This window comes from Dasypus novemcinctus, chromosome 1 (assembly GCF_030445035.2).
Source record: "Dasypus novemcinctus isolate mDasNov1 chromosome 1, mDasNov1.1.hap2, whole genome shotgun sequence".
NCBI classification, from domain to species: Eukaryota; Metazoa; Chordata; class Mammalia; order Cingulata; family Dasypodidae; genus Dasypus; species Dasypus novemcinctus.
The window spans coordinates 130,469,752-130,541,840 of NC_080673.1; the positions used below are offsets into that span (position 1 = coordinate 130,469,752).

Below are 72,089 nucleotides of genomic sequence, written 5' to 3' on the forward strand. Positions count from 1 at the left end.
CTCTATGAGAAGGTAGAAATAAGCTTAATTGAACTCTAAGTTGTGAGAAAGCCCAGAGTAAAGATATAGGTTTCCTATGGTGGAAATGAATTTGGACAGATCCAGTTGGGAATCTTTCGCCATGATATCATACTTTTGGCAGGAAGAAATAGGAAAGGATGTAACGGGGTTGCAGGGGTGAGTATGTGTTGTTTGCAGATGATCAACAGGTGATTCTGGAATATTCCCACCCCATTTCCCTTTGAGAAAACTGAAGTGAGTATAATTGCCCAGGGTTAGCTGGAGTTTCATAGGATTGTTCACATATTTTGTCCCGTGCTCCTTTAGGTTCCTGTAGCAATATCCAAGGCCAGAACAATGTGGTATGAGTGGTGTTGTAGACAAAGCTCTTGTAATAAAGAAGTGATGTGATCTGATTAAGACCCAGACCATACTTGCACATCCTTGTATTATGTCAGCTTTTGTAAACCCACAACCACCCTGTTGGGCTCTTGGCTACAGGTACTAAAGTCTCCTCATCTCCCACTGCTAAAGGACTTGGAAGTGATGCTTTCTTAAGTTTGAGTGTTGACTGGCTGGCAAGGGGGCCATTTTCTACACAGCAGATCATCTGTGTGGAGTCAAGATGTGGAGTCAAGATTAGGAGTCAAGCCTGCCGTCCACTCAGCTGGGGTGGCCTCCTGAGATGTTTCCCTTGGCATTAGTATCTTACAGCTGGGCGAATTATTAGTGAGTTTCTGAATTATTTATGTCAATGCTCTTTTTCATCAGTGTGAATTGTCATGAATTGGTTGTAATCAGTGATGTAGGTCTGAGAAACAAAAGAGTGAGGTAAATTTTTTAGTTTAATGTTACATTTGTTGGGTATTGTTCTTGTTCTTAAAGCACACTTGGTGGAAGAAGAAGTTTAGGGAGTGGAAAAGAATCCTGCACTTGCACTCCCCTGACCTGGTTTCCAGGTCCTGCTCTCCCACCCTGGACTCAGAAGTTTACAACCTTAAGGTACCTTAGTGATCCCTTGCCTAACATCCATATATTCATTTGGCAAATGGAGGCCCTGGGAGCTTAGTGGTAGGACCAGAATTAGAAGCCAAGTGGCTGAATCCCCTCATTGCTCTGATACTTACGTTGGGCATTTATTAACTTCTTGGGTCTTCCATTTCCTCATCTTTTAAAATAAGGAACTAGATTAGAGCGTATCGTAAGTGGAAGGTGACTTAGTTCTTAGTCTGAGTTCTTCCAAAAGCAGAACCTGCAACAAGGAAGTAGTTTATTTGGGGGTGATCCCACTACACAATGGGAGGGTATAGGGAAGAAGTGATACAGGAAAGATAGAGAAGCCAATAAGTGGCTTAATTAGTGATGGGTTATCACTAAAGGCACCTGGAACTCAATCTTCCAGGGGACCCTCTGAAACACTGAGTGGAATGTGCTGCAGAATTTTCCTATTAAAGCCCAGATTAATTGTGTTTCTTAAATACCAAGTCATGGTCCTTTATGACTGAGGGTGTCTCTTAGCACTCGTGGCTTGCCCACTGCATACCAGGGCTAGCAAGCATCCCTTGATTAGAGAACCTCCTTAGGCAGAATGATGCATCAGGAATGCTCCTGGAAACAGTTTTCATGTGACCTCTGGAGTGGACTGAAAGAACACAGTACAGACAGCATCTAATATGGCAGTGATCTCATATATTAAGGAGTGTGCCAACCATCTGGGGTCTTGTGAAAATGCAGATTCTTATTTGCAATGTCTGGGAGAGGCCTGGGAATTTTCAGTTGTATCAAGGTCCCAGTGATGCTGATATAGTTGGTCCAAGGACCTGACTTGGAGTAGCAGTGAAGTGACTTCAGCTCAGTTTAACAAATATTTATTGAACATTGGCAGAGGTAGATACTGGGGATATGGCATACTTGACATAGGAATAGTGAGATCAGAACAGAGGTTTTAGGTGTTATATCCACATTAAAGGTAATCTAAGGGTTTATCTTGGTTTGATTGTCCATGATTGTAAGTGCTTCCTACATACTATACTATCTTAAGAAACAGAAGAAGGTAGTATTCCTGAGCTGTTTCTCTTTTGTGGACAGAATTTCAGCCTATAAAAATGGTAAAAAGCATCAGCACAGCCCTATCTTGATGCACATGTCCCAGAATCTTAATATTGGCTTCTCTGGGACCATGACAATGTTTTCATAAAGCCCTTGCTCACTTTAACACTTTAAAATTTTGAAAAATACAAAGTTGTAGCAATAATAGCAACATTTTAAAAGTACTTTGCAGCTTACAAAGTGCTTTTTGTTGCATTATCTCATTATGTCCTTTGTAGGCCTGATATAAATAATCTACAAATGACATTTAAAAATAGATGCATTGCACATTAGGGCAGGTAAATTACATAGCTGGGTACATGATATTCCAGACCTAATGGTAATGAAAAATAATTGCAAGGAGGCCTGCACACAAACATATGTTATGTCTTGAGGGACTCAGATAAACTCTATATTAGCTGGGAAAAGACTGTTCAGACTTAGTTTTTCACTAAACTTTCCAAGTTAAAAAAGTTTCTACAAGGGTTGTATGAAAACCCTTGATCTCTGTGCAGATCTTCCAGTTTGAACAATTGGCTTTTCAGTCTGCAAGAGGCTTTGGGCCATCTATACACTCAGACTCCGGCAAAGAACCAGGAATGAAGCTTACACACAGCTGGCACGTGCTTGTCAACCTCTTTGGTTGTACAGTATTTGGATTCAGCTGGTCAGATAAGAAAGTTTGAATGAGATGGTAAAGACTTACTTTAGGCATTGTAGTTGGAACAGGGAAATCAAATGACATCACTGTGATGACCTTTATGAAGATTTAGCTTAATATTCCCATAAACTCTAATGAAATGTTATCAATATAAATGATGAATTATGCCTAACTTATAATTATAGCTAAATAAAAGATTTTTCCAGAGTAAATTAATTGTTTTATAGAGTTGTATTTAGAAGTTCCTTAATGGAAAGTGGACTTGGCCCAGGGGTTAGGGCGTCCGCCTACCACATGGGAGGTCCCCAGTTCAAACCCCGGGCCTCCTTGACCCGTGTGGAGCTGGCCCATGCACAGTGCTGATGTGCGCAAGGAGTGCCCTGCCACGCAGGGGTGTCCCCTGCTTAGGGGAGCCCCACGTGCAAGGAGTGCACCCCATAACGAGAGCCGCCCAGTGCGAAAGAAAGTGCAGCCTGCCCAGGAATGGTGCTGCACACACGGAGACCTGACACAACAAGATGACGTAACAAAAAGAAACACAGATTCCTGTGCCGCTGACAACAACAGAAGCAGACAAAGAAGAACACAGCAAATAGACACAGAGAACAGACAACTGGTGCGGCGGCTGGGAAGGGGAAAGAAAGAAATAAAAAATAAATAAATCTTTAAAAAAAAGTTCCTTAATTATGTAAAGAGGATGAACTTTCCTTAACTCTAAAGATAAGTGCTCTGACTTCTTCATAGATGTTGTATACCTTTTACACTATTGCTGATTAAGAATCTGTATCACTTTAGTGAGATGTAAAATGAAGGATCATCTATATGACTAATCCTAACATCCTCCTCTACTCCCTGTTCCTCTAAGGAAAATCTAGAAAGGATTTAGAGAAACCAAACTGCTTAATTTTCTAATGTGTACTTCTGTAGTTAACAGATTTAAATTTCAAAAACAAAGCAAGATTCTGTAAACCCTAATCTTAGTCACCTCCATTTCCTTTAGGAAAAACCTCTAATTTCTTATCAGAAATTGATAAATGGTCTCAGAATGCAAATTCATTTTACTCTTATTCTGACTCAAGTACACCTGGGGTGATTTATATTCTTTTTTTTTTTTAGGTTTTCCATATTTTCCATATACCCTCCACCCCCCTCACCCCACTCGTCCGCCCATAACAACAACCTCCTCCATCATCATGAGACATTCATTGCATTTGGTGAATACATCTCTGAGCACTGCTGAACCTCATTCTGTAGTGAATATTTTAAAATCATAATATAGTCTAAGACTTAACATAAGCAATTTGTACTATGTTATGTTTTGGATGTCATTAGCATTGAAATGGAGTACTGTAGCTGAAAGACTACAGTATGCATCCTTGGTTCGATAAAGCTTTCATCCTTTATGAGCTCTGTGACTTTAGATGATTTTCCAGATACTCAATTTCCTCATCTGTAAAGTAGGAATAATGTTATGTAAAAAGATAGTTTGTGAGGGTTCAATGAAATAACTAATGCTAGTCAACATGTGCATGGATCCTGTAACAGAAGAGATTTTATTTATAACAATATTCCATAATGTCATTTATAATTATTTCAATGACTTTGAAATATTAAAGGAAAGCATATGGATGTCATTCATGAATGTTTTGTCATTTAGGATACTTTTCAGTGTAGTAAGTGGAATTTTTGTTTAAAAGGGCTTAAAAATAAGGGCTTATTACTAACATAACACAAATTGGGAATAAAGTGTTTCCAAGGTTTGTTAATTTAGCAACACAGTTGATATCTTCATTTTGTATCAGCATCTCTGTGATTCTTTTGGTTTTCTTCTTATCATCACAAAATAGCTGCCACAGCTCCAAGCATCATGTTCTTGCCCAGTTCAATTCAAATAGGAAGGAGGTTGCTTACTTTATGCTTCTTTTTAATCAGGGAGAAAAATTATTCCCGAAGTCCCTAGTACATTCCTTAGGGCTGGGGTATGGCCCAAGCATCAGTCCTTTGAGAGGCTGTGGGCCACATATATGCCCACATTCAGGCAATTTAAGAGTGGGTGGTGAGGGTAAGCTTTACTGAAAGGGCCTCATTACTCTTTGAACAACAACTTGAAGTTGTTGAGGGGTAAACCAAGTAGACATCTTGGGGATGCATGATCCAGGAAGAGGAACGTTGCTTCTTCAAATATAAAGAAAATAGTTATTATATGGAAACGGGAAATGACTTTTGAGTAGGCAAGTAGGCAACCAATATTGCCTGATACACATATTTTCTATTGTTTCTCTAAAGAGTCCCTGTTGTCTTCCAAATGAAATGGGGACACATTCTGGGGTTAGAAGCAAAGGCTAAGCCTGAAAACCTTACCTTTTACTGAGTTTTATAGAAGTATAAAAATATTTTTGTGGGACAAGCTGGATTTCTTGCTGGTATGGATTCTTTATGAAATGAAAAACCCCATCTCTCAGCTGTGGTAGTCCTGGCCACACTGCTGCATGCCTGATCTCTGACGCCTTCAGAGGTCACAGAAATGCAGTAAGGCTAAGTTTGAGTTGGTCATTATCTTCGTGCATGGTGGGGACCTGAAAAGTTACTTCATTTGAAATAAAGGTCAATTTCTTGTGAGTCATCTGAAGGTCAGTGTAATGCCACTGACCAGTGATTCCATGACCCTTTCCAGCCTCTCTTGATTGAGAAATTACTGACTGTGTCCATTAGTTTCTTCTCCTACCTCCACTTTCACAGATATGCATTCCTCCTCACAGATTGGCTTGTTGGGCTTTTATGATTCATTCATTCATTCAATCCAAAAATATTTAATGAGAGACTATGACATGACAGATGCTGTTCCAATTGCTTGGAATGCTTCAATGAACAAAATAGACAAAAAACCCCTGTTTTTATGGAATTATGTTTTCATGAGGGAGGGAATGGACAATAAACCATAATCATAATAATTGAGTATATATATTTAAATACTTATTTTATTTATTCTCTCTTCCCTTCCTCATTGTTTGCACTTGCTGTCTGCTCCCTGTGTCAACTCATTTTGTTTTAGTAGGTCTGGAAAACCAAACTCAGGACCTCCCATGTAGGAGGGAGGTGCCCAATCACTTGAGCCACTGCGTTCCCTGCTGTCTCTCATTGTGTTTCCTCATTGTGTCTCCTTGTTGCATCATCTTTTTGCATTATCTTGTTGTGTCAGCTTGCCATGCCAGCCTGGCACATAACCTTGCTGTATTGTTCGTCTTCTTTCAGAGGTACCGGGAGCCAAACCTGGGACCTCCCATGTAGGTACCCAACTTCCTGAGCCATATCTGCTTCCTGAGTATATTTTAATGTATGGTAGAAGATGATAATTTTCATGAAAAAGTAGGGAAATTAGTTAGGGGGCATATAGCAATTTAAGTGTGGGTGGTCAGAAGAGGCCTCACTGAGAAGGCCTTATTGCCTTTTAGATTTGAAGAAGGTGAGGGGGAAACCATGTGGATATCTTGGGGAGGATGATCCATGTAAAGGAACAATGAGGAAAAAGATCCTAAGGCAGCAGCAAGGCTGACATCCAAGGAAGAACAAGGAGGCCAGGCTGCCTGGAGAGGGGTGAGCAAGGGAGGGGGAAATAGTAAATGAGGGAACCTGATCTTGAAAGGGCTATTATTTTGTGCAGAGGAAAGACATGATCTGATTTAAGTTTTAAAAGGGCACTCTGGCTGCTGTGTAGAGAATAGACTGTGGGGGAACAACAAGAGGGGAGGAAAGCAGAGAGATCCATTAAGAGCACTGGTTCAGGAGAGAGCTGATGGAGACTGTTGGTACAAGTAAATGGTGAGAAGTGGTAGGATTCTGGCTTGTTGTGTATTTTGATGTAGTTTCAAGAAAATAGAGTCAACAGAATTTACTGAAGGGTTGAAAATGAAGTACAAGAGAAAGCAAATGTTACAGATGATTTCCAGGCCTTATTACAGCAAAGAGTTCATTCTATTTCACATCATCAGCACTTGTTTATTTTTTTCCTTAATAGATTATAAATTTCATGAGGGCTGGGTCCTGGGTTTGATCATCTCCAAATCTGTACAGTGTCTAGAACTTTTACATGAAAGGGAAATAAACTCATATCTTGTTTAAACCTATGTAATTACATTTTTAAAAACAGATTTTTAAAAAGATCCCTCACTGCTAAATATAATGCTAACTAATATAAGATCCATCTCCCTAAGCCTGTGATTCGAGATCTATAAAATGCAAAGGAAAGTATTTACGCTGAGGGGTTGTTTTTTTAAAATATATTTTAAAATTTATTTTTAAAAGATACATACATCATGCAAAATGTTACATTAAAAAATATAGGATGGGGGAGGGTGGGGCAACATACAAACAGGAGATTGTCAGGTGTTGGTTGAGAATATAATGCTGAGAAAACCTTTTCAAAATATAATTAGGAAAGTTACCTGTTTAAGATACCTAAAGGAGATAATCTGATGTAGGACAGACTCCTAGGGAATATCTGAATGCTCATTTTGCCAGAGTGGGTTATACCATTGGGTAATGAGAGTGAAGGTAGATCCACATCCTGGGGAGGACTAATGCCATCAAATAGAGGGAACTGTATCTCTCAAGAGAAATGGTGGCTCCCAGGGCATTAGGGCACTTGAGCAAGTCAAGCCCTCAACACTGTTGCAAGTATCTCTGAACATGGTTCCTCAAGAAATGAAGATTGACTGTCACTGTGGGCCCCCAGGGGATGGGGAAATAGATATTGAATAGATGGAACTAACGTAACTGTGAGGGCAATAGAAGTGTTTCACAAGAGTACACAAGGATGGATATAAAACATATAATAGTACACCAAAAACATATAGGGGACGACAGACTAATAATGTAAAGCATAATGTAAAACATAGGATTACTAAAAATTTAGAAAACTGTATAGCCTAAAGTATAAAACACAATGTAAACACAAATGTTACCTTGTTTGAAAGCTATTGTCTCAGTTTCTGTACATCAGTTTCAGTTAATATGATATGAATAAGTTAAAAGGTTATCGCTGTGGAAGGGAAAAGGTTTTATATTGGATATGTGGGAGTACTGTATATTGTATATATGAATTACTGTGATCTAAGACTCTTGTGAAGAGAAGCTCAATAATTAGGAAAAATAAAAGAAAAAGATAGGATGTAGAATTTTTCCAAATCAACATGTATTCTATATCTAACCTTTAAACTCATTGCTATATTCCATTTTAATATTAAGGGAATCTGGCATTATATTGGGCTTCACTTTTCAGGAAGTTTTGGATCACAGAATGGTTCAACAATGGCAGTGGAGGAATACTGGTATGGGATGTTATTGACAGGGGACATATGGTTGACAAGGAGTTATACAGGGCATGTGTCCAGGGTGCATGGAAATGTTTGGATATACTCATAGTGGAAACAATTAAAAACAACAGCTGGAGGGGTACTGGGTTCCTGGCTGGGGGGGGGGGGAGGGCTCTATCATGGTCCCTAGGGGAGCAGTGGCAGTCCCCTGGGTGCAATGGCAAGGACCAGGAAGGAATGAGGGTCCAACAGTGAGCCCCTGCTACTAATGACTATGCTTGTGAACCTACATACCTGAAATAAGAACAAGGCCTAGAGCAGCACTGTGCCTAAGAGTTCCCTCCTGACAGCCTCCATGTTACTCAAATGTGACCAGTCTTGAAGCCAAACTCAGCAAGTAAATGCACTGCCTTCCCCCCAGTGTGGGACATGACACCCGGGGATGAGCCTCCCTGGCACCACGGGATCACAACCAAGTACCAGCTGATGACGTAACTAGAAAATGACCTTGAATTAAAGGTTCAATGCGGACCAGCAGAATATCCCTGTCTACATATAATAACAGGAGTTAAAAATGCTGTTTGACCTAAATTAAGGGGGAAATGGAAAGGACAAATGAGCTTATATGGCTATGAGTCTCTAAAAAAGAGTCTGGAGGTTGTCAGAAGGATTGCCCTTATGCACACCTGAGCAGAGTCTCAGAGACAGATAAAGTAGATACAACCCCAGGTATTGGTTCTTTTGAGGGCTAAAGAGACCCACAGGTTTTATGGTCATGGCAGATGGAGGTCACTGCCATGTCAGTTGGCCCTTCTTTGGAGTTGGTGTTTCTGCATGATGGAGCTGGACTCAGATGTGATCTCTTTTCACAAGCCTTTCATGCTACTTTACTGGAATTGTAGTTGGTGCTGGGGTTTAAGATATATCTAGGGAATTTGAATCTCTGGACTGACCATATGATAGCCAGGCCCTGAGCCTCAACAGACTTCAGCTGCTACACTCTGATTTATTGGACTTACCCCACTCAACTAACATGGAATTGAAGAATGTCAACCACCACACCATGGACCCTGGGGTGCCTACAACTGAAAGCAGGAGGATTGCATCCAGTATCCATGTGGAATCTAAGCCCCCTCTTGACATAGATGTGGAATGGACACAACCAAGCCAAGGTCCACAGGAAGGAGGAATACAGCAAGGATTAGAGTGGACTTAATGATATTCTATTCATGAACTATTGTGGTTAATAATCAAGAAAATGTGGCATTGGTGTGGAAAAAGTGGCCATGGTGGCTGCTGGGTGCAGGGAATGGGAGGAAGAGATGAGATGTGGAGGCATTTTCGGGACTTGGAGTTGTCCTGGGTGGTGCTGCAGGGACAATTGCCAGACATTGTATGTCCTCCCATGGCCCACTGGATGGAACGTGGGAGAGTGTGGGCTATGGTGTAGACCACTGGCCATGGGGTGCAGCGATGCCCAGAGATGTACTCACCAGATGCAGTGGATGTGTCATGATGATGGGGGAGAGTGTTACTGTGGGGGGAATGGTGGGGTGGGGGCGGTGGGGGTGAATGAGGACCTCATATTTTTTGAATGTAATATATTTTTAAAAATGAATAAATAAAATTAAATTTAAAAAAATATTAAAAAAATATAGGAGATTCCCATATGTCCCACTCCCCACACCTCCCGCTTTTCCTACATCAACAACTTCTTTCATTAGTGTGATTCATTCATTGCATTTGATGAATACATTTTGGATCACTGCTACACAGCATGGATTATAGTTTACATTGTAGTTTACACTCTCTCCCAGTCCATTCAGTAGGTTATGGAAGGATATATAGTGTCCTGCATCGATCCCTACAATGTCATTCAGGACAACTCCGAGTCCAGAAAGTGCCCCCATACAACACCTTCTTTTCCCTCTCCCTGCCTTCAGCAACTCCAGAGGCCACTGTCTCCACATCACCGATATAATTTCTTCCATTGCTAGAGTCACAATAATTCTATAGTATAATACCAGTAAGCCCACTATAGTCCATATTTTATTTCCCAATCCTGAGGTCCCTGGGATGGGGATGCCCACTACTCTTCTCAATTGAGAGAGAGCTTAGATCCCATATGGCTGATGGATGGGATTTACCTGCCCACAGCTGTATACTCTCTTGGTTTCTTGGTGTGATGGTTGTCCATCCTCACCTCGCTGTCAGCTGACCTGGGTAAGTCGAACAAACTGGAGAGCAGGTGCTGCAATTCTGCTGAGGCTCCAGATCCAGCTGGCACATGGACAGCCCAGAGATTCAAGCCTCCTGGGCATATATCAACCCCAGCGGCAATCACAGGCTCAATAAAAGTGACAGAAGAGGCATGTGTAGAGAAGTCACATCTGAGTTCAACTCCATCACACTCAAGAGCACAAATTCTAAAATAGGACCCACTGGCAAGGCACCAAATTCTGGAACCATCTGCCATGACTATAGGACCTGGGTGTCTCTGTAGCCCTCAGGAGCACTACTACCTGCATTTGTATCTACTTTGGCTGTCCATGAGATCCTGCTGAAAGATGCATAAGTGCAACCCCTCTAATGACCTCCTGATTCATTTTGAAATCTCTTAGCCATATAAACTCATTTGTCTTTACCATTTCCCCCTTTTATTCAAGGTCTTTTTCCAGTTTCATCACCAGCTGGTGCTTGCAGTAATTCTTCAGTGCCAGGGAAGCTCATTCCTGGGAGTCATATCCCATGGTGGGGGGAGGGTAATGCATTTATATGCTGTGCAGGGTTGTTTTTAGGATTAGATACGATGTCTGAACATTTGAATGAACAGAGTTTACATCAACAGAGAATTTGGAGGTGTAGAAGGAAACCCGTCATGAAGGTCAAAGACACTGGGAAGAATTTTTGGAGGAAATTTTAAGAGAAATTTGGAGACTGAGGAAGGGTAGTAGATATAAGGGAAAAAAGAATTTAAAGAAGTGTTGCTAAAGGGGTATCCATATTCCCCTCCTGTGTTTAAAAACCACAACTAAGAATATGTTATTTTAGAATTGGTGTCTGGTTGGCAGCCTGTGTATCTTTTTTTATTTTTAAAGATTTATTTTATTTCATTTATTATCCTTCCCCCCCACCCCTATTGCTTGCACTTGCTGTCTGCTCTCTGTGTCCACTTCCTGTGCATTTTTCTGTGTCTGCTTGTCTTCTCTTTAGGAGGCACTGGGAACCGATCCTGGGTCCTCTGATGCGAGAGAGAGGCACTCAATTGCTTAAGCTACCTCAGTTCCCTGGTCTGGTGCATCTCTCACTGTTTCTCCTCTGCATCTCCCTTTGTTGCATTATCTTGTTGTGCCAGCTCTCTGCAGTGCAAGCTGTCAGCCTTCTGTGGTGTGGGCCAGCTTGCCTTCATCAGGAGACCCTGGGAATCAAATCCCCTGCCTCCCATATGGTAGACGAGCCCAACCATTTGAGCCACATTCACTTCCCTTGTGTATCTTTTCAACATTGCTCTGAGAGTTGTAGCTTCAGTAGGACCACATTATCATTGTTCATGTCAAGGGGTAAGCATAGTACAACCCTACCCTATCCCCACTCTATTCCCAACTGCCAAGCCAACCCAGGCTTGCGGGATGGTCCTATAGAAATGATAGGATATTGGAACCTCCATGCCCAAGGCCATCTTGAATTCCAAGATGGCTGCTCAAATGTCAGCCATCACATCCATATTCTAGTATTCAGGAGGGAAGAAAAGGGAGAAAATGAGGCCAAGGCAGTGATAACTGATTTTTAAGGAATAATTCTCAGCAGCTATCTCATGATACATCTGCTTACATCCCATCATTGAAATTGTTTTGTGGCCCACCTAGCCATACGGGTGTCTGGGAAATGTAGTCTATATATTGAATAGTGTGGTCAATATATAAAATATCTACTGTTATGGGGAAAAGGAAGAACAGATATTGAAGGACAAAAAGAATAAAAGAAAAGGAGGCTCTTTCAGTACTATACCATCTCTAAGTGGGAAAAGACTAGCACTTTTATGACTACTTTGTTCATCTTATTTATTTAGCATGGAATGTCATTTTTTTTTTTGTCTCTTGCATCTCACATACCTCCCCACAAGTTCTCTGTTGTCTATTGTAATTTTATGTAACTTCAAAACTTAATTAAAAGCCATATCCTCTTCTTGGAGTCAGTCCACCAATTAGAATTAACTTCTTCTGTGTGCCTTGCAGCACTTTTATCCAACTTTTATTATGGTAAAGAATTCCCTTTGTTTCACATTATCAGTACTTGCTTACTTTTTCCTTAATGGATTGTAAATTCCATGTGGTCTTGGTCTGGGATTTAATGATCTCTGAATCTATACAGTGCCTAGAACTTTTATATGAAAGAGAGAAATAAACTCATATCTTGTTTAAGCCAATGTAATCAGGTACTTTTTGCCACTCACAGGGTAAATATCATCCTAATAGACAATCCTTTCTCATTCCTTTACAGAGATGGATGCCACTCTATTTCTGAATTGATTATTATATAGATACCACGTAAAAAGTGCTGAAACATTAAGTAATGTTAGTGAATGTAAGAAGATTGGAAAAAATTATTAGGCTGCTGCTATGATGTGTTCTCATTTCTCAGAGTTAGATGGGGTATAGAAGAAAGAAGTGGGCTTTGGAATCCGACATATATGATTTACTGTCTTGGTTGAGTGACTTATAGATGCATGAACTTAGGTAAGGAGATTATTCTCCCTAAGCCTGAGTCTCCAGATCTGTAAAATGGGAATGAGTGTAGATAGTTTAGGTTGTGCTGAGGATTAGATAGGTGTCTGCCACTTAGAGAGTCCTGGTCATTATTATAGTCATCATACTGAAGACTTGGAATGGTTAAGAGGAAAGCTAAACATTACCTTATCCCAAAGCCACAAAGCTGATTACACAGGGGTCAGGGATTCTTGGATGAGTTTTACCATAGACGGCAAGAAATGTTATTACTGTTGACAGAAAATGAGGGCATATCATTTATACTTCTATAATTGAGATGAAATTTGGCATATGGACATGGACAATATCCCTCCAATATCTATTTAAAAGTCTCCAGATGAAAAACTTAGATGCAAAATACCAGCACTCATTGATGTTCTTAATAATCATAGCAAAATGTAGGGCAATAGTAAAAATGATGAAAGTGGCAGTTCCACTGAAATGTGGGCTGAAGCATACCTATTAAGCTGGATCCCTAGTTATAACAGCTAGGATTTTTCATAGTTCTCTAAGGAGGAACAGTTAAACCCCAGATTTTGTTTTTATTGACAGTACTATAAAAAGTTATTCATATCATAGATCAAAAGCAATCAGTAGCACAGCTGTCAAAACCTCAAGGTCAGAATAAAAAACTAGATACTATAACTTTAAGAAATATAGAGATGTTTATGTGAAGACTTGGTTAAAAAATGGCTTTTGAGTTCCCCAAAGCACAGGAGCAATTTTTTTGACTTTGTGCCTTGTAAAGTCTCCATGAAGCTGTCCGTATACTTTGCTTTGAGGCTAATATCCGAGATGGCACTTTTCAGCTATAAAAGACTTTGACATACTTTAACTCATTTAATTATTGTGTTAGTTTTCTATTGCTGCATAAATAATCACAGCAAATTTAATGTTTTAAAACAATGCATACTGAATCTCTCACAGTTTCTGTGGGTGAGGGGTCTGGGTACATCTTTGCTAGGAGCTCTGCTTGGGATGTCAACTGGGCTGCATTCCCATCTGGATCATCAACTGGGAAAGACTGAGCTTCCAAGCTCCTTCAGGTTGTTGGCAAAATTCATTTCCTTCTGGTTATGGGATTGAGGGCCTTGACTTTTTTCTGGGCCCCAGCTTCTGGACCATCAACTTCTAGAGACTGCTGTCAGCCCAGTGTCTACTCACAGTTCCTTTCCATGTGGACTTTCTAACATGATCATTAACTTTCTCAAGTCAACAAAAACAGTCTACAGAGAGAGCTGCTAAGAAGATGGAGTCTTACATAACATGATGTCTATGGAAGTGATGTCTTATAACTTTTGCCATATTCTATTGGTTAGAAGCAAGTAACAGAACTTGCCCATACTCAAAGGAAGGAGGGGGTTAACAAAGGCATAAAGATCAAGAGGCAGTGATCATAGAAAGAGTCTGTCTGCCACAATTGTCAACAGTTGAGATAGGTGGAGTAGATGTTCTTACTTCTGTTATATGGATGAAGTAGAGAGGTTAAATAAACTGATGCTCAAGGCTACATAGTTAATAAGAGTTAAGATTAGACCCAAAATCCTTGGGTCCTTGTTCCAGGCTCCAAATGTCAGTATATATCCATCTTGTATATATTTATATGTTTATATCTATATATCCATCCATCCATCCATCCATCCATCCATCCATCCATCCATCCACCCACCCACTCATCCATCTAGCTATCCTAGTCCTACGTCCTTTTCGCTATATTTTGATATGTCTTATATAACTGTGAGCAATATTTAGCAATAGAAGTACTTCTTTGTCACTATATTATACGGGGTAGGCTAGGTTTTCTATAATTACGAACAATTCTAAAACCTTAATGACTTAAAACAACAAAGATTTATTTCTTACTTATATTACATGGCCATTACAGGCCAGCTGGGTGCTTTGTTCCACAGTGTCTTACTTAAGACCCAGCCTGATGGTAGAGTCACCATCTTCCATATTGCAGATCACTGTACTGGTGGGAAAAAAGAGCCCTGATCATCTCTTGCAATGGCAGTAAAATACTCTGACTTAGAAGGGATATATACATATATGACATTTGCTTAAAAGTCATGTGGCCCTACCTAACCATAAAGGAGTCAGAAAATACAATCCTACACTGTTCTCAGAAGTGAGCAGACCTGAAATAATTGGTAAATAATTGTCAAAGTAACTACTACTACAGTATGTAACTGGCTTGCCTTAAAATGAGCCCCTGGTACCTTTGCCTTGTCTAATTCAGAATCCCTAAATGAACCTTTTTATACTCTTCTTCCAGATCTGTTCCTGACCATCCTGATTTTTGACCTCTTAGTTACTTCTTCAGAGTTGCATCTCTTCTAAAATCTAAGGTTTGCGAAGGCTTCTTCAGGTCTGGTTTCTACTTTCTTTCTTGATCATGATTTTTACTTTGTATTCTTGATGAGAGTGTTTTTAGCCATTCTGGGTAAACAATTTACTAAGTCTTTCTATGTCCCTGGGACTCTGTGTCTGACCCTAAACCCAGACACAGATCCCACAAACCAATGTGTCTATGAATTTGAACCTGGCACATGAGAAATTCATTGATAATACCATGATGAATGACACATGGGGAAAAAATATTAAGTATTCTCCCATTAAGTATTTCCTCATAAATACTATAGGAACAGAGCTAAATTTAATTAGCAAGTATCAAAAAAAAAAAAAAAGAGAAGAAAATATCAATGGAAAAAATGGATCAAAGATTAGATATGACTGAACTCAGAAGGAAAGCCTGTCTATTCTCAAGGTGAATAATTATCTGAAGAAAGGTGAACCCAACACAGTCTATTGGTTGCACATCCACTTCAGCTCAATGTGAAGGCTGCAATAAGTGAGCTAAAATAGTAGTGCCAGGAGAAATCATCATAGAATGTTCCATTAGTACAACATTTTGAGTGGGTGGACTTTCTGATGGGACAAGGTACTAAAGAATAAACAAACAGGTGGACTAAATACATGTTCACAGCAGCAGAAACATTTTTCATCCTACAACCATATTCTATTACATAATTTTAAGTATTTTTGTCTACTCATGGACTAAATTATACTCAATCTTATTCTGCATAAATTAAATTTCATTACCGCTATAACAAATCAAAGACACTTGCTCAAGAAGAAGGAAAATCAGGGATTAGGGGAAACAGATATTCTGGGAAATTCCTCCTATATTAAAGCAAAATTCACAATTTCTAATATTTTACCCTCAAATGGATTGTTTGCTGATGACTAGATCAAGAAAATCCTCCTCTGCCTCTCAGATTTCCTCAGTTTGATTCTCGTGACCGAGTCAGACAATGGGGCTCTTGAACTCTGAGGTTCTTCTGGTTTAAACTTTAATTTCTGAGTCACATTTAGACAAAAGTCCCTTTCCTTTGTTTCTCCTAGTAGAGCAAGGCAAGCTGGAACTTAAAAAAAAAAAAAGACTTGAGAGCAAAGAGACACATAAACCCTTATAACCTATCTAATAGAGGTTTCTGATCCTTGCCATGGTTTGTTCATTGCCAGGTTTTATTAGCCTTGTCACCTTGTATGTCCTGTCCAGCTGTCTTAATTTGGGTTACATCAGAAGCAGACCCTCGACATGGCTCTGAGTGAGGCAGTTGATTTGGGAGATTATCCCAGGCAGCAAATGAGGGAGTGGAGAAGTGAGGCTGGCAAGGGAAAGAAACCAAAAAGCAAATGAATGGTTTACCATAATGGCCACTGGGGTTTAACCCACAGCCAATTCTTGGAGTCAGCATAGAACACACCGCCTACTAAAGGGAGAGGAAGATGGGATATTTATCCACTAAATCCTATTGAGAGTTGCTTCTGGGGGTGTTAACTCTCCAGACTGCCCTGCCTGTGTGTTGAGCACATTCCCAAAAATAGAGAAAGCCCTTAGCCAGAGAGATAAAGGCACTTGAAAAAGGAAGTCACCTGACAGTTGCAACTCTCCCTTGGGGTGAGCCCAGAGGGTGGGGCACAGCAAGCAGCTGCTGCTACAGAAGCCGTAAAGGGATAAAACAACTTCACAGGTGCTCCCTAAGGTTTCCCTCTACCCTGCTTCTGGTCTCTTTCCTAGTCAGTTTACTTCTCCATCTCACAAGAACTAGTCTTTTGCAACTGTAGTTCTCAAATGAGAAGTATACACACACACACATACACACATACCACATATTTTGTAGAAGTAGCTGACGTGACACTCAAGGTTTTAGTTTCTTTTAAACCTAAAAGAAATTAAAATTAAAATTCCATTCCTCTGCTGCTAGAAAGTACCTTTGATATGCCATAGTGATGAAATTTACTCCCCAAACACTGCCACAACTGTTTACATTCATAAAATTTCATTGCAAATGAAACTATAATGATAAAATGCCTGTAAACATGGAAACTTTTTGCTTGTAATGGGATTGCAAATTTTCTCACACTGCACTCACATGTGTAAAGTAAATGTATAAATGATCAAATCTTTCTCACAAGCCTCCTACCCTACTGGGTAGTGGGGAAAAACTAAATTTTAAGATCAATAGGCAGGGCAAGATGGCACCTGAGTGAGGGCACCTCATAATCTCTCCTGCAAAGAAGCGGCTGGGTGGGGTTGGAGTCCTGCCAGAGCGGGCTGTTTTGGGGGCTTGCAGGGCAGGAGGTGTCTGGACATCGATTTGGAGAGACAGTGACAGAAGTGGTGCTTGCTAGAGGTAGAATTTTGGGTTTCTGACACGGAGGTCAGAAGTTGTGGGTGGGACCCTTCCCCCTAGGGCTAATGGCCAAGGTGTCCCTTGAAAACTGTTGGTTGTGCAGTGGCATTCCCAAGCCCCGTGTTTCCCACATGCGTGGTTCCGGGGTCCATGTCCCCTAAGCCCCTATAGCCCATGCTCCACAGACCCACATACCTTGAGTCCACAATATCCTGAACTTCCCATTCCCAAATCCAGCACTCCCTGAGGTCCGTGATTGCCCTAGCCCTCTGGTTTTGGACCGACTGTGAGTGCAAGAAATTTAGTGGGAGATGCGGAGGGGTTAGGTGAGCGGGTTCAATTTTCTGGTTCCCCTCCGCCCTTTTTTTTTGAGCTTGGAGGAGCATACTAGCTGGCTTGGGGAGAGCCTGGGAAGAAAGGAGAGGTGAATCTGCTGAAAAAGCCCAATTTACCTAAACACCCTGGGATAGGAAACATGGACTGGGAGAAGGAGGAGTCAGAATATCAATTAGCCCTCCCCTAGCACACCTAAGGGAGAGGGACCATAGGATATGCTATCTAAGCTTCCAATAGCATATTTGGGGTTTCTGGTGAGGTGTAGGTGCTCTTTCGCTGGAAATAAAGAGTCATAGTCTTCTGTGTTGAGTTGGTTCACCAAGGACCCACTTGAATCTCCTACTGGACATGTCATGCAGCTTTCCTGCTGCCCTGGGAGAGAGGGAAGTGAGGAAGGAGAAAGGGGAAACGTCAGATCCCTAATCATTTTATTTAACTGCAAAGAGGATTCTTTGTTTTTTTTTTGTTGTTGTTGTCATTGGTTTGTCTTCTGATTTTTCCTTCCTCTTTACCCCCCAAAGGCCCTTTTTCTTTTCTTTTCTTCTTTTTCTCTTTTTCTTGCTTGCTTCCCCCTCTTTTTTGTCCCCCCCCTTTCCCCTTTTTCTTCCTTTCTCTTCTTTTTTATTTATTTTTTATATTTGGTACTGCAGGGAGTGCTTCACATTTGCTGTGTTTCCTGATCCTCCGTTTCCTCTTTTCTGTGTGTATTGATTTTGGCCACCAACACTATCCTCTTTCCTCTACATCTTTCTATCCTCCATCATTTATTGTTTCTCTTACATTCCACCTCTCTTTGTTTGGCCCCCAAATTTTCTGACGTTTTATTTCTAATACCTTTGTTCTGTTTTCTGTCTTTTATTCAATTTTTATATTATTGTCTTTCTTTTCTCTTTCCCTCTGTCCTGAAAACACTGGCCTTTTAATTCATACTATATTCCCCCTCATATTCAGTTGACTGTCTCATTATAGGTACTCTACTTACTGCTATAACTCTACACAACTTACATGAGTTTAATATCCATTCTCCTAGGTCTCACATGGCTCCTCTGTTAACATTTACTATCAATAAAACTATTATACATTTTCTTTTCTTGCTAATTTGGTTTCCCTGATCCTAGCATTTTCCTTCAAGTGAACTTAGCCAGCAACAAGAAAATAGAATAAGAAGAACAAAGTGACAAAGAGAAGACATAACACATATGCAAAAACAACAACCAGTTAAACCCCAAGACTAGACAAAGAAGGTAAGGAACTGATTAAACCTGTCAAGATAAAATGAAGACCAGACAGCAACAAAAAACTACTAACCAAACCAATAATCAGGAAAACATGGTCCAATCCAATGAACAAACAAAAAACCAGGAAGAGGAGCAGAACATCGAACAAGTAATTAAAGCTCTCAAAACATACATTAGAGACCAATTTGATGAAGTGAAGGAAGAGATTAAGAATATGAAGAAAACACTTGGAGAGAATACAGAAGAAATTGCAATCATACACAAAAAGATAACGGATATGATGGCAATGAACAGCACAATTCAAGAAATAAAAAATGCACTCTCAGCAAATAGCAGCAGATTAGAAGATGTAGAGGGGAGAATTAGTGATGTGGAAGACAGTACATCTGAAATCAAACATGATAGTAGAACTGATTGATAAAAAGATAGAAAAAATCCAGCTAGGTTTAGGGACCCGAATGACAATGCAAAATGCACAAACATATGTATTATAGGCATCTCAGAAGGAGAAGAGAAGGGAAAGGGGACAGAAGGAGTGTTGGAGGAAATAATGGCTGAAAACTTCCCAAATCTACTGAGGGAGATGGATGTACATGTCCAGGAAGCCCAATGCACCCCAAACACCATAAATCCCAACAGGCTGACCCCAAGACATATACTTGTCAAATTACCCAATTCTCAAGACAAAGAGAAAATTCTAAAAGCAGCAAGAGAAAAGAGAACCATCACATACAAGGGAGGCTCCCTAGGATTAAGTGCTGATTTCTCATCTGAAACCATGGAGGCAAGAAGGCAGTGATACGATATAGTCAAGGTACTAAAAGAAAAAAATTTCCAACCAAGAATACTCTACCCAGCTAAGCTAGCATTCAAAAATGATGGAGAGTTCAAAATATCCACAGATAAATAGAAATTAAAAGAGTATGCCAACAAGAACCCTGCAAGAAGAAAGAAAAAAACAGGAGAGGCAGAGATGGAGGAGAGTGTAAGAGCAACAAAAAAGACAAAAAGAGAAGGATAAAAACAAACAAAATATGACAAACACAAGTCCAAACAAAATATGGCTAACATAAATAATTCCTTGAAAGTAATAACACTGAATGTCAATGGATTAAACTTACCTGTCAAAAGACTCAGACTGGAAGATTGGACAAGGAAATATGACCCATCTATATGCTGTCTACAAGAAATACATCTTAGACCCAGGGATTCAAGGAGGTTGAAAGTGAATGACTGGAAACAATCTTACAAGCAAACAATAACCAAAAAAGGGGAGGAGTAGCTATATTAATATCAGACAAAATAGACTTTAAATGCAAAACAATTGTGAGAGACAAAGATGGACACTACATATTAGTGAAAGGGATAATCTTTCAAGAAGACTGAACAATCATAAATATTTATGCTCCTAACAAGGGTGCCTCCAAATATGTGAGGCAAACACTGGAAAAACTAAGTGAAAGAGTAGATGCCTCTACAATTACAGTGAGGGACTTTAATACACCACTATCAACTTTGGACAGAACATCTCAAAAGTTTTGAGATGTTTTGAGAACATCTCAAAAAAAGAAACAAAAGCTTTGAACATTATATTAGAGGAGCTAGACCTAATAGACATATACAGATTATTACACCTGAATACAGCAGGATATACATTTTTCTCAAGTGCACATGGATCATTCTCCAAGGTAGACCATATGCTAGGCCACAAAGAAAGGCTCAATGAATTCAGAAAGATCAAAATCATACAAAATAATATCTCTGACCACAGTGGAGTGAAGGTGGAAATCTTCAAGGGCCAGAGGCCCAGATTTCACACCAAGATATGGAAATTAAACAGCACACTCTTAGATAAACAGTGGATCAAAGAGGAAATCTCAAAAGAAATTAATCACTACCTTGAAACTAATGAAAATGATAACACAACATAGCAAAACTTATGGGATGCAGCAAAAGCAGTACTGAGAGGGAAATTTATAGCTATAAATTCCTACATCAAAAAAGAAGAAAGAGCAAAAATTGAAGAACTAACTGCACATTTGGAATTAGTAAAAAACCAACAAAGTAACCTTAAAGGAAGAAGAAGGAAAGAAATAACAAAGATCAGAGCAGAACTAAATGAAATAGAAAATAAGAAAGCACTTTAAAAAATAAATGAAACAAAGAGCTGGTCCTTTGAGAAGATCAATAAAATTGACAAACCCTTAGCTAGACTAACAAAGAAAAAAAGAGAGAAGATGCAAATACACAAAATAAAACCTGAGAAAGGAGATATCACCACTGACCTCACAGAAATAAAGACTATCATAAGAGGATATTTTTTAAAACTATATGACAACAAGAAGGACAATTTAGAGGAAATGGACAAATGCCTAGAAACACATAAGCAGCTTCTATTGACAAAAGAAGAAATTTATGATCTCAATAAACCAATCACAAGTAAAAAGACAGAATCAGTCATTTAAAAACCTCCCAACAAAGAAGGGTCCTGGGCCAGATGGCTTCACAGGTGAATTCTACAAAACATTCCGGAAAGAACTAACACCAATCTTGCTGAAACTCTTCCAAAAAATCAAAACAAAAGGAACATTGCCTAACTCATTCTATGATGCCAACATTACCCTAGTACCAAAGTCAAAAAAGGCGCCACCAAAAGGAAAATTACAGACCAATCTCTCTAATGAACCTAGACGTGAAGATCCTCAACAAGATACTTGCTATTCATATTCAACAACACATTAAATGAATTATACATCATGATCCAGTGGGATTCATTCCTGGTATGCAAGGATGGTTCAACATAAGAAAATCAATTAATGTAATACACCATATTAATAGATTGAAGGAAAAAAATCACATGATCATATCTATAGATGCAGAAAAAGCATTTGACAAAATAAAGCACCCTTTTTTGATAAAAACACTGCAAAAGATAGGAATAGAAGGAAATTTTCTGAACATGATAAAGGGTATGTATAAATAACCCACAGCTAACATCATTTACAATGGTGAAATCCTAAAATCTTTCCATCTAAATCAAGAGCAAGACAGGATGCCCACCATCACACCTTCTATTTAACATTGTCTTAGAAGTACTTGCTCGAGCACTGAGGCAAGAACCAGACATAAATGGCATCCAAATTGGAAAGGAAGAAGTAAAAATTTCATTATTTGCAGATGACATGATCCTGAGAAGTCTACAAGAAAGTTTCTAGAACTCATAAATGAGTTCAGTAAAGTCACACGTTATAAGATCAATACGCAAAAATCAGTAGCATTTCTGTACACCAATAATGAGCAATCTTAGGAGGAAATCAATAAACAATACCATTTACAGTAGTAAATAAAAAAATCAAATACCTAGGAATAAATTTAACCAAAGATGTAAAAGACTTGTACACAGAAAACTACACAAAACTGTTCAAGGAAATCAAAGAAGACTTAAATAAATAGAAGAATATCCCCTGTTCATGGATAGGAAGACTAAATATTATTAAGATGTCTATCCTACCAAAACCAATCTACACATTTAATGCAATCCTAATAAAAATCAACACAGCTTTCTTTAATGAGATAGAAAAACTAGCTGTGAAATTTATTTGGAAAGGAAAGAGGCCCCGAATAGCCAAAGATATATTGAAAAAGAAAAATGAAATTGGAGGAATCACACTACCTGACTTCAAAACATGCTACAAAACTACAGTAGTGAAAACAGCATGATATTGGCACAAGGATAGACACACAGACCAATGGAACTGAAGTGAGAGTTCTGATATAGGTCCTTATATATATAGTCATATAATATTCAACAAGGTCACCAAACCCACTCAACTGGGAGAGAATGGCCTCTTCAACAAAGGGTGCCTGGGGAAGTGGATATCTATATGTAAAACAATGAAAGAGGATTACCAACTCATACCTTATACAAAAATCAACTCAAGATGGCTCAAAGACCTAAATGTAAGAGCCAAGACCATAAAGACTTTGGAAAGCAGTGTAGAGAAGCCTCTACAGGACCTTGTAATAGGAAATGGCTTCATGAACTTTACACCAAAAGCATGAGTAGCAAAAGAACAAGTAGATAAATGGGACTTCCTCAAAATTAAAGCCTTCTGCACCTCAAAGGAGTTTGTCAAGAAAGTGAAAAGAGAGCCTACCCAATGGGAGAAAATATTTGGTAACCATATATCTGATAGGAGACTTACAACCTGCATATACAAAGAACTCCTATATCTTGAAAATAAAAAGATAAACAACCCATTTTAAAAATGGGCAAAAGATTTAAACAGACACTTCTTCATGGAAGAAATACAAATGGCTTAAAAGCACATAAAATGATGCTTAATATCACTAGCTATTAGGGAAATGCAAATCAAAACTACAGTGAGATACCAGCTTACACCCATTAGACTGGTGGCTATTAAAAAAACAGAGGACTACAAGTGTTGGAGAGGATGTGGAGGAATGGGAACCCTCATCCACTGCTGGTGGGAATGTAGAAGGATCCAGTCATTGTGGACAGTTTGGCGGTTCCTCAAAAAACTGGCTATACTTTTGCCATATGACCCAGCAATTCCACTGCTGGGTATATATATACCCAGAAGAACTGAAAACAAGGACATGAACCTATATATGCACACCAGTATTCATAGCAGCATTATTCACTATTGCCAAAAGTTGAAATCAACCCAAATGCCCATCAACAGATGAATGGATAAATAAAATGTGATATATACAAAGAACAGAATACTACTCAGCTGTAAGAAGGAATACAGGACAACATGGATGAAAATTGAGGACCTTACATTGAGTGAAGGAAGCCAGACATTGAAGGACAAACACTACATGACCTCGCTGATATGAATTAAGCAAATCAAGCTCTCAGAGAGCTAAAGACTGGAAGATAGGTTTACAGGAAGTGGGGTGCGTGGAGAGGAAGATTGTGAGCCAATGCCCACATGGGCAAAATCTATGATAAAGTGGAGCTAAGTAGTTGTAAAGTGAAGATGGGGGCACAGGAATACTATTGGGTTGGGCTTTGCAGTATTGAGGGGGGCTAGGGTTGGGGGGATGGGTCATATGGTCCATGGAATTGGGGGGAAGGTTGGGGGGAAGAAAGTGAAAATGGGAGATTGTCAGGTACATTGTTGAAACTATAATGTTGAGAAACCTCTTTGGAAAATATAATAAGGAAAAGTTACTGATTTAAGTTGTTTGACAGGGAGCATCTGGCACAGGATACACGTGGGGCAGGTTTCTAGAGAGTGTGTGAGTGCTCATCTTGTCACAGTGTGTTATATCAGTGGATAGTGAGCCATACAATTAACTTGAAGGTGTTATACCCTCATCCTCGAGAGGCCTGATATTCTCAGACGGGAGGGTGTCTCTCAAGAGACACCCTCTTGAGAGGTTGTTTCCCAATGGGGGAGGACAGACTGGAGTGTCAAGCCCTCAGCATTTTTGCAAGTATCTATGAATCTTGTCCTTCAAGCAGTGAAACTTGGTTTCACAGTGGGCCCTGAGGGGAGGTGGAGAGAGGAATAGAATAGATGGAAGAGTAGGGGTAACTGGGAGACAGTGGAAGTGTTCTGCATGATTGTGCAATGATGGATATAGGCCATGCTAAATTTCATCAAAAACTTATAAAAGTATATAGTCTAAAATGTAAACCATAATGGAACTAGGGTTAGTAGATATGTTTCAATATCTGTACATCAACTGTAGCAAATGTATCATCCACATGTTAAAAGATCATTGCTGTGGAAGGGGGAAAGGGGTTTGATGTTGGGTTTATGTGAGTTCCCTATATTCTATGTGACTTTGCTATGACCTAAAACTTTTTTAAAGACTTAAAAAAAAAAAAAGGATGTAGACACTGAGGAAGAAATGGAAGAGACTGCCTTGCCACTGTTCATACAGGCCAATACCTATCTCAGTGATAAAAGGTAAAATGTCAAAAAAATTTTAAGGTATTTTTCATTTTTTTAACACCCCAATTTGTTTTTTACTTTATTTTAGTTTTTCTAAATTATTATGTATTTTATGTCTAACCTTCAAACCTACCATTACTATTTCATTTTCCTGCTAATTGAATTTGGCAATGTATTAGGCTTCATTTTGAATAAGTTTTGGATCACAGAGGGGTTCTACTATGGTAGGGGAGGAGCACTTGTGTGGGGTGTTATTGATTGGGGATGCATGGGTGGGAGGGAGTTCTCTGGGGCATGCATATAGGGTATAGAGAAATGTTCGGATGTTCATTGGGTATTGACATAGTGGATAGAGTTTCACACGACAACTGAGGAAGTGCTGAGTTCCCATTCTGGGAAGCTCTGTTGCATTCCTCAATGGAACAGCAACAATCCCCCAACAGCAAGGGCAAAGACCAGTGAAGAAAGCTTTTCTGATGATGGGCCCTTGATACTGATGACTATGCTAGGAGCCTGTGTGCTTGAAATTTCAACTAGGCCTAGAGCTGCAGGGTGCCTAAGAGTTACCTCCTGAGAACCTCCATGTTGCTCAAATGTTGCCACTCTGTACCCCAAACTCAGCATGTAAATGTATTACCTTCCCTCAAGCATGGGACGTGACTCCAGGGGATGAGCCCCCTTAGGGCCAAGGGATTATTACTAAGCACAGGCTGGTGATACAACCAGAAGAAGACATTGAATAAAAAGGGGAAAGGGTAAAGACAAATGAGTTTATATGGCTCAGAGACTTCAAAATGAGTCAGAAGTCATCAGAGGGGTCACATGTATGCACTTCTCAGCAGGATCTCAGAGTCAGCCAAAGTAGATACAACACAGTGAGTGGTGCTACTGAGGGCTACAGAGACACCCAGGTACTACAGTCATGGCATATGGCTCTGGAGTTCAGTGCCTTGCCAGTGGACCCTAGTTTGGAATTTGTTCTCCTGAGTGTGATGGAGTTGGACTCAGAGATGACTTCTCTACACATGCCACTTCTGTCACTTTTACTGAACCTGTGATTCGTGCTGGCATTGGCGAATGATCAGGAGATTTTAATCCCTGGACTTCTGAAGTACCAACTGGGCCCTGAGCCTCAGCACAATTGCAACACCTACTCTCCAGTCCGTTGGACTTACCCAGGTCAGCAAGCAAGGAGGTGAGGATGGCCAACCACCACACCAATGAACTGAGAAATTCTACAACTACAAGCAGGAGAACCCCATCCATCAGTCATGTGGGATCTAAGCCCCTTCTCAATTTAGAGGTGGAGTGGGCATCACCATTCCAGTACCCTCAAGATGGAGGAATAAAAAATGCATTAGAGTGGACTTACTGATATTCTACTATAGAATTATTGTGACTCTAGCAATGGAAGAAACTGAATCATTGATGTGGAGACAGTGGCCACAGGAGTTGCTGAGGGCAGGGAGAGGGAAGAAGAGGTGTGATATGGGGCATTTTCGGGACTTGGAGCTGTCCTGAATGATATTGCAGGGACAGATGCAGGACATTATATACCCTGCCATAACCTACTGAATGGACTGGGAGAGAGTGTAAACTACAATGTAAACTATAATCCATGCTGTGTAGCAGTGCTCCAAAATGTATTCATCAAATACAATGAATGTACCACACTAATGAAAGAAGTTGTTGATGTGGGAGGAGTGGGGGATGTGGAGAGTGGGGTATATAAGAATCTCATATTTTTTTATTTTATTTTTAATTATCTTTTTAAAGTTAGTAGATCACACAAAAACATGAGGTTCCCATATACCCCACTCCCTACCCCCCACCCCCATCATTTTTTAATTATATTTTTTAAAGATACATAGATTGCAAAAAATGTTACATTAAAAAATATAAGAGGTTCCCATATACCACCCCCCACACACACCCCACTTCTCTCACAGCAACAACTTTTTTCATCATTTGATTCCATCTTGGAAAGAAGCAGGGTTACTGATGAAAATCAGAAAGCCTGAATCATCCATAGAGACTGAACTAATCTAGAAAGTCTATTTAAATAGCAGGATCTTCTTGAGTATACCAAATTGACCTAAAATTTAGTTGTTTTTGTCTTTTTTCTAATTTATTTATTTATTTTAATGTTACATTAAAAAAATATGAGGTCTCCATATAGCCCCCACCCCCCTCACCCCACTCCTCCAACATGGACAACCTCTTTCATCATCCTGGCACATTAATTGCATTTGGTGAATACATTTTGGAGTACTGCTGCACCACATGGATAGTGGTTTACATTGCAGTTTACACTCTCACCCAGTCCACACAGTGGGCCATGGCAGGACCTACAATATCCAGCAACTGTCCCTACAGTACCACCCAGAACAACTCCAAGTCCTGAAAATGCCCCCACATCATATCTCTTCTTCCCTCTCCCTACCCTCATCAGCTACTATGGCCCCTTTCTCCACATTAATGCTACATTTTCTTCCATTAGTAATCACAATAGTTCCAGAACAGAATTTCAGTAAGTCCACTCTAATCTATACTCTATTCCTCCATCCTGTGGACCGTGGGATGGTTATGTTCACTCCAACTCTATATCAAGAGAGGGCTTAAATTCCACAAGGATGATGGATGCAATTCTCCTGTTTGCAGTTGTAGGCACTCTTGGCTCCCTGGTGTGGTGGTTGACCTTATTCACCTCCCTGTTAGCTGGCTGGAGTAAGTTCATTAAACCAGAGGGTAGGAGTTGGAGGTCTGTTGAGGCTCACAGCCTCACTATCACACGGACAGTCCAGAGATTCAGGTCCCCTGAGCATACACCAAACCCCAGCCCCAACCACAGGTCCGGTAAAAGTAACAGGAGAGGCTTGTGAACAAAGATCACATCTGAGTTCAACTGCATCACACTCAGGAAAACAAACTCCAAAGTAGGGCCAACTGACATGGCACTGAACTCCATCTGCCATGACCATAGAAACTGTGGGTCTCTGTAGCCCTCAGGAGAACCAATACCTGGGGTTTTATCTACTTTGGCTGTCTATGGGACCCTCCTGAGGCGTGTTGAAGAGTGACCCCCTGATGACCTCCTGACTCTTTTTGGGAGACTCATAGCCATATCAACTCTTCTGTCCTTTCCATTTCCCCCTTTTATTCAAGGTCAAAAAACAATTTTGACACCTTATATTTCATATAGGCTGAGATATTCTGCTGGTCTGAGTTGACCCTTTTATTCAAGGTCATTTTCTAGTTACATCATCAGCTGGTGCTTTGTGTAATCCCTCAGCACCAGGGAGGCTCATCCCCAGGAGTCATGTCCCATGACACATGAAATTAACCACCACACCCCCCATCACCAGAGACCAGGAGGAGTTGGCTGTCATGAGGTACTTTTGTGTGAACACACAATATTGTCAATGAGCTCTCTGTGCTCTGGGCCCTGAAAGGGAGGTGTGAACTCTGTTGCATCTAGAAAGGATCAAGGAAAGACAAGTGGTTTATTGCTAGTTGCCCCTGGCTTTAACAGTGTTTTTAAGTGAGATGAAACATGTATCTCACACACTGCAGAGAGGTCAGTGCAGAAGCTGGAAATGAGAAGTGGAGGTCTACAAAATCTTTCCCATCTTCTTTTAATACAACAATTGACAATAACTTAATTTCATTCAAAATGAACAATCCCTTAGGACAAATGCTAAAATGTGAGGGACATAAAACAATAGGAAACAGACAACATCTGGGATAGTCCTAGGCCAGCCTAGATAATTGATCAACACACCCAAAACCCATTCTCCTCTTATTCTTTACTAATAGAACACCCCACTTTTGCTAAGCACATGGCTTCTTTCTAGTGGGGTGGCAACCAAACTATCCAGTTTCCAGAGACAGAGTGGCCGTGGGGCCATGGTGTCATCCAGGGCCCAGTGGAGGGGCACCAGCTCAGCACACAGTGTTCAACTATGGCTTTACAGCATGAATTTAATTTTGGTGCTGTTGTCCCTCCTGTTTTCTATGCTTTTTTTTCTCTCACCCTAGGAAATTCTGTAAGTTTCTAATATCCTTTCAGTAAACACTTTCCCCAAATCGATCTTAATTCTGTTCCTTTCCAATAAGAACATTGATTGGTTTAGGGAGGTGACCCTAGATGATATTTTTGGTGGGTAAAAAATTTCCCTCATGTTGCATAAGTTCAGAGTATTGATATTTGTTATTTTGGTCACACCAGTGTCTTTTCTTTTAGGAAACTGCGCCCCTCTCTATTCCATGTAGTGCAGGAGGCCTGGCCACCATCCTGTTGGCATATAACCCAACCTGGTCAGTTACACATAATACTATGTTCTTTGGCCATGGGAGTTTGACTAGGATGTGACCACATGCCCAAGCCAGGCTAAAGTTTTCCCCAGGATTTAGGTATTTAACTCAAGTTTCCTGAGAAAGATGAGAGTATGTTCTCTCTCTCATCTCTCCTCTTGAAGCGTGAGCTGTATGGATGTCTGTCTAGTCTGTTGGCTGCAATGTCCCTACCATACTGATAAAGCCTGTCTGTGACAGTAGGTTCTTGATGAAGAGGGAAACAGAGACAGAGTCAGAGAGAGGAAGAAAAGGGAAAGAAAGAGAATAGAAGGAAATCTTGACAGTCTTATTTGAATCTCTGGGCCCAGATGACCCTGAAGCCCAGACTTGACCCTGGAATTCCTGACTATGTGAGCCAATGTTTTCCCTTTTTGACTTAAGCAAGTTGAGTTCAGTGTCTATACTTTGCTAGTGGAAGAACTCTAATCATTGTGATTGGATTTGTCTTGAATTCTTGGCTGCATAGTTTAGATCCTCTGGGGCTAGGAGGCAGCTAGAGGGCTGTGCTAACTAACTAACTAACTAACTAACTAACTAACTAACTAATTTTTTCTTTCTCTCCAATTATCTCTCTATCTGATTAACAAACCTTAGTTATTTGGTGGTATATTGGAATTTTTTGTTTTCTAGTTTTCATTAGCATAATTCATCAGAAGTAGTCTTACTGTCTTTTGTTTCATTTCTTTTTAAAAAAAAAACTTTTATTTTTTTTATTATTTTTTATCCCTGTCCCCCCCCCCCCCGTGGCTTTTTGCATGCTATCTGCTCTCTGAGTCCCTTCACTGTGCGTTCTTCTCTGTCTGTATTTATTTTTATTTATTTCCTCCCACCTTGCAGCTTGTTTGCTGTCTGCTCTCTGTGTCCCTTCACTGCATTTTTGCTTATTTTCTGCATTTTTGCTTATCTCCCTTTTTGTTGGGTCACCTTGCTGAGTTGGCTCTCTGTGGCACTTGTGGGCTGGGCAGCACTAATGGCTCTTGTGGGCCGGGCAGCACTCCGTGGTTACTGGGCCAGTGGCTCTCCACAGAGTGTGGGCAAGCCTGCCTTCCCAAGGAGGCCCTGGGACATGAACCCAGGGCCTCCCATATGGTAGACGGGAGCCCAACTGATTGAGCCACAGCAGCTTCCCTGTTTCATTTCTTTTTATGTCTAGCTAGAGTTAAGCAGAAGGTCTTTTGGTTAAAAAGTACTTAGTCATTTTTCTAAGCCAGAAAGAGTATGAAATATATAGGACAGGCTTTGAAATGAAAAGAGCATCATTGAATGCTTTTATTAAAAAAAAAAAAGTAACTCTGATTTTACATTGCTAAAATTTGCCATTTGATATTGGCATACATATTTTTAAAATGTGGTTATGTTATACATTATTTTAATTAGCATTTCTCACTTTATGGTTTTTTGCTAATGACATTATTTGCTGCTTATTTTATATTTATTTTAGACTATGGAAATGATGTTAGACAAAAAGCAAATTTGAGTGATTTTCTTGAGTTCAAAATGGGTCATAAAGCAGCGGAGATAACTCACAACATAAACAACACATTTGGCCAGGAACTGCTAACAAACGTACAGTGCAGTGGTGGTTCAAGAAGTTTTGCAAAGGTGACGAAAGTCTTGAAGATGAGGAGCTTAGTGGCCAGCCATCGGAAGTTGACAACGACCAATTGGGAGCGATTATCGAAGCTGGTCCTTTTACAACTATACGAGAAGTTGCTGAAGAACTCAATGTCATCCATTCTACAGTCTTTTGGCATTTGAAGCAAATTGGAAAGGTGAAAAAGCTCAATAAGTGGGAGCCTCATGAGCTGACCGAAAATAAAAAAAAATAGTTGTTTTGAAGTGTCCTCTTTTCTTCTACACAATAATTATGAATCATTTCTGGATTGGATTGTGACATATGATGAAAAGTGGATTTAAATGACAACTGGCAATGGCCTTCTCAGTGGTTGGACCAAGAAGAAGCTCCAAAGCACTTCCACAAAGTCAAACTTGTACCCAAACAAGGTCACGGTTATAGTTTAATGGTCTGTTGCTGGTCTGATCCACTACAGCTTTCTGAATCCTCGTGAAATCATTATATCTGAGAAGTATGCTCGGCAAATTGATAACATGAACTGAAAACTGCAACACCTGCAGCCGGCATTTGTCAACAGAAAAGGCCCAATTCTTTTCCATGACAACGCCTAACCTCACATCGCACAACCAATGCTTCAAAAGTTGAACCAACTGAACTATGAAGTTTTGCCTCAACTACCATATTAATCGACCAGCTAATCATGCTAATCGACCAGCACTTCTTCAAACATCTTGACAACTATTTGCAGAGAAAATGCTTCAACAACCAGTGTTGATGCAGAAAATGCTTTCCAAGAGTTTGTTGAATCCTGAAGCATGGATTTTCACACTACAGGAATAAATAAACTTATTTCTCATTGGCTAAAATGTATTGATTGTAATGGTTCCTATTTTGTTTAATGAAGATTTGTTTAAGACTAGTTATAATGATTTAAAATTCACAGTCTGAAGCCACAATTCCTTTTGCAATAACGTAATACATTGCATTGGTCTTCCAGGTTAGGAAGTCTGTTCAGCATGCTGTATTGTGAGGACATAACAGGAAAAAAAAAAAAGAGCCATTTCCCAGCATCTTTCACATTTTATCTTCACGATCTGGACTCAATTTTCTTTAGAAATTCCCAGAATATTCACAACACTTATATATTAAGTGATATTTATAAAACTTCTATATTATTACCAAGTTAGAATGGATAATCAACACTTGATAAGATGAGCAAAGAGGAAAAAGAAAACAACAAACCCTAGGAAAAATACTCCAGGATAGAGGAGTAAATGCAGTTATTCTTTCAAGTATATTTACCCAATTCAACAATTTGTGAAGCAATCCAAGAAACAGGTTTTGAGCACCACATTGTGAGAGGCCCTGTGTTAGCTGTAGTTGTGGAAGTGGTGTTGTCGGAGGGTGGAGGTAGGGATGAATACCCAGGAAGAAGTCTGCCTTTGAGCTGACAGTTCATAATAAAGGAAGTTATCCTCTAGTAGGGCAAGGAAAGACATAAACAACATGAAATTGCAGTGATTGGAGAAATCCTATTGCTGTGGATTGACTTGTGAACCCCCCCAAGAGAGATGTTGAAGTCTTAACCCCCAGTTGCTCAGAGTGTGACTTATTTGGCAATAGGCTAATATCAGATGGAGTTAAGATGAGGTTGCACTAAAGTAAGGAGGGCCCCTTATCCTGGTGTCTTTAACAGAATAGAAAAGGAGACACAGATAGAGGAGATGACACCATGTGACGACTAAGGCAGAGACTGAAGTGCTGCAAGTCAAGGATCCCCAAGGACTGCCGATCACCTCCAGAAGCCAGGAGTGAGCCCTGGAACTGATTCTTACCTACAGACTTCAGAGGGGACATGGCCCTTTTGGTACCTGGCTTTCAAACTTCTAGCTTCCAGAAACATGAAACAATATGTCTCTGTTGTTTTAAGCCACTCAGTCTGTGGTACTTTGTTGTGGCAGTTCTGGGAAACGAACACCTAATCAGGATGGGGAATCAGGAGAAAGCACATCAAGGAAGTTCTCAAGGTTCAACACGTTGGCTATCTTGAGGTATAGTTGGGATTTCAACAGATGGAAATCGGGGCAGAACTAAGTCTGTAGAGTCAGGAGGAGAGGTACATGGGTTTGGTTTGGCTGGAATCTAGGGCCTCTTCCCTTTCTCCCTCCCTTCCTTCCCTTCCTCCTTCCACCTTCCCTATCTTCCTTCCTTCTCTTGCTCATTTTCTCTATCTTCCTCCTTCCATAGTATAAAGAATAGAATAAAACCTGCCTTGAGCAAACTGTAAGAGGGAGTGAGACATGCACATGAACAGTTCCAATTCGGAGTGATAATTATCCTAGAAGAGACCCAGATGGTGTGATATGTGACTTTGGAGAGGGGAACGAGGCTGCCTATTGGAAAGATGATGGAAGGTTTCAAGGAAGAAGTGGAAATGAGGCTAAGATCAGAAGGATTGGTAAGATTTAGACCAATGGAAATAAGGGGAAAGGCAAGACCTTGAAAAGTGTACAGAAAGGAAGAGTGGTGAGTGTATAAAGGTATGAATCTTCTCTTTTGGTATGATTTTGAAGTGTATGATGGGAATAGTGGTCCAGATTAGGTAAGTGCTTGGAAGCTAGGGTGGGGATTTGGGACCTTAGTCCATAGCAATTGGGAGCAGGTGGGTGATATTATCAAAACTGCACTTTAGGAAGATTAATTTATCAACATTGTATAGGATGGATGGGTGAGAGAGGAAATGAAAGCATGGAGAAAGCTTGAAAGTATCACCATGGTCCAGGCAAGAGCTACAGGTATGAACTCAGTAATTTCAAGGAAGGAAGAGCAATTAGAGATGAATGGGAGGCATGCTGTGTAATTAGAGGTATTATAAACTGGTAATGGATTGAATATAGGGACTAAGTAGGAAAGAGGAATCAAGAATATCTTCTCTGCCTTTTCACATTTGGGGCTGTGGAATGCCATTTATTCTTTTTTTTTTTTAGGTTTTAAAACTTTTTATTTGCATATTAAAAAAATTGTGCATTCCAATAATTAAAATAATTTGAACAAAAAAAAATGGCAGTCTGATTAAACTGCATTTTACAGCCTGTAGGACACCTTGGACCAACTTTTGCTTTTACTCTAGATTTCACTGTCGTCCTTCACCAACATGCAAGTTCTTTTCCTTCCCTGCCAGCCAGACAGGCAGATGGGAGAGGCAGGCACGGCCCTCCTTGTCAGTAGTTCTCGATTCTTTGATGTGAAAATGTGCAGCACAGTCATTTAAACTTGACCAACCTCTTTGCATCTTACAAAGTTAACAGCTAAAAGAAGTAAAATAAGAAGGCAATGCTTGTGGAATGTACAGTGCATATTGGCAGCGCCCGCCTCATTACAATTTGCCTGCTTGCTTCTCCTGTTCTATCGTTTCTTTGGGAGGTAGTGGATTTTTCTCTTGCATTTCTGTCTTCTTCAGTTTCGACTTATCGAATTTCTCTATCTCAGCCATATCGGGTTTGTCAGACATGGTTGCAGAGGAAGCCAAGCGAGCCTCGAGCAAGGAGAAGCCGGTCTGTGCGGGGTTTGTCGCTGAGTCCCATTCATTCTTTAAGGATATAGGGTCCTCTTGTTAGAACACATTTTTTTACAAATTTGTCCTTCCATAGGCTTTGCCTTTCTTCCTTTCTCCATCCCACTCACCACCCATTCTGATGATGGTGTCAGAATGTTTCTCATTTATCATCATAACCATATACAAAGAGGCATTCTGGTTTTATAATAGACAAGAGTGCGGTCACCCCTCGGGCTGAAGTGTGGTTTGCTGGCCTGGCAGGGGAGCGGCCGCGGTAGGCCTAATTCCGCTGCCCCCATAATAGGGTGGCTGGTCGGACTCACCGCCACCCCTGAAGGAAGCTCGGCATGGGCGCAGAGTGCCCTCGGGTCTCCCCTTCTCAGCAGCCATGCTTCCGCGGCTGCCCCTCCTCCCAGATGGCGCCACCCGATGCCTGTGGGGCAGCACCCTTCTTCTTCTTTCTCCCTGCGCAGGCGCAGGGCGGAAAATTCCAGTCTGCCCTTTTCCCCTCCCCCGACAGCAGCAACAGCCAGGCGTGGGCGGAAAATTCCAGTCTGCCCTTTTCCCCTCCCCCGACAGCAGCAACAACCAGGCGTGGGCGGAAAAATCCAGTCTGCCCTTTTCCCTTCCCCCGACAGCAGCAACAGCCAGGCGTGGGCGGAAAAATCCAGTCTGCCCTCCACCCCAGCAACAGCAGCCACCAATCCCTAAACCCTGCCCCTTCCCCCAGCAACAGCGACAGCCAATCCCTAACCACCACCCCTCCCCCGTCCAGTACCACCCACTGACCTTTCGCCGGCAACCAATCAGAACAGGGCGTGGCTTCGACCAATCAGCCTTCCCCAGCCCCTATAAAACTGTTGCCTCTCCCTCAGTAAAGTGGACTTGCGTGTTTACCTTGTCTCCGCGGTAGTTCTTCTGCCGTGCGCCCTCCAGTCCTGAGAGCCCCCGACAAGGGCCTGGCCTCCCTTGTCCCCAGTCCGTCGCCTGCTTCTCCGGGCGACCCCTTCGTCGCCTGCTTCTCCGGGCGACCCCTTCGTCGCCGGCTTCGCCGGGCGACCCCGTCAGCCGAATCGCGCAACCCCTTGTGAGACCGATCCCTCGTCTGCTGCCGGACCGACCCCTCGTCCCAAGTGGGACCGACCCCTTGTCCCAAGCGGGACCGACCCCTCGTCCAGAGCTGGACCGACCCCTCGTCCGCAGCCAGACCCCACCTCTACCGACCGAGCAAGCCGCCGCAGTTGGCGCCCAACGTGGGGCAAGGCAACCCCACCACAGCCTCACTCCATAACCTGGCAGCCCCCCCCTCCTCTCTTCTCACTTTGGGACTTCTCTCGTGCAACATTGCTGCTACCTGAGCCTTGGCTACCTCATACGATCCACGGCGGTCTGGGAGAATCGCTGGATGGCTTTCTCCTTCCATGTCGGGGGCTTATACCGACCGCTATGATTAAGAGGAGCCTTGGATTTCTCGGGAGCGTGCGCTTGCACGTCTGAAGTAATCCTACCACAGCCCTACGCCCTCCTCTCTTCTCACCTTGGGACTTCTCTCGTGCAACATTGCTGCTACCTGAGCCTTGGCTACCTCATATGATCCACGGCGGTCTGGGAGAATCGCTGGATGGCTTTCTCCTTCCATCTCGGGGGCTTATACTGACCCGCTATGATTAAGAGGAGCCTTGGATTTCTCGGGAGCACGCGCTTGCACGTCTGAAGTAACCCTACCACAGCCCTACGCCCTCCTCTCTTCTCACCCCTATCTTTTCGCTCTGCATTGCTGCTCCTGAACCTTGGTGACCTCATATGATCCACGGCGGTCTGGGAGAATCGCTGGATGGCTTTCTCCTTCCATGTCGGGGGCTTATACCGACCCGCTATGATTAAGAGGCGCCAATAAAACTCTCAGGAGCGCGTGCCTGAGCACCTCCACCCCTGCCTTCACCTCTGCCTCCTCCCCTCCACGCTTGCTCCCCTTTGCCTTGCTCCACTGCTCGTCGTCCCGCCCTCCCCTCGTCGGGGCCTTCTCTTGGCCCGCGACCACCGTCGGAGCCCCACCGGATCCGACCCCTCGTCTCACCGCGCACCTCGGCTCCCATCGCCGTGCTCTCAAGGTAAGGGCCCCTTTTCTTATCGGCTCCAAAAGGCCATTAGCAATGGGTAACATCCTATCTGCTAAGCAAGCCCCACAAGTTCGGGCCCTCGCCGGTCTCCTAGACACTCACCGGTGTAAGATCTCTTTCAAACAGCTTCAAGTATATTGGGACCTTCTTCTCCCCTTTAATCCGTGGCTTACCATGTGTCAGCTTTGGGACCCGGACACCTATACTCACCTTATAGATAGGGTCACTTTTGCTGTGGAGCAGGAAGGTAAAAGATTCCCTCCTGGCTTATTACAGGCAACATGAAGTCCAGAAGAAATCTTAAAGGGTATAATCTATGATATGCTATATAAACAAGGATTTAAAAGCAGCTATACCAAGAAAGTAAGAATTATGAGTCAACTGTAAATAAATTATATATTTCTGTTAATGTGTTGTAATTGTTCTGTGTTTGTCTGTCTGTTCGTTCAATGTCAACGTATATTGTGATACCTCCGGATGGTAAATATAAATTACTAGAAATCTTTAAAAGAGCTCTATTCAAATGGCCAAAAATTAAATAAGCGCTTATATTAATACTTAAGTTTATTATATTAATACATAAGTTTAAATGTTAATAAGATATCTACAATTAAAAAAAATTGTAAGTCTTAATTAACAAAATTAACTGTACGTCTTCATAAAAAGTTGTTCTTGCCTAGATTAAAATGAATAACTTATTTTTCTTCACAGGATAATATAAAGAATGTAAAACTTATATGAATATTAAAAAGGTTAAAAGTTTGTAAAAATGCTAACGGAAATGTAATAAGTTTTGCAAAAAGACGTATTTTGTCCTACAGTAAGATGGCTAATTTTTCATAAACTCTTGAAATTTAATTTGCATGCGGCAAGTGTAAAAGGTATTGTGATAACTTTACGTAGGGGAATGTGTTCTGTAAGGATAAAATTTATCTTCAATAGTTTACATTAAGGTATTAAATGGCTAATTCCAAAAGGTCATTCTTAAATATATATATAAAAAACTAAATTGATGATAATAATAAAAGGTAATTTTATAACAGGAAAGATTAACAGCAACCAAGCTCCCCTGCCAACTTGCTTTTAGGAAATGGTTTCTAATATTGCATGCTACTAAGTATTTAAAGAAAAGTTATTCTTAAGGAAACAAAAAATGGTTTTGTCTTTGCAGCCATTGTCTATTTAGCAACACCCCTCGCTATCGGCCTAGCCACTGTTGCGCCGGACGATTGGAACCTTAAACAAAGACTCCTCCTCACTGTCATCTTCCTATCTATCGCTCCTATATTTACTGCCCTCATTCTCCTTCACTTATAAAGCAGTCTCCTACAAACCACAAAGCTTCTGTCTTAAACATACCATTCTCAACCCTATCCTCTAAATGATCTTCTCACTTCCCCCACAGCCTTTAATACTCTATTTCTTCCTCATAACCTTTGCTTTCTTGATAATATTTTCCGCCATCTGTCTAGCCGCTACCACCCCAGAAGATTGTAACCACGGCCCCCCATGCCGCCATCGCTCTCAAGCAGCTCCAGCCCTGCTAAACGGCCCGCAACCCGCTTTCCCCGGCCCGTGGCCTGCTTTCTAGCATCCAATAATGCTTCTGCTCTTGCCTCCCCATACTTCTGCGGAGCTTCCTCCTGTCTCGACCTCACTCCTCTTCTCAGCCATCCAAAGCGTCCTTTCTCGTCCCCCGCCCCCCTCCTTTTTTCGCTTGAACCCGTACTGCATTGCAGATTGGGCCGCCCCATGTCGGCCCGCCCCATTAACATCGGCCTCTCTCGCGCCCATGAAGACTTTGGCCTTCTTATTGTCCTCGCCTACGTCTCCACCACTCCCGACGCTGCCGCCACCACCGTCGCTGGTGCCCTGACGTGACTTGTCCTCACCGCTGCGATCCTCCAGACCATCACACAGTCTGCCTCTACCGCTCTTCGCCACCAAGAAGAGATCAACTACCTGTAACGCGCTGCCATCCTGGACTTTTAACAAGCAGATGGACCTTATAGCCACCGAGATCAACAAGAATTGGACATTGGCCACCCTTGCTTGCAACGGCAAGATACTGCCCCCCAAATTGTACATTTGTATCCCCGTCATACTCACCTCCCTCTTCAGCCCCGCTTCCCTCATTGCTTACTGCCTCTTGGGCCTCGGCTACTTGTTGCTGCTACCATCCTGGCCCTTATTTGAAAAGAAGGGGGAAATGCGGTCACCCCTCGGGCTGAAGTGTGGTTTGCTGGCCTGGCAGGGGAGCGGCCGTGGTAGGCTTAATTCCGCTGCCCCCATAATAGGGTGGCTGGTCGGACTCACCGCCACCCCTGAAGGAAGCTCGGCATGGGCACAGAGTGCCCTCGGGTCTCCCCTTCTCAGCAGCCATGCTTCCGCGGCTGCCCCTCCTCCTGGATGGCGCCACCCGATGCCTGTGGGGCAGCACCCTTCTTCTTCTTTCTCCCTGCGCAGGCGCAGGGCGGAAAATTCCAGTCTGCCCTTTTCCCCTCCCCCGACAGCAGCAACAGCCAGGCGTGGGCGGAAAAATCCAGTCTGCCCTTTTCCCTTCCCCCGACAGCAGCAACAGCCGGGCGTGGGCGGAAAAATCCAGTCTGCCCTTTTCCCTTCCCCCGACAGCAGCAACAGCCAGGCGTGGGCGGAAAAATCCAGTCTGCCCTCCACCCCAGCAACAGCAGCCACCAATCCCTAAACCCTGCCCCTTCCCTCAGCAACAGCGACAGCCAATCCCTAACCACCACCCCTCCCCCGTCCAGTACCACCCACTGACCTTTCGCCGGCAACCAATCAGAACAGGGCGTGGCTTCGACCAATCAGCCTTCCCCAGCCCCTATAAAACTGTTGCCTCTCCCTCAGTAAAGTGGACTTGCGTGTTTACCTTGTCTCCGCGGTAGTTCTTCTGCCGTGCGCCCTCCAGTCCTGAGAGCCCCCGACAAGGGCCTGGCCTCCCTTGTCCCCAGTCCGTCGCCTGCTTCTCCGGGCGACCCCTTCGTCGCCTGCTTCTCCGGGCGACCCCTTCGTCGCCTGCTTCTCCGGGCGACCCCTTCGTCGCCGGCTTCGCCGGGCGACCCTGTCAGCCGAACCGCGCAACCCCTTGTGAGACCAATCCCTCGTCTGCTGCCGGACCGACCCCTCGTCCCAAGCGGGACCGACCCCTCGTCCAGAGCTGGACCGACCCCTCGTCCGCAGCCAGACCCCACCTCTACCGACCGAGCAAGCCGCCGCACAAGAGCAGTTTTTATTGTAACTGTTATCGAGGATTTTACATGTAGAAAGATTTTTATAGTGCATTTATACTGTGGGAAAAGTATAACGTTTTCTCCAGAGTTCTTATCATGGTGTGCAGATTATGAAGTCAAATTTTTACTTTCGATGGGGATAGGAAAGGGAGGGCAGAGGTTTACTTGAGGGCGTTACTGATTAAAGGTTTGTAAGTCTAACAAGTTTTCACTTGTTCCACTGTGTGTCTCCTTCAGAACTATAATCAATTTGGCCTGTGGCAGCAGCTGCTTGCCAGCATTGACCTGTCTGCCTAGACCCTGTAGGAGTTCTTCCATTTTTCTCACTCCATTTACCATCCAAGTCTTGCTTGAGCCCAACCGTTGGGGGACAATATGCCAAATGTCCCTCTTCCTCTAAAATTTCTCTTGTTGCTATCCTAAACATTTTCTTCCTCTCATCTTCCCTTCCTCCCTTTTCCTTCCTCCCTCTTTTCCTACACAGATATGAAGGTGAATAAACGTACCACTTCAAACCTTTTCTGAATGCTTAAAACAATAGAGGTTCGTTTCTCATCTCGAGTCACAGCCATGGCTCTTTATTCTGGGATCGAGGCTGAAAGAGCTTCCCCAATCTTGGTCCTGTGGCAGAGAGAAAAGAGCAGTTGTGGATCCATGCAATGGCTTAAAACTTCCGCTCAGAGGCGGCACATGCCACCTGCCCCCATGGACAGTGTTACATATTTTAAGTTTGTTCGTGTTGTTATAGCAACAGTCCATTTCTGTACCTGTTGGCTTTCTCTAGTTTATATTGTGGTATAAACAATCCTGAAATCTCAGGGAACTACACAATAAAGCATTGATTCTTGCTAAGCAACATATCAACATGCCAGTTCTTGGTCAAAGGCAGCTCTGTAGTTTGTAACTCTGCTCAAGTGTCTTCATTCTGGCTACCAGGCTGAGGGTGCAAATCCTCCTTGGGTTCTAGGCAGAGTGAAAGGAACCTCAAACTTCTTTTATTTTTAAAAATAGAACCTATTGCCTATTATGTGGTAGGGTCTGGTTTTCTCCTCTCCCCATCCTTTCTTCTAATGAGGACTCCATCCTGGAACCCTGGCCCATACCTGGCCAGGATAATTGAAAACGTTATTTGAAAAAAGGTATTTGGAAAAAGGTGAAAAGATTTAGTCTCTGCGGCGGCTTGCTCGGTTGGTAGAGGTGGGGTCTGGCTGCGGACGAGGGGTCGGTCCAGCTCTGGACGAGGGGTCGGTCCCGCTTGGGACGAGGGATCCGTCCGGCAGCAGACGAGGGGTCGGTCTCACAAGGGGTTGCGCGGTTCGGCTGACGGGGTCGCCCGGCGAAGCTGGCGACGAAGGGGTCGCCTGGAGAAGCAGGCGACGAACTGGGGACAAGGGAGGCCAGGCCCTTGTCGGGGGTTCTCAGGACTGGAGGGCACATGGCAGAAGAACTACCGCGGAGACAAGGTAAACACGCAAGTCCACTTTATTGAGGGAGAGGCAACAGTTTCATAGGGGCTGGGGAAGGCTGATTGGTCGAAGCCACGCCCTGTTCTGATTGGTTGCTGGCGAAAGGTCAGTGGGAGGTGCTGGACGGGGGAGGGGTGGTGATTAGGGATTGGCTGTCGCTGTTGCTGGCGGAGGGGGCAGGGTTTAGGGATTGGTGGCTGCTGTTGCTGGGGTGGAGGGCAGACTTGAGTTTCCCGCCCACGCCTGGCTGTTGCTGCTGTCGGGGGAGGGGAAAAGGGCAGACTGGAATTTTCCGCCCTGCGCCTGCGCAGGGAGAAGGAAGAAGAAGGGTGCCGCCCCACAGGCATCGTGTGGCGCCATCCGGGAGGAGGGGCGGCCGCGGAAGCATGGCTGCCGAGAAGGGGAGACCCGAGGGCACTCTGTGCCCATGCCGAGCTTCCTTCAGGGGTGGCGGTGAGTCCGACCAGCCACCCTATTATGGGGGCAGCGGCTTGGCCTGCCGCGGCCGCTCCCCCGCCAGGCCAGCAAACCACACTTCAGCCCGAGGGGTGACCGCAGTCTCTGCTGGCATGATAACACCATTAGTTTAGCAAAAAGAGTGAGCAGAATAATGTTTATCTGTGGACATTTTATTTCCAGGCTGGAAGCAGAGAACTCTTTGTCCTTCATCCTCTCTACCTAACAATAGTTTGGAAGGACTAGATGTGCAGTGCTTTATCCTCAACCTCTTCCTCATTCCTCCCCGAACCCCGCCTCTCAGCAAGGGGAATACTGGGTGGAACCTATTGATTGAGAGTCTTTGCCAGAGTTGAGGCAAGGAAGAGATAGAATCCTGAGGGAGAGGAGAAAGATGGAGGGGCAATGGCAGGAGAATAGGCTGAGGGGGGTTTCTCTAACACCCATATGTCTGGTGGACTTTGGATTCAGGGGATAACTTAAGAACTGTTTTTTCCAGCCTCTGTGATTTGTATGATTAACTAATAGTATGGGTTCTGTTTCTGGAAATGGTTACACATTGCTATCCTTCCAGTGCTTAGGGACATGGGTACAGAATCTCAATACCTTACACAAATAAGAGTAGGGCTTCTTTGGTGGAGGGATGGGACATGTTGCCAACTCCACTGCCCCCAGTGCTGCAGACTCCTGGGACACTGAGAAATAAAGTCTGAATACCTAAAAGATGAAGTTATACTCCTGTGGTCTTCTATCACCTAACCATTAAAAAAGACTTCTGGGGAAAAATTAATTTTTTGTTGCTGTTCTTGGAAAATGAGGAACCATTGTATTACCATACCTTGAAAAATTCCAGAAAAGGGAAGATGTAGTAGATTGAATTATGTACCCCAATTTAGATATTTTCTTCATCTTAACCCACTTTCCTGTGGTGCAAACTTGTAAATAAAACCTCTTGAAGATGTTGTTAAGGTGTGGTCCATCTGAATGAGGGTGGGTCTTAATCCAAATTACCAGAGGACTTATAAGGAGGCCGAAGCTGGAAGCCAACAGAAAACCTGACTGAAAGAGCAGATGAAAGAAGAGGACATTGCCATGGACCAGAGTTATAAGCCAAGGAACCCCAAGGATTGCCAGCAGCCAGCACCAGAATATATATTCTTTGGGAAGAAAATTAGCCTTACTGATATTTTGATATTGGACTTCTGGCCTCTGAAACCATGGGCCCATAAAGGCTTGTTGTTTAAGCCTGCTGCTTGAGTGGTATTTGTGATAGCAACTCAGGCCAACAAACATGGGCTAGAAGGCAAGGATTCCTTTATATATAATTTATTCTTTGATAAATATAAGTGTTCCAGCCACTGAGAGCAGGTTAGTCCACCTTGTGTGATTGAAGAAGCAGCTATCAATAGATGTGGTGGATTTGGAAAAATAACCTGGAGGAGATCCTTTAGGAAACTTGCTGGAGAGGATTGGGAACACTTCCCAAGCTGAAGAAGGCTAGGTGGCTTGCTACGGTGAACAAAGCCAAACTTGCTGACTTGAGTTTGGTATTTGTGGTGAGAGTGTATTCATGATTTTTTTGCAAATAGGTAACTGGATCCTGGATCCTGAACCCTGAGTCGAGGAATCAGAATCAACTTGAAACTCTGTAGACTTGACGTAAGGCTCCATTTCAAAATGGCTCTTGACAAGGTGCATGATCTGGGAAACTTGGAACCAGGCCAAAGCAAAGTAAGTTTGAAGAATTTATTTTCCTTCCTGTCAGCTGCTAAACACTTGGAAAATAGGGCTCGTTCTTTCCGAATGAGTCTCCTTCAGCAAAATGTATATTTTGTGTTTGGGGTGGCAGGGGGAAGAATGTTCATTTCCAGCTCCTCTGTGAAGATGTGTTAACGAGTGAGGAGGAGGCATCTTTTTTATGAGAATATTGGCAGCTTAGGGGCAGCACACAAGGAAGGGTATTTACAGATTTATTGTCGAAAGGTGTAGATATCTATACATACAGCTCCCAGCTGAGAGAAAGCTAGGGCTGACTGCTACAAAGGTCAATGCCAAATTTAAAGCATCTTTTTTTGAGATCATTTACATAGCATTTTATTCACAAAGCATTGAATAGCTTTCTGTTTCTCAGGAAAAAATAGTCATTAACATTTTTATTTATCTCTCTTGGGTTGTAATTCTGTTGTTATAAGTATGGATACCCAAAAGAGATCCTGCTGAGGAAAAAATGTTTCTTTTCCCTGATAATGAGGAGAAAACAGGGGTGACTGATTCACTCAACAATGATTCCAAACAACTGGCTTTGCCCTTTAGGTAGGGAAAAGAAGATTCGGCCCAAGAAATATCAACTTTTTTTTTTAAATCCCCTCCTTGTGATAAAAAAGGGGGGGGGGAATAAAAACTTCTCTGTGTTCATTTGCTGTGCATTCTTGGGTCTGTATTTATTTTTATTTATTCCCCCCCACCTTGCGGCTTGCTTCCTGCCTGCTCTCTGTGTCCTTTTGCTGCGTGCTCGTCTGTGCTTTTACTTGTCTCCCTTTTTGTTGTGTCACCGTGCTGAGTCGGCTCTCCGTGGTGCTGGCGGCTCTCCGCAGCTTGGGGGCGAGCCTGCCTTCACGAGGAGGCCCCAGGATGCAGACCCAGGGCCTCCCATATGGAGACGGGATCCCGACTGATTGAGCCACAGCTGCCTCCTGAAATATCCACTTTCGTAGCTTTCAAGCTACTGAAAATTTAAAAGCAACTATAAAATTAGAAAACTGAAGAAAAGTGTCATAATTCAAATTGGTTATAATCATTCATAGGAAGACATTTAAGCAGTGGATTGGATACTTAAAATAATGGCGTCCTTTCTTCACACATAATCTTATGTGAAAGGCAAATGTGCAAGAGGAGCTGTTCAGGTTGAAGGAGGCCGGCACATAGAGACCATCTTGTTTGTCACCTTTTCAGACTTCAAAGTGATTCAGAAGCACCTTTGTGGGATCCAAAGAATTCCAGCTAGAACCCATCAGGTTAAAAAGAAGCAGGCTTTCTTTGATTCATAAGTCCATAGGTCCTGGCCTCTAGAATCTGGGTCTGAGGGGTAGATGAGGTGGCAAGAGCCATTTAGTGTTTCTGCACAGCCATTGTGTACATTCCTGCCCAGCCTGTGGGATGGATATGTGTGGGACTGACCCACAATAGTAGTCTTGGTGCACCAGGGAGTGGAGACAGCATCCTGAGTAAAAGACAGTCCAGGGGCCATGGGGACTGTCCAAATTATGAAGTTCAAAGGCAATGAAGTAGGCACAAGATCTGAAGCAAAGGATCTGCAACTGGGATTAGGTAATACTGAACTGGGAGTATGAGAATGGAGACAGAAGGCAGAAAGTGGACGTTGGGATACAAGGAGAAAGTCTTTAAGGTTCCCAGTGGGAAGTGAGGGAGCTGCAAGGGCCTTAGGTAGTGTGGGGATGGTCCTGGCTGTGGAAGGAAGTGACTTGAGTCCCATTTTCTTCAGTTCCTGTGTGGGGAACTTGAACACATTGTGAGACAGGGGTCTTAGACACTGTTTTAGTTTCCCAGCTGTTAAAATAAACATGATACAATGGGTTGGCTTGAAAATAGGAATTTATTGGCTCAAGGTTTTGAGGTTAGAAGTCCAAAATTAAGGCGTCGGTGAGGTGATTCTCCTTCAGGACTGTGGTTCTCATGGACCCTTGACTTATCTGCTACGAACATATGGTGACATCTGCTCTTTCCTCTTCTGAGTTCTGTTGACTTCCAGCTTCTGGTTGCTCCCTGTGCCATTCTCTCTGTGTCCAATTTCCTTTTCTTATTAGGATTTCAGCTGTATTGGATTAAAGCCCACCCTCATTTAGTTTGGGCACACCTTAACTAATAATATCTTCAAAGGTCCTATTTAAAAGTGGGTTCACACTGATAGGAACAGAGGTTGCAAACTGAATATACCTTTTGTGGGTGACATGATTCAATCCCCAACAGATGCTTATATCTTCGGTTCATCTTGCCCTCTTCCTCCATCTCACTGATTCTGGGTACTAATCTGATTAAGGATGGGCTTCAGGACTTACTTTTTCACAAGGACTCAAATTCATTTCCTCCCTAAAATTTAATTTGATTAATTTTTAAATCCTGAATTGCGACGGCTTGCTCGGTCGGTAGAGGTGGGGTCTGGCTGCGGACGAGGGGTCGGTCCAGCTCTGGACGAGGGGTCGGTCCTGCTTGGGACGAGGGGTTGGTCCCACTTGGGACGAGGGGTCGGTCCGGCAGCAGACGAGGGATCGGTCTCACAAGGGGTTGCGCGGTTCGGCTGACGGGGTCGCCCGGTGAAGCCGGCGATGAAGGGGTCGCCCGGAGAAGCAGGCGACGAAGGGGTCGCCCGGAGAAGCAGGCGACGGACTGGGGACAAGGGAGGCCAGGCCCTTGTCGGGGGCTCTCAGGACTGGAGGGCGCACGGCAGAAGAACTACCGCGGAGACAAGGTAAACACGCAAGTCCACTTTACTGAGGGAGAGGCAACAGTTTTATAGGGGCTGGGGAAGGCTGATTGGTTGAAGCCACACCCTGTTCTGATTGGTTGCCGGCGAAAGGTCAGTGGGCGGTACGGTACTGGACGGGGGAGGGGTGGTGGTTAGGGATTGGCTGTCGCTGTTGCTGGGGGAAGGGGCAGGGTTTAGGGATTGGTGGCTGCTGTTGCTGGGGTGGAGGGCAGACTTGAGTTTCCCGCCCACGCCTGGCTGTTGCTGCTGTCGGGGGAAGGGAAAAGGGCGGGCTGGATTTTTCCGCCCACACCTGGCTGTTGCTGCTGTCGGGGGAGGGGAAAAGGGCAGACTGGAATTTTCTGCCCTGCGCCTGCGCAGGGAGAAGGAAGAAGGGTGCCGCCCCACAAGGCATCGGGTGGCGCCATCTGGGAGGAGGGGCGGCCGCGGAAGCATGGCTGCCGAGAAGGGGAGACCCGAGGGCACTCTGTGCCCATGCCGAGCTTCCTTCAGGGGTGGCGGTGAGTCCGACCAGCCACCCTATTATGGGGGCAGCGGAATTAGGCCTGCCGCGGCCGCTCCCCTGCCAGGCCAGCAGACCACACTTCAGCCCGAGGGGTGACCGCATTTCCCCCTTCTTTTCAAATAAGGGCCAGGATGGCAGCAGCAACAAGTAGCCGAGGCCCAAGAGGCAGTAAGCAATGAGGGAAGCGGGCTGAAGAGGGAGGTGAGTATGACAGGGATACAAATGTACAATTTGGGGGGCAGTATCTTGCCCTTGCAAGCAAGGGTGGCCAATGTCCAATTCTTGTTGATCTCGGTGGCTATAAGGTCCATCTGCTTGTTAAAAGTCCAGGATGACAGCGCGTTACAGGTAGTTGATCTCTTCTTGGCGGCGAAGAGCGGTAGAGGCAGACTGTGTGATGGTCTGGAGGATCGCAGCGGTGAGGACAAGTCGCGTCAGGGCACCAGCGACGGTGGTGGCGGCAGCGTCGGGAGTGGTGGAGACGTAGGCGAGGACAATAAGAAGGCCAAAGTCTTCATGGGCGCGAGAGAGGCCGATGTTAATGGGGCGGGCCGACATGGGGCGGCCCAATCTGCAACGCAATAGGGGTTCAAGTGAAAAAAGGAGGGGGGCGGGGGACGAGAAAGGACGCTTTGGATGGCTGAGAAGAGGAGTGAGGTCGAGACAGGAGGAAGCGCCGCAGAAGTATGGGGAGCTGTTAAAAGCAGAAACGTTATTAGATGCTAGAAAGCAGGCCGCAGGCCGGGGAAAGCAGGTTGCGGGCCGTTTCGTGGGGCTGGAGCTGCTTGAGAGCGATGGCGGCATGGGGGGCCGTGGTTACAATCTTCTGGGGTGGTAGTGGCTAGACAGATGGTGGAAAATATTATCAAGAAAGCAAAGGTTATGAGAAAGAAATAGAGTATTAAAGGCTGTGGGGGAAGTGAGAAGATCATTTAGAGGATAGGGTTGAGAATGGTATGTTTAAGACAGAAGCTTTGTGGTTTGTAGGAGACTGCTTTATAAACGAAGGAGAATGAGGGCAGTAAATATAGTAACGATAGATAGGAAGATGACAGTGAGGAGGAGTCTTTGTTTAAGGTTCCAATCGTCCGGCGCAACAGTGGCTAGGCCTATAGCGAGGGGTGTTGCTAAATAGACAATGGCTGCAAAGACAAAATCATCTTCTGTTTCCTTAAGAATAACTTTTCTTTAAATACTTAGTAGCACGCAATATTAGAAACCGTTTCCTAAAAGCAAGTTGGCAGGGGAGCTTGGTTGCTGTTAATCTTTCCTGTTATAAAATTACCTTTTATTATTATTATCATCAATTTAGTTTTATATATATATATTTAAGAATGACCTTTTGGAATTAGCCATTTAATACCTTAATGTAAACTATTGAAGATAAATTTTATCCTTACAGAACACATTCCCTTACGTAAAGTTATCACAATACCTTTTACACTTGCCGCATGCAAATTAAATTTCAAGAGTTTATGAAAAATTAGCCATCTTACTTTAGCACAAAATACGTCTTTTTGCAAAACTTATTACATTTCCGTTAGCATTTTTACAAACTTTTAACCTTTTTAATATTCATATAAGTTTTACATTCTTTATATTATCCTGTGAAGAAAAATAAGTTATTCATTTTAATCTAGGCAAGAACAACTTTTTATGAAGACGTACAGTTAATTTTGTTAATTAAGACTTACAATTTTTTTTAATTGTAGATATCTTATTAACATTTAAACTTATGTATTAATATAATAAACTTAAGTATTAATATAAGCGCTTATTTAATTTTTGGCCATTTGAATAGAGCTCTTTTAAAGATTTCTAGTAATTTATATTTACCATCCGGAGGTATCACAATATACGTTGACATTGAACGAACAGACAGACAAACACAGAACAATTACAACACATTAACAGAAATATATAATTTATTTACAGTTGGCTCATAATTCTTACTTTCTTGGTATAGCTGCTTTTAAATCCTTTTTTATATAGCATATCATAGATTATACCCTTCAAGATTTCTTCTGGACTTCATGTTGCCTGTAATAAGCCAGGAGGGAATCTTTTACCTTCCTGCTCCACAGCAAAAGTGACCCTATCTATAAGGCGAGTATAGGTGTCCGGGTCCCAAAGCTGACACGTGGTAAGCCACGGATTAAAGGGGAGAAGAAGGTCCCGATATACTTGAAGCTGTTTGAAAGAGATCTTACACCGGTGAGTGTCTAGGAGACCGGTGAGGGCCCGAACTTGTGGGGCTTGCTTAGCAGATAGGATGTTACCCATTGCTAATGGCCTTTTGGAGCCGATAAGAAAAGGGGCCCTTACCTTGAGAGCGCGGCGATGGGAGCCGAGGTGCGCGGTGAGACGAGGGGTCGGAGCCGGTGGGGCTCCGACGGTGGTCGCGGGCCAAGAGAAGGCCCCGACGAGGGGAGGGCGGGACGACGAGCAGTGGAGCAAGGCAAAGGGGAGCAAGCGTGGAGGGGAGGAGGCAGAGGTGAAGGCAGGGGAGGAGGTGCTCAGGCACATGCTCCTGAGAGTTTTATTGGTGCCTCTTAATCACAGCGGGTCGGTATAAGCCCCCGACATGGAAGGAGAAAGCCATCCAGCGATTCTCCCAGACCGCCGTGGATCATATGAGGTCACCAAGGTTCAGGAGCAGCAATGCAGAGCGAAAAGATAGGGGTGAGAAGAGAGGAGAGCGTAGGGCTATGGTAGGATTACTTCAGACGTGCAAGCGCGTGCTCCCGAGAAATCCAAGGCTCCTCTTAATCATAGCGGGTCGGTATAAGCCCCCGACATGGAAGGAGAAAGCCATCCAGCGATTCTCCCAGACCGCCGTGGATCGTATGAGGTAGCCAAGGCTCAGGTAGCAGCAATGTTGCACGAGAGAAGTCCCAAGGTGAGAAGAGAGGAGGGCGTAGGGCTGTGGTAGGATTACTTCAGACATGCAAGCGCGCGCTCCCGAGAAATCCAAGGCTCCTCTTAATCATAGCGGGTCGGTATAAGCCCCCGACATGGAAGGAGAAAGCCATCCAGCGATTCTCCCAGACCGCCGTGGATCGTATGAGGTAGCCAAGGCTCAGGTAGCAGCAATGTTGCACGAGAGAAGTCCCAAGGTGAGAAGAGAGGAGGGCGTAGGGCTGTGGTAGGATTACTTCAGACATGCAAGCGCACACTCCCGAGAAATCCAAGGCTCCTCTTAATCATAGCGGGTCGGTATAAGCCCCCGACATGGAAGGAGAAAGCCATCCAGCGATTCTCCCAGACCGCCGTGGATCGTATGAGGTAGCCAAGGCTCAGGTAGCAGCAATGTTGCACGAGAGAAGTCCCACGGTGAGAAGAGAGGAGGGGGGGGCTGCCAGGTTATGGAGTGAGGCTGTGGTGGGGTTGCCTTGCCCCACGTTGGGCGCCAACTGCGACGGCTTGCTCGGTCGGTAGAGGTGGGGTCTGGCTGCGGACGAGGGGTCGGTCCAGCTCTGGACGAGGGGTCGGTCCTGCTTGGGACGAGGGGTTGGTCCCACTTGGGACGAGGGGTCGGTCCGGCAGCAGACGAGGGATCGGTCTCACAAGGGGTTGCGCGGTTCGGCTGACGGGGTCGCCTGGCGAAGCCGGCGACGAAGGGGTCGCCCGGAGAAGCAGGCGACGAACTGGGGACAAGGGAGGCCAGGCCCTTGTCGGGGGCTCTCAGGACTGGAGGGCGCACGGCAGAAGAACTACCGCGGAGACAAGGTAAACACGCAAGTCCACTTTACTGAGGGAGAGGCAACAGTTTTATAGGGGCTGGGGAAGGCTGATTGGTCGAAGCCACACCCTGTTCTGATTGGTTGCCGGCGAAAGGTCAGTGGGCGGTACGGTACTGGACGGGGGAGGGGTGGTGGTTAGGGATTGGCTGTCGCTGTTGCTGGGGGAAGGGGCAGGGTTTAGGGATTGGTGGCTGCTGTTGCTGGGGTGGAGGGCAGACTTGAGTTTCCCGCCCACGCCTGGCTGTTGCTGCTGTCGGGGGAAGGGAAAAGGGCGGGCTGGATTTTTCCGCCCACACCTGGCTGTTGCTGCTGTCGGGGGAGGGGAAAAGGGCAGACTGGAATTTTCTGCCCTGCGCCTGCGCAGGGAGAAGGAAGAAGGGTGCCGCCCCACAAGGCATCGGGTGGTGCCATCTGGGAGGAGGGGCGGCCGCGGAAGCATGGCTGCCGAGAAGGGGAGACCCGAGGGCACTCTGCGCCCATGCCGAGCTTCCTTCAGGGGTGGCGGTGAGTCCGACCAGCCACCCTATTATGGGGGCAGCGGAATTAGGCCTGCCGCGGCCGCTCCCCTGCCAGGCCAGCAAACCACACTTCAGCCCGAGGGGTGACCGCACTGAATAAATCAAATGATCAATTTTTACATCATATATGACTTATTTTACTGAAGTTTTTGAGGGTTGTGTGTGATCCTGGGGGGATGAAGGAACCACCCATCTTATAGCTCAAAGCATAAACACCCAAGGACTTCTCCCAGCTGACGTAGTGTAGGGGCCACATACTATGATGTATAAAAGTTGGCAGTGCCCATCCTTTTGTGTCCCTAGGGGGATTAACACTTAGAACTACCAGAGAGGGGGACAAATCATTGGTGGGAGGAAGAAAAGCTTAAGAATTCTAATTTGTTTTCTACCTAGTGCTTACGAGTTGTTTCCTTTCAAAAATGTCTTAAAAGCAGGATACTTCACAGAGGACTAACCTAGATGGATAAAAGTATTAATCAGTGAAATACAACCTCAGGCAACTGTGATGAGCTCAAGCCTCTCCTGATGAGTTCTTATCCTTCCTGGTGCCCGTGGCTTACGTAGAGCTGTGGAGAGAATGCTAAAACCTGTAAGTCATTTAAACACAGGGCTAGAAAACACTAAAAAACAGAATTGTAAATGGAATGGGAAATTATAGATTTATTCCAGCTCCAACTTGTGGCAATTTAGAGAGTATGTTTCACAGTCCATAGCCCAGAGCCTGTTTTCAAGGCTGGGGTCATCTGAGGTGGTTATTTGAGGCTTCTGGGGTCAATATTCCCTGAGACACTGAAGAGGAGAGATCTATCCAAAGAAGAAGAGAGATTCCATCGGACGTAGAGCTGGCTAAGACGCATGCTAGCCTTTGATAAACTGACACGTTTCTGAGACCCAGATGCTGTAAGGAAACTTGGGCAGAGGCCTTAAATCTCAGGGATTCTCTGAAATTGATTGGTCCATATCTGTCCAGAGAGAACCAAGCATAATCTAAAATTGGTCAAGCTCCTGGAAACCCAGAAGAGACAGGAGAGTCCAAATGTCTGTATTCTATTTCTCAGACCTTGAGGCTACAGAGAAATTTGAGACAGGATATCTTAAGGTCATTCAGCAAGTTGATGGCAAAGCCAGGTTTAGAGCCCCTGTTCCTTACTGACTCCCAGTCCAGTGGTTTTTCATCTAAACAGTTGTACCCCAACTTACATGTGCCAAAAATCTGGTTTTTTGGTAATCAGCCTTCCTCCCTCCCTCCCTCCCTCCTTCCTTCCTTCCTTCCTCCCTCCCTCCTTTCCTCCCTCCCTCCCTCCCTCCTTTCCTTCCTTCCTTCCTCCCTCCCTCCTTTCCTTCATTCCTCCTTTCCTTCCTCCCTTCCTTCCTTCCTCCCTTCCTTCCTTCCTTCCTTCCTTCCTTCCTTCCTTCCTTCCTTCCTTCCTTCCTTCCTTCCTTCCATTTTCAAACATTTAATGCCCACCATATGTCTGGAACTATGCCATTTTCAGACAGATAAACATGAATAATACCCAGTCTTGTTCCCTTAAAACCTTAAGCTTTAAATAATCATCCATTGATAAAGTGGAGAAAGCTTCACTTACAGACTTATGAGATCAAGGGTCTTTCTAGCAAAATTCCATTACTATTTACCAAGAGCCCTATCAGGAGTCTAGAATCAAGTCTAGAACCAAGTACATATTCATGTGCATGTGAGTTTGTGCTTCTGACAGGATTGATGAAGTCTAATTTCAGCTAATGGAAATATTTCAACAGAAGCACTTGTTTTCTATTCATGGGGTGATGTGAGCTCCTCTGTGACCTATTTACCATTATTTTCTTTTCAGAGGTGGGAGTCTGGCAGATGCAAGGGATGGCTGAGAGGCTCGAGGGAGGTGAGGGTGGTGAGGGGACAGGGATGTTGGGGAAGGCCCTGTGCTGTAGTAGGTCTGAGGAGACAGGACTGAATCCAGGCCTAATAATGTCCTGTAGGACCCTGGGAACCTCAGGTAGACACTTTCTGGGTAAGGGCTCAGTGTGAGTTCAGAGAATAGAGTTGAGCATGCCAAAACCGCAGTCAAGAGCAGAGAAGGAAGCAGAAACTGATGGGCATGCCAAAACTGGGTCAAAGACAAATTCATAGCAGCCCCAGTGATCTCTGAGCCAGAGAAGCCATGCTGAGGACAGATTGACCTCAAGAAAGGATTTTATTGTTGCTGGTGGCTCTGTCAGATGCGGGAACTCAATTCCCCATGTGGGACTAAGAGTTCCTGTGGAGTAAAACATATGGCTGGTGCAGGCAGACTCAAAGTCTTTTGAGGCTCCGTGGATGTTGTCATGACTACTGACTTATTAAGGAGATGTAGATGGGAGTATAAGGAAAAGCATCAGTCTCTTAAAGTTTCTTCTGGCTTATTCCCTCCCTGATCACATAAGGAAGAGTAAGAAAACTCTCCATTGGTATTTCATCACAGAGGTAATTTCAGTCCACTTACACAAGGTGACAGAGTAAGTGTATATCACAGTGCCATGTCCGCATTATTTTAAAAAGACTGCATCAGTGTTCCTCCTCATACTTATAAACAAAAATGCATACAGGGGAATGTAGTGATGAAAAAAGCCCATTGGAGGAAAGCACTGAAGGAAAGGAATTTTCTTGGGCTTGAAACTTATATTCAGGGTTGAGAGGTGTGGTTGACAACATACTCCCATGATCCCAATTCTTTTAAACACCATATTCTTTATAGTCCCAACTCTCTGAAGTTTAGAACCCAGGAATCCAGAGATCCAAGTTTAGGGCTGATTTATTTGTTTGTTCACTAGACATTGTTTAAGAAACAATATATTGGGTGCCAGGAATGCAGAGGTGAGTAAATACGATTTCTACTCTTAAAGAGCATGCAATCCAGCCATAGAGAGAGAAATGTATATTAATAATAGAGATGAAGTATGAATGCCAATAATAGATGCCCTAACAGCATATAAAGAGAAATGCTTACTTACGGCTAGGATGGAGTAGGCAAAAGCTTCTTTCAGAAGGTGACCCTTAAACTGAATCTTGAAGGATGTCAGCTGGAAAAAAAGGGAACAATATTCCAGGCAGAAGGAAGAGAATCTGCAAAGGCACATAGCTGTGGAAAAACATGCTATTTTCAGAGAGTTTAGTATGACTCGGGACCAGGGAAATTGTGGAGGTGAGTGGCAATATGGTTGGAAAGGTAGGTAAGGGGCCAATTCATTCTCCTTAAGGCTCTTATATTCTGTATTTAGGCATTTGAATTTTATTCTAAGGGTTGTTTGGCTTAAAACATTTTTGGGGGGCTATTTTTCTTTTTGAAAATCCTTTCAAAACTTATGCAGAACCCTAATATATGAATTTAATGTAGGCTGTGTATAACTTTGTTATCTAAATTGCTAATCAGACAAGGAATCTATTAGGGAAAATAGGAGAATCAATTCTTTCATTTAATTGATAATTATTTATTAAGTGCCAGGCACTTTTTATAGTACTGGAGTTACAATGGTGACCAAGATAGCCAGTTATAGCTCTCATGTGGCTTACCTTGTAATGGAGAAGGTAAGAAAACAAATAGAGCAAGATCATTTCAAGTACTTATAATTGTTATGAATAAAAAGCAAACCAGCCAATGACATGATAGGTCTGAGGGCTAGGTTTTAGTGGGTGATTAGGGAAAGCTTCTCTGAGGATACCATTGGAACAGAAATGTAAATAATGAAAGAGCCACCATATGAGGACCTGGAGACAGATGAAGCTGTGAGTGTCCAAGAATGGGGGCAGGTAGGGAGACCTGAAAAGCCATTTGCCATGGTCCAGGGAAGGGATGAAAGAGACTAAAATGAGAAGAGGAGTAGATGGATTTTGGATACATTTTGGAGGCAGACCATCAGGAGGACAGGTTGTGGGGAGAAAAAGAAAAGTATGAACCCTAAGTTTCTGGTTTGAGCAACTGGGTAGATGGTTATTCTGTTACAAAGGGAAGAACAGTTAAATGAGTTTGGTATTATGGAAATAGAAATAAAATAATTGGCACATTCAATGATTATTTTTTCTTTTTCATTTTTCCTTTTTTATTGTCATTTTCTTTAAAGATACATAAATCACACAAATGTTACATAAAAAAATATAAGTGGTTCCCATATACCCCACTACCCACACACCCCCCCAGTCCTCCCACATAGACAACTTCTTTCATTAGTATGGTACATTCATTGCATTTGATGAGTACATTTTGGAGCATTGCTATACAGCATGGATTATAGTTTGTGTTGTAGTTTCACTCTCTCCTGGTCCATTCAGTGGATTATGGCATCTGTCCTCCATCTGTCCCTGCAATATAAAATGTCCAACATAGGTCCAAGTGTTGGATAGACTCGGATTTAAGTTTGACTTCCTGCCACATCTGTAGTCATCATCACCTTCAACAATAATAGCAGCTGTCTGGCTCTGTTAGAAGACTTGTCAGCTGCCACACAAAATCCATCACATCAATTACACATAGGGACTGTGCCCTCTATTTGTGTCTTCTAGCTGTGTGGCAAACAGAAGGAATCAGACAGATAAGAAAAGACTTGCACGGTTAGACCAAGTTGAGTCAGGGTGAATTTCCTATTCCTGTTAGAGATGATACATGTGACTGCCATTTGCCTGTTTTCTCTCAGATCCATTTCCCACCCTGCCCCTGCTCTGCCCTGATCACAGGGAATTACATTTCCAGATAGGTTTGGTCATTGGGAGGCACAGGCAGAAGACTATAGGGTGGGAAGAGGGAAGAAGTTAGACATTTCTTCCTCACTTGCCCTGTCCTGGGTGAGGCTCATCTCCCATGAGACAGCTTCCTTTCATGATACCCGACTTCCATATGTCCCCTGCCCTGGTCCCAGCTCTTCCAATGACCTATGCTTCTGGGCTCTTCTAATGCCACTTCCTTGTGCTTCCTTGTCCTCCTGTCCCCATGTGATAGTGGCTTCCTTCTATGGCCTCACCATTCCTTTTTCGCTTTCTGAGCTTCTCTAGTATGTGTTTAATCAATTTCCCAAACTCAGTTTCCTCTATTTTTAAGCTCCAGAGTGGTTTCTCATTTTCTAGTTTCTTAAGAGGACTCTGATTGATAGGATACATATTTGTTCTCTTGGGTTCTGAGAACCCGGGATGTTAGTTAGCCAATCAGTTTATTTTGTGGTCCTCATCTACCTCTCTGATTTCATCACTTAATTACTCTTCAGCCCCACTCTGCCTTCTTGCTAGTCACATTAATTTTTTTGTTCTGTGACCTCATTCCACACACAGGAAAATTGCACTTGTTGTCTTCTTGGTTTAGAAAAACTCTGTGCAGATTTTTATGAAGGACCTCATTGCTAAATCAACTGGATGTTTAGCTTCACAGTTTCAACCTATCTACTCTGATGCTTGTCTTCATTAGATTGGATAATTAAGAGTTCCTTACATCAACTTCTTTGCACATCCTGTTTCCAAAAATCAAATACACAAGTACTTTTTTTTTTTGAGATTCTACTAGGAATGTTCAAAGGTTCTGTTTAGTTTTATGACCCTTCAATAGCAAAGGCCTTTGAAGTTTACACTCTAGAAGGAGGTGTCATATTTCATGCATGCATCAACTGACCTTACCCAGCAGTTCAGCTTATAAAATTTTCTGGGTGAATTGTGGAATGTTTTTGCTTGGTCAAATGCCTTAGTTGGAGAACAATGAAAACACTTTCTAAAACTTAAGTTATAAGTCGGGAAAACTGTCATTGAGAAGGCCAGAAAAACCCCATGATAGATCACATTTTGCCTGAGGGATCCACTATTGTATTTCCATCTGTCTGGAATAAGCCATGCTTTGAAAATGCAACTGCTCTTTGATGATGTCCCGCCAGTCCTTCTCCTGGGTGATCAAATAGTTCAATTAATTTTCTTTCTGTTTTCTGGTTAGACTAGATTCTGAAGGCACTAAGAGTCTGGAGAGAGTGGCAAACAAAGATAGAGTTGATATACAGGTGCAAAGATTTGTCTGAAGAAGCTGTATGTGTGTGTGTGTGTGTGTGTATGTGTGTTTGCATGCCCTTTGGGTGAGCAGGTGCCAAAAAGGGCAGTGGGTAGAATCAAGGCCTTTCTTTTGCAGTTTTGCCCAGAACTGTCTCTAGAGGCTGGAATTGTGATGAAATAGTCTCATCTATGGAGGATGTGTTTTACTTTATTGCCTCTTGTCCTTCTACCTCAAACAAAAATTCTACTTTGTAAATCCATGTTTTGATAAGGAGAAGAACAACTCCTGGAATGAATGGAGCTTGTTTTCTCACCTTGTTCCCACATTCCAAAGCATATTTTATTAGTCCATTAATTTAGAAATTTGCTCAGGTAGTTGACTATTACTGAACCATTAGTAATAAACATTCAAGTCTCATTCTTGAATTTACAGGGGCTGTTAGGAAATGGTTAAGTATTAATCTAATAGTTTAGGAGAAAAAGTCAACTGTTATGTTTGGTATAAATAAATAAAGTTATGTACTTTCCTAGGTCTGGGGAAATTAGCAAGCCTCAGACTAGATGGCTATTTCAATATCGAGTCTGTTAATTATGGGGAGGAGCAGATGTTCATGAAGCAATTTACATTCAACAGGTGCACCATGGCTACAACTAATTGATGTGAAAGGCACAGTGGAGATAGTTTGGAAAGAATGCCATTCTGTTCCTTGCCTGCTGGACCGCCTAATGTTTCTAAAGAAAATGCTATTTTATAAATTATTAAAAAATTTTTAGGTGTTATAATGGCCACTTGCTTGATTTGTCTGGAATCAAGTATAATTTATATCTAGCTAGCAGTTGACTATTTTTATTATTTTATGATTATAATTTTTATTTTTATAATTTATTTGTTATTTTTCTTTTATTTTTTATTATTTTTATTTGTTTGGCTTTATTTTTGGGGGAGATTTTGGGTTGCAGAAAGGTCACAAATGTGGCAGGGGAGGATTACTGGTGGGGTGTCAGTGATGGGGGTTGTGTGGGGAGGGATGTACCTGGGGCATACCTCTATGGCATATGAATATGTTCAAGTGGTCATGGGGTGTTTTCTCAGTGGGTAGAGAGCCACACAATAGCCAAAAGAACATTGAATTTCCATCCTGGGAAGTCCTGCTGCATTCTCTAATAGAGTGGCAAGAATCTTGAGTGCATGGGCATTGTGTAGTGAAGGAGGACAGACCATTATACCAGGCCCCTGATATTGATAGTTGTATTTATGAACCTTCTCTTGTGAAATTGAAACTTAGCCTAGTAATGCTATATTGCTATATTGCCTAAGAGTTACCTACTGAAAGCTTCCTTGTTGCTCAAATGTGGCCTCTCTCTAAGCCAAACTCTGCATATAAACACATTACCTCCCCCACAGAGTGGGACTGACTCCCAGGGATGAGCCTCTCTGGCACCAAGGAATTATTACCAAGCACCAGCTAGCAATGCATTTGGAAAAAGACCTTCATCAAAAAGAGGAAATATTAAATACGAATGAATTTTTATGGCTAAGAGATTTCAAAGTGAGTTAGGAGGTCATTCCAGGGGTTAAACTTATGCATGTCTTAGCAGGATCTCATTAACTGCCATAGTAAACAGTGCCTCAAACAGAGGGGCTCCTAGGGTTCTAGAGACATCTAGACAATATAGACAGGGCAGACCATCTCAGGAATTTGACACCTGTCAGTGAGCCTTACTTTGGAATATATGCTCCCCAGTGTAACAGAATTAGACTCATTTATAATTTCCCTACGCATGGCTCTTGTGCCCCTTTTATTTGAAACTATAATTAACACTCTACTCATATAGAGACTTAAATCTTCAATCTGTTCATATGCCAGTTGAACCCTGAATCTCAGTAGAGTTGCAACATCTACTCTCCAGTTTACTGGACACATTCAGGACAACTAACAAAAGGATGATGGACAATACCCATTCTAAAAAACATGGAGTGTCTATAACTGCAAGCAAAACAGTTCTATCCATCTGCCACATGGGATCTAAGCCCCCTCTAAAATGGGTGGGCATAGCCATCCCAAAATCTTCAAGATTGAGGAATGAACAAACATAAGGGGGAAATGCAACTATGGACCAAAGTAGACTTATTATTCTATCATTGATATAAAGGCAGAGGTTCTGAGGGGAGGGAGAAGGAAGAATAGGTGTAACATGGGACATTTTTGGGACATTTGAATTGTCCTACATGACATTGCACTGATAGATACAGGACATTACACATTTTGCCAAAACCTATAAAACTGTGCAAAATGTAAACTATAGATTGCTATAATGTAAATGATAGTCCATGGTTAGGAGCGATGCTTCAATGTGTGTTCATCAATTGTAACAAATATGCCACACTAATGAAAGATGTTGTTAATGGGGGAAAATGTGGGAAGGGGAAGGGGTGGGGTATATGTGAGTCCTCTATATTTTTGATGTAACATTTATATAATCTAAGTCTTCTTTAAAAAGGAAAGAAAAGAAAAGGAAAAAAAAAGACTTTTTAATTTTCATGCCACCTGTGTAATTGTTGCATGGAATGGAGAAGAGGATTGTACATTTTTGGTAGGTATCTTCCCTGTTGAATTAATGTTGTTCACATAAGTGCTGATTTTTTGATAGATTGAGGATTAGGAGATTCATTAGAGGAATTAAAGAAAGATAACAAATGATATTTTGGTTCAATAGTTGACATATACCCTGGAATTTGCAACAACTCCTCTTATCTCCATTTTTAGAAATCCTTGTGCAGTCAGATGCTGTTAGTCAAAGCCAAAAATCTACAGTTTTCTGGATTACATTTTCTTCTGTGCCCAGGTCCCATTAATCAATAAATTAAGAAATATTTATTGACTTTATACTATGTGTCAAGACTTTGTTAGGAATTCTAGAATTTGCTGCTCTTTTGACTGAGGCAATGTATGGGAATCATGTAGAGAAGGTTGGTAGATTAAGAAGGAGCTCAAGGAATTATATTTGTGAAGCCTCCAAACCAGGAACGGCCTGGACCTTCATTTTTGTTGGTTCAAGAACTTGATTTATTTCAGTGATTATTCTTTTGGAGATTGTTTCATGGTAACAAAACTCCCAAGATATAGTATATATGCATATTGTGTGTGTGTGCATGTGTATTTCTCTCTTTGTCTCCTTCCCTGGTTTCTACCTAAAGAACCAGACCACATACACAACCCCAAATAGAAATGTTGTCTGTGACCAATGCTTCCCAATGTCTTTTAATTATTTTGACTATGACTATAGTGGCTGGAAACCCAGATGCTTTTCTAGACTTGGTTATATCTAGAAGTAACATGAACTCATCCTTGCTGAGGGCTCCTGGGACAGATATGATTTTCCTGATGAAAAGTTGATGCTACCGGGAAGTGGGTTTGGCTCAATGCATAGAGCATCTGCCTACCACAAGGGAGGTCCAAGGTTCAAACCCAGGGTCTCCTGACCCATGTGGTGAAGCTGGTCCATGCACAGTGCTGATGCGCGCAAGGAGTGCCATGCCATGCAGGGGTGTCCCCTGCATAGGGGAGCCCCACGCACAAGGAGTACACCCCATAAGGAAAGCCACCCAGCATGAAAAAAGTGCAGCCTGCCCAGAAGTGGGGCCACATACACGGAGAGCTGACACAGCAAGATGACACAACAAAAAGGGACACAGATTCCTGGTGCTGCTGGCAAGAATACAAGCAAACAGAGAAGAAACACAGCAAATGGACACAGAAAACAGACAGTGAGTGGGCAGGGGGAAGGGGAGAGAAATAAATAAAGAATAAAATCTTTTTAAAAAAAGTTGATGCTCCCTTATCTACATATTTCTTGAATCCAGTGTGATGTCTGGAACCGTGGCAGCCATCTTATGAATATGAGGCAATAAACACAAGGATGAAAAGCCACTAAGCTGTGAATAGCAGAATAAAGCATGGATTGAGTGAATCTTGATGATATTGTTGAACTACTGTCCTGGCCCAGACTGCTCTCTTCCAGACTTCATGTTTGGTAACTAAATGTGTCTGTTGGTTTTTGTTTTTTTTCCCCAACCAAAACCATTGCTAACTGATCTAATGTATAGATCTTCACTCCTTGCCCCTCTTATCCTACTACTCTTCTATTCCCTCAGTGAGCAATAGTTGTCTGGTTTCCCATATCAGAATCTTGGAGATCTTTCAAACCCCTTTCTCTCCTTCATTCCCCTCTTTGAAAACAGGGACTATTCCTTGCTCATCCTTGTATCTCCAAACCCTAGTACCATGTCTGGTACACAGAAAACATTAAAAACATATTTGTTGAACCAAACTAAATGTGAGTGATCAGATATTTGATGTTGTGAGTTAACACATGGATTCTGAGCTCAGCTAAGAGAATAATCTTGGGAGGTATTTTATTTAGGCTGTGGTGAACTTTGATAAATTAACATTTCCCCTCATCAGAGAACATCTTTCTATACTGACTAAAATTTTTAATTTCCCTGATTATCTATTTCTTTCACATAGACATTATTGGATGATTGCTGCCATGCTTTTCCTCTCAGACCTTTGTTTTTGACTTTTCCATGTTGAAATTCCCCCTTCATGACATTTCTGCTCCTTGAATCAATATTTTTGATTTGGCTACAGTTGGTGTTGATCTTTCTACTCTGAATTTGGCAGGCATACAGAATCTTTATAATGACTTCTGCTGATATTTGATTTCATCTCTTACATTGATTGATTGTCTTAGTCTTGTTGCCAGAATCTTGGGTAGCTGTCTTTCAATGTACATGGTGAGGATGTATTGATGAGTAAAGGGTTCAACTCTTGTGAGGACCAGAGCAGGGGTTCTTAACCACGGTTCCATGGGAGCTTTCAGGGGGTCCGTGAGCTTGAATTGAAAAATTTTAAAAAGCATTATTCTCATGGGGTGTTGGTGTGGGTGTGATATAGTTATTAAATAATACACAGTATAGTGTGGATTTAGTAAGGGGTCCATGAAACAAAATGGTTAAGAACTCCTGAATTATAATACTAAACTTGAAGTGAAAAAATCTGGAGTTTGTATAGCAGCTTGCTCACCTCCTGTAAGTGTAATTTTTTTTCTTTTTTTTTTTCAATTGTGATTTTAATCAAGTCAAGAAATGCAATCAATTCCGTTTTCTTACATGTAAACGGGAAGCAAAGTTATACCTATTCTGTCAGTCTCACAAGATAGCTGTGAGAATCAAGAGTCCTGCAAATGTAAGGCTAAGGTCATGTGTCTATGCTAAGGTGCAGTGATCTTACCTGTGCCATATAGACTGAGAAAGATTATTGAAGAAAGGGGGAAGAGGGATCCTGGGATCCTCAAAGAGAGAAGATGTTGGGCAAATAATAATAAATACATGTCCAAAAGAGTTAGCTTATAGAATCCAGGCATACTGTGAGATCCCTCAGGTTTGAGAAAACTTTCCCAGCTTATCTTTTTCCATTAGATGTAGGAGAAGCTACTGGGAGAAGGGAAGGAAGGATAAATTGTTTTCAGAGATATAAAAACCTTTGATAAAACCCTAACTCCTATTTATCTTTTCCCAAATGGCCAGATTTAGCTCAGGACCTCAAAAATCCAAGGAAGGGCTTCAAATTGGATCCTCAGGTAAAGTATTTAGAACTGAAGTCTGACCCTTATTGAATCTTTTAATATTACAATAAAGAAGCTGAGATTCAATGAAAGGAAATGACTTGGCTTTTATCATAGAGCTAATCTGGGTCCCTTGGAGCCCACTTTGATGATCCCACTTAGCTGCTGTGCTGGAAGACCTAGCCATGGCTCAATCAGCTGCAATGTATTTACAAGTAATTAATTCCTAATAAGAGTTCAAAAACCAAGATTTTAGAATGATTTTCTTTTTCTCTATTGTAGAAATGAGAATGAATTCAAGGTTATATCTCTTTTTTATAACATTACTTCTTTTTAAAAATTTTTAAAAGAAGCCTTAGATTACATAAACATTACATAAAACATATAAGGGAATCCCCTATGCCCCACTTCCTTCCCCTCCCACATTTTCCCCACATTAACAACATCCCTCATTGGTGTGGTACATTTGTTACAATTGAACACATATTGAAACATTGCTACTAACCTTGGACATTACAGTTTACATTATAGTTTATTCTATGGCCTGTATCTGTCACTGCAATGTGATGCAGGACAACTCCAATGTCCCCAAAATGCCCTCATATTACACCTATTTTTCCCTCACCCATCCCTCAGAACCTCTGGTGGCCACTGCCTTTATATCAATGATAAGAGTTCTACCATTGCTAGAATCATAATAAGTCTATAGTGGAATAATAATTATTCTACTTTAGTCCATTATTCATTCCTCAATCCTGAGGATTTTGGGATGGTGATGCCCACTCTGTTTCTAATTGAGAGGGAGTTTAGATCCTGTGGGGTAGATGGATGGAACTATCTTGCTTCCAGTTGCAGACACTCTCCATTCCTTGGGATGGGCATTATCCATCATCGTCTTGTTAGTTGTCCTGGGTGGGTCCAATGAACTGGGGAGTAGGTGTTGCCACTCTGCTGAAATTCAGGGCTCAACTGACCCATGGCTAGATCAAAGGTTTAAGTCTTTGGGACTTACATTTATCAAGTATATTGCCAATTATAGGTTCAAATAAAAGGGGGCGAAGAGTCATTTGTAGAGAACCTAGAAATCAGTCTAACTGTTACACTGGGGAGCATAAATTCCAAAGTAAGGACCACGACAGGGTGCCAGATTCCTGAGCTGTCTGCCTTGCTTATAGTTTTTGGATGTCTCTAGAGCCTTAAGGAGACCTGCTATTTAAAGCACTGTTTACTATGGTAGTCAATGAGATCCTGTTGAGGTGTGCATAAACATAACCTCTGCAATGACTTCCCACCTCACTTTGAAATCCTTTAGCCATAAAAATTCATTTGTATTTACCATTTCCTCATTTTGGTCAAGGTCTTTTTCCAAATGAATTGCTAGTTGGTACTTGGTAACAATCCCTCAGTGCCAGGGAAGCTCATCACCGGGAGTCATGTCCCACACCAGGGGGAAGGTAGTACATTTATATTACCTCTGAGGAGGTAACTCTTAGGCAGTATATAATACTAGGCTAAGTTTCAATTTCACAAGAAAAGGTTCATAAGTTCATTCATCAATATCAAGTGCCTCTTACCTATTTCTTGAAGGAGAGAGAAAGTAGTAGGGATTACATTCAACTTTGAATATGTCCATGCGAGTGTTTTGCATTTGTGAGCATCAGCTGTGTCACAATAGAAAAATTTAAATACCACAATGCCAGATCACATGATGTTCAAGATAGTCTCTGAGAGTCTGCCTTTCTGTGATTTTTTGTATAAAGGGAAAAAATGTAACTTGATTTTCCCTGAACACAATATTGAATGGAGCAGGACTTTATGCCCCCTGACACCCCTCAAGAGAAATCAGCTACTTTCTATCCCCCTTTTTGTCATCTGGAGTCTCAGCTCTCATTGGATGTTTTTAGCTACACAGTTCTGTATTCAACTTATTTATTTATTAAATTCATCCATATTTTGTTTATTTAATAAATATTTAAGGAGTCTTCTATGTGTCAGACACAGAAAGTATAGATTACTAAATAAGTGGAGAATTTAATGATGTTTGTGCTTCTATACTACTGAGTTCCAAACATGAAAAAAAGATTTTATATATTTTTTAATGGAATGAAACAGTAATAAGACTATGGAGTACTGTTTTTGTGATTAGCTTTCTTTGACAAGCTGTGTTCTAGGACACATTTTAGAGCACTTAGTGGAGTAGAGTGCATTTAAGCGGGCAGTGGGCATTCAATAAATATTGATAATGATGATGATGATAGTAATCACAGTGAAAAGTATGAAGTAACCATGGCACCTTGCAATTTGTGGTAAACAATAGCAATTAAATAGCAACTTCTGTTGTTGTTGTCTTCCAGATAAGTGCCTGAAAACGTTAATTAACTGGAGAGATTGCTGCAAAGTCTCTTGGTAACAGGCAGCCTTTAATCCAGCTAAACAGTGAAAATTAGTATTAGCAGGATGTCTAGAATAAACCATTAGCTGTATGAATTATTGTGTTTCATGGCAATTGTAATTCTCTGAAGAGCAACCTCTTGGGGGATGAATATTTTGCAGGACTTTAGGGCCAGGTCAACATAATAATCAGAACTGGATGAGGTCAATGTGGACTCTGGTGTCTGATTCAATAGCCGTTAGGCAGTGTCTCTGTTGAATCATGCCGTTATTGATCCCAGTGGTCCCATGGCTTTTTTTTTTTTTTTGTCAGTCAGGTACTCTGAGGCCACAGATAATTGATAACAGGACTGTGAGTCAAGTGCAATGCAAGAATAGCAGCTAATCTTGTTGCCCAAGTACCTGGATCTGTTGCAAAACTCTTCTGTTCCCTTTTCACATCATTATTTGTTGAAGGGATGGAAAAACACTTGCTTCTCAGATTACTAGAGTACTAGAATACTTGGCCAGCCTAATCAACTCAGATTTTATGTACAAATCTATAAAATCTTTTATCATGTATTCTGACATGACATATTTGCTCAACTCATTTTCTTTATATTCTGAATTATTTTATACAGGTGGCTACTTTAAATCATATACTAAGCAGAGCAAGATCTCTTGAAATGAAGCTCTCCCCTCAAATTTGGGCAAAACCCCTCCAGCCTCAATCTTTTTTTTTTCTTATGTCCTAATAATGATCTTTATTTTTTATTTTTTATTTATTTTTAAAAGATACATAGATCACACAAAGTGTTATTTTAAAAAATATAGGGGATTCTCATATGCCCCACTCCCTACAGTCCCCAGTTTTCCCACATCAACAACTTCTTTCATTAGTGTGGTACATTCATTGCATTTGATAAATACATTTTGGAGCACTGCTACAGAGCATGGATTATAGTTTATATTGTAGTTTATACTCTCTCCCAGTCCATTCAGTGGGCTATGGCAGGATATATAATGTCCTGTATCTGTCCCTACAATATCATTCAAGAAAACTCCAAGTCTGGAAAATGCCCCCATATTACACTTCTTTTTCCCTCTCCCTGCCTTCAGCAACTCCAGAGGCCACTGTTTCCACATCAATGATGTAATTTCTTCCATTGCCAGAGTCATAATAATTGTATAGCAGAATGCCAGTAAGTCCACTCTAGTCCATATTTTGTTCCCCAATCCTGCGGACTCTGGGATGTTGATGCCCCCTCCCCGTCTTAAATGAGAGGAGGCTTTGATCCCACATGGTTGATGGATGGGATTCTCCTTTTTGCAGTTGTAGACTCTCTCACTTCCTTGGTGTGGTGGTTGTCCATCCTCACCTCTGTTAGCTGACCTGGGTAAGTCCAACGAACTTGAGAGTAGGTGTTGCAACTCCTCCAGCCTCATTCTTGGGCCTTTGGAAAATTTATTTCAAATTTAAGCCTTGAATTCTGATGTGAAAACATTATCAATTTTGTTCTTGTTACTTGTTACCTTCACCTTCTGCAGGTCCAGCCATGCCTAGAGATGGTAAGGGGTGAAGACAGAAGAAGCAGGAAATGATAAGCTTTGCTGGGGGTGGGGGACAAAGGAGTTATGGAGTCTACTCCCTTGGCTGGGGGGAAAATACAAATGGGTCCATGCTTCTGCTAGTAGGGAAAGGTGAGAAATGACTAGACACAAATTATAGCATGGTGATTTTTTTTCCTAGAAAAAAATATTTTACTGCTCTATCTTGCTTTACAATAGCTCAGGTGCCCAAATATAACCTAATCAGAGCCAAGAACTACCTGGAGAAGTCAGCTAATCTTCCTAACAACCCTCTGAGGCAGGGACTCTCTATCCTTTTTCAGAATAGATAAGGGACTTTATAAGTACTTTGCATGAACATGAACTCATTTAATCCTAAAAATGAATCTGTGAGATAGCTTGTTGTACTATCTCCATTTTATTCTTGAGAAAATGGAGGCTTGGAGACTTTATATAAATTTTCTAAAGTTTCACAGGCACCTGAAGAAGTCTTTCCCCAGTCCACGCCTACAGTGCTGGTCTTTTGTTGATTCCAGATGGTGAAATCAGGTTTGGAGATGTTCAGTGAATTGCCCCAGATCACACAGGAAGTAGCAGAGTTAGGATCAAATTTAGGTTAAGTATTTCTAAATCTAAGGCAATGGTGCTCTCCTCTACAAACTTGTTTCCCTGGAGAACTCTGATTAATGCAGTTACAGTATCCATTTTAGTTGAAATCTTGCAATCCCCCAAAACACTTGAGGGTTATTGAAATAAGTCACAAACCCTACTAATACACCTAGTCCCAAGGATGTAATTGATAATCACCATCCTCCCCTTTCATCAACCCATTTTAGATTTCTCTTTCCCTATGCAAGAACATTGGTTGGTGTGGGTTGCATGCTTGGTAGGAATTCCAGATTTTCATCTCTAAGTGATCTGTAGTGATGTGTAGTAATTACTGCAACTGCTGGTGATGGTTAATTTCATTTATCAATTTGGTTAGGTTATAGTGTTCAGTTGTTCCATCAAACAAACACTAGCCTGATTGTTACTGTGAGAGTATTTTGTAGATGGAAGTAGATGGATTAGCATCTATGGTCAGTTGATTGCATCTATGGCTAATTGTGTCTGTGATCAATAAAGGAGAGTGCCCTTAGCAATGAGGGGAGTTTCCTCATCCATTAGTTGGATGTCTTAAAGTCAAAACTAAGGATTGCAGAAGTCAGAAAGAATTCCTGTCTCTACAGCCAGTTTCCCCAAGGGAATTCAACCTCAGCTTCATTGGAGTTTCCAACTTGTAGCTGCCCTACTGAAATTGGACTTGCCAATTGCCAAGGTTGCATGGCACAATTCCTTTAATAAATATATATTTTTAAAGATTTTATTTATTTCTCTCCCCTCCCCCTGCCCCAGTTGTCTGTTCTCCGTGTCTATTTGCTGCATGTTCTTCTTTGTCCACTTCTGTTGTTGTCAGCAGCACGAGAATCTGTGTTTCTTTTTGTTGCGTCATCTTGTGTCAGCTCTCCGTGTGTGCAGCACCATTCCTGGGCAGGCTGCACTTTCTTTCGCGCTGGGCGGCTCTCCTTACAGGATGCACTTCTTGCGTGTGGGGCTCCCCTATGCGGGGACACCCCTGCGTGGCATGGCACTCCTTGCATGCATCAGCACTGTGCATGGTCCAGCTCCACACGGGTCAAGGCAATCTAGGGTTTGAACTGCAGACCTCCCATGTGGTAGACGGACACCCTAACCACTGGGCCAAGTCTGCTTCCCAATAAATCTTAATATTTATATGTAGATAGAAAAGTAGATATGTATAGCTATAACTATAGATATAGATACAGATATAGTTGTAGATATGTATGTTGGTTTTGTTTCTCTGGAGAACCCTGACTAACACATTGCCCTTTAGTAGTTATTACTAAGCAATGGAAGTATTAAGAGATGACCTACTGAATCCTTCGGGTACAAAAAATAATCCTTTCTGTCCTATTGCATAGTTTTGAATCACACTCCTTTCTTTAATCAATGTTTATGACCTCAGCAGTAAGTAATGCTCTTCTTTGCTTGCTGGTTCACTGGTCATAAGAACCCCAAAGTGACCAGGTCATGACTGACAGTCATAGCTTCCAATTTGGAATCCTTATTATATTACCTGAAATGTTCTCCACTCTTCTTTCTCACAGCAAGAACTAGGAACTCCAAATTGGCAGAACTTAACTTTTCAGGACAGGAAATATAAATTTTCCTAGGAGGAGTAATGAAAGAGAAACAAATTCTGCTTCCACTCCTTGGTTTCTAGATCTATGTAATCTAGCTATTGGAGATAGAATACCACACACTGACCATTGATTTCATGCATATGCTGTATTCTGGTGCAATGTCCTAATCCTCTGGAGTGTTATTTCATAAAAGTAGACTCTGTGCCTTCGTGGTCTTTTTCATTGTTCTTTCAGGCCGTCTGCTTCTGGCTAATGGTGTACATAGAAAGAGCCATGAACTTTGTGGTCTAGGGCCCATTGTTGCAACTTTTTTACCTTAAAATGGGTTCCATTGTCTGAGGCAATATAATGTGGACTACTATTTTGATGGATTAGGGATCCTATAAATCCCCAGATGCTGGAGCTGGCAGAGGCAATGCAACCAGGAAATGCGATCCAATAGCTGGAGTAGTATTGCTTCTGGTAAAGATGAATTGTTGACCCTTTAAGGTGGAAGATGCCCAAAGATAATGGTGCCATATTGAGGCTTAGCATTAGTCTCTGCATCTGGGGAATTGGACATTCAACAGTGGCAGCAATTAGATCAGTCATGGTGGGAGGTAACTTTTGTTTTTGGGTCCATGCTAAGCCACTACCCATTGCCTCCATGGCCATTCAGTTCATGGGTCTACTAGGGTACCTCTGAGGTGGCTCAGGATTGAGGCTGACTAACATCCCTAGGATGCATCATCTTATTAATCAGGTCTATGAGCTCCTTCTCTAAGGTAGATAATTTCTGGTGAGCATTTTGCGCCTACTCCAATAGGTTCCTCCATAGGACTTTTAGCCAGACTTCATTGTAACTGATCTCTCAGTCTTGCTCCTTCAAGGATCTGAACAATTAGTCAAACCATTTGTTAATGTCCAGAGGACTGTTTATATCAATATTTCTGGTCAGCTCTCCAAATCAAGTATACTGCGTGGAAATCTGCCACTGGGAGGATTTCCACCAAATGAATGTTTTCTGGGGACACCCCTGAGTAGGGCTACAATGTGGCAGCAATACATTTCCAGTGAGCACCAATATATCACAGTGACTCATCTGTGAACCAAGTCTGAGCTTACTTATCCTTCTTCTGATGATTGTTCATGGAGAACTTCCTGTTGATGATTGCATTCTGGTGGGTGTGGATCTTGATCCTTCAAGATGTTACTTCAGTTAAAGTGTGGTACAACTAAATCAGGTTGGGTTTAATATGGATTATTGGTGTACTGTATAAGCAGAATGAAAGTTATTAATAGATGGAGACAGAAGCCATAGGGAGCAGTCAGAAGCCAGAAATCAATGGAACCTGGTGAAGAAAGGTGAAGACCTTGCCATGTACTGTCATGTGTCCAGAAAGCTGAGGCCCAAGGATTGGCCAGACCCAGAATGTCATAGTCTTGGGAGAAAGCATCACTTTGCTGATGCCTCAATTTTGGACTTCTAGCTTCAAAACCATGAACCAATAAATTCCGATTGTTTAAGCCAAACCACTGTATAATATTTCATTTTAGCAGCTAGGAAACTAAAACACTCCTTGTGAAGCCATAGTTATTAATAGAGGGAGAGGCATCAGTTCAACAATAGCAGGAGTCTGGGTCTCCTATTCATATGAGTTACTCATGCTTTCTTGGTATGGCTAAGTTTAGTCCCCAAGTACCACTGACATTGTGACTCAGTGGCTCAGACATTGCCCAGTTCATGATGGATAACTCAGGTTGTTTTGTCATGTGGTGTCCCTTGGTTAGGTGCTCAGTCAAGGGCTGTTTTCTAAACTGAGATTAGTTCTTTGCCAAGGAGGTCATGGTCTTGCCCCAGAATCAGGTTATGTGTACTGTTGTGTCCAGAAATATAATCCTGCTCTCTCTCATCACTTTTAGATGATCTTATTTTTGTATATAACTAGCTTGTTCCTCTGAACATAATGACATCATCATGTAAGATATTATTGTAAATTATCAGAAAATTCTAGGACTCTTTGTTGGTGACCATTTATAGTGTGCTGGCATTATATTTTAGACCAATTTTGTCAAATCCATTAAATAAGTTGATATATATATCTCATTTGGAGGAAACAAATTCACATGACAGTGCAAACAGAATAGGGAAGAGAGGACTGGGAGAGAGATCCTTATTGTAGGCTAAAGTCAGTGACCACCCACATGTAAAGATCACCCTTAAGTGGGAGAAATGTGAATGATTCACTTACTTTGTTCAACACATTCTGCCCCATCCTGAATGTGTGTGGTGCTCTTTTATTAGACAGAGTGCAACCCCTCAATGCTGTCACCTCCTTCTCATCCAGTACAGAAGCTTCTCCCTTGTGGGTTCACTCTCTTTACCTTTTTTTTTTTTTTTAATTATTTATTTATTTTTAAAAATTACATAAAAAAAATATGAGGTCCCATTCAACCCCACCGCCCCCACCCCCCCACTCTCTCTCTTTTTTTTTTTTTTTTTTTAAGATTTATTTATTTATTTAATTCCCCCCCCTCCCCTGGTTGTCTGTTCTTGGTGTCTATTTGTTGCCTCTTGTTTCTTTGTCTACTTTTGTTTCTTTGTCCGCTTCTGTTGTCGTCAGCGGCACGGGAAGTGTGGGCGGCGCCATTCCTGGGCAGGCTGCACTTTCTTTTCACGCTGGGCGGCTTTCCTCACGGGCGCACTCCTTGCGCGTGGGGGCTCCCCCATGCAGGGGACACCCTTGTGTGGCAGGGCACTCCTTGGCGCATCAGCACTGCGCATGGCCAGCTCCACACGGGTTGAGGAGGCCCGGGGTTTGAACCGCGGACCTCCCATATGGTAGACGGACGCCCTAACCACTGGGCCAAAGTCCGTTTCCCATACCTTGATTCGCCTTGATTCCATAAAGACCTCTTCATCTCCTGACCCCAGCCCTAATCCCCAATCCCTCTCTTTTAGTGGTCCTGGAGGTTAGTCATTGAGCTGCATTTGGCTTTCCCTAGAGTGAATATGGAGTATGAAGGATGAATGGAAATGTTACTCATTGGTGTAACTTCAGGATCAAGTATCCACACTTTAATCAGACCTTTCATAATCTCAGCATGGCTCCTGGATGCATGAGCTCTGGAACCAGATTGCCCGGTTCCAAGTCCCAGAACAACCACTTAGCTGTGTGACCTGAGGCAAGCCTTTTAACCTCTTTTTTCCTCACTTTTCTCATCTATAAAATGGGAAAAATAAATACACCTATTTTGTAGGATT

At 42.6% G+C, this 72,089-nt stretch overlaps 1 long non-coding RNA gene across 1 annotated transcript; it reads right to left on the reverse strand.

Moving 5' to 3' along the window:
- Window positions 1-45,412: 45,412 nt before the first annotated feature.
- Window positions 45,413-54,168, reverse strand: LOC131278491 (uncharacterized). The gene is made up of 4 exons (XR_009185807.2): window positions 54,071-54,168; window positions 51,574-51,648; window positions 45,767-45,919; window positions 45,413-45,644 (listed from the first exon to the last, which is right to left on the reverse strand). It is a non-coding gene; the product is annotated as an uncharacterized lncRNA (long non-coding RNA).
- Between the last annotated feature and the right edge of the window lie 17,921 nt (window positions 54,169-72,089).